This window comes from Ictidomys tridecemlineatus, chromosome 3, assembly GCF_052094955.1.
Source record: "Ictidomys tridecemlineatus isolate mIctTri1 chromosome 3, mIctTri1.hap1, whole genome shotgun sequence".
NCBI lineage: Eukaryota > Metazoa > Chordata > Mammalia > Rodentia > Sciuridae > Ictidomys > Ictidomys tridecemlineatus.
The window spans coordinates 106,892,022-106,964,110 of record NC_135479.1 but is presented as its reverse complement, the minus strand read 5'-3'; the positions used below and the strand labels follow the sequence as shown (position 1 = coordinate 106,964,110).

The 72,089-nt window shown below is 36.5% G+C and overlaps 1 protein-coding gene across 3 annotated transcripts; it reads left to right on the top strand.

Moving 5' to 3' along the window:
- The first annotated feature begins 23,000 nt into the window (after positions 1-23,000).
- Positions 23,001-54,579, top strand: Sptssb (serine palmitoyltransferase small subunit B). Of its 3 annotated transcripts, XM_021735240.3 has the most exons (4): positions 23,001-23,961; positions 35,377-35,472; positions 47,592-47,646; positions 53,019-54,579. In XM_021735240.3, the coding sequence occupies exon 4, from the start codon at positions 53,051-53,053 to the stop codon at positions 53,279-53,281; it is 231 nt and encodes a 76-aa protein (XP_021590915.1). In that variant the 5' UTR covers positions 23,001-23,961; positions 35,377-35,472; positions 47,592-47,646; positions 53,019-53,050; the 3' UTR covers positions 53,282-54,579. The 3 variants fall into 3 exon arrangements, with proteins under 3 accessions (XP_021590915.1, XP_077899724.1, XP_021590914.1); XM_078043598.1 differs by lacking the exon at positions 47,592-47,646 and having other exon boundaries at positions 23,014-23,748; XM_021735239.3 differs by lacking the exon at positions 47,592-47,646 and having other exon boundaries at positions 23,014-23,961.
- The last annotated feature ends 17,510 nt before the right edge of the window (positions 54,580-72,089 follow it).

Sequence of the window (72,089 nt, the reverse complement as noted above, 5' to 3'; positions counted from 1 at the left end):
CAGTTGTACCTTACCAGGTGGCTTATCTCTGAGAACTCAAAATGCAAAGCATCATACAACAGGATTAAAATCTTACTTCCAGAAAAGACTAGAAACGTTTTCAGATTTCCTAGGAAAGATCTGTAACAGTGCCTGGTCCTAGATTGTAAAATGACACACATCCTCTGGGCACAGTGGCTTGGGCAGCAAAGGCAGGAGGATCACAAATTCAAACTAGCTTCAACAACATAGTAAGACTCTGTCTCAAAATTTTTAAAAGTAGATAATTAAATCAAAAGTTTGGGGATGTTGCTCAATGGTAAAGCACTTGAGGGTTCAATCCTAGTACTGCAAAAAAGAAAGAAAAGAAACCTACATCTTCTTTTACTTCTCACTCCTAAGAGCAGTAGGGACTATGCTATAACTATAATAAAGATAATGATAACAGAAATTTATAATTTTTTTATTAACAAGTATCTAGAAAGTTCACAAGGTCAGACATGGCTCCTTGATAATGGACCGTCTTAAAAATTTCATTCATCTAGTCCAGTGGGTCACACCAACACCTCCAAAAAATGTCAGATTCCCAAGGTAAAGGCTCACTGTGTAGAAGGAAGAGTAGAAGGAGTATAGCAGAGGGAAGAAAGACTGAGCTTGAAGAAGAAACCCATGTGTTTCTGATACTCTCCATCCTCTTCCTCCTCCTAGAGAATTACTGATCTAAGACTCATATTTCTATCACAGGGTTCTCAGATTTTTGCATGTGACAAAATCATCTGGAGCGGTGGGATTTCTATCAAGTTCCCAGGTGGGGTTAATACTGCTGGCCTAAAGCCCACATATTGAGAACCATCACCCTATAATATTAATCCCTACATAGCCCCTGCTTAAATACCTCCAACCACAAAGGGACAATGAAGTAGAATTAACACTGGCCACTAAACCAAGCAGGAAGCTTTTATTTCATTTACTGACAATGAGGAAATGCTATTGATGTCAAGCATAAAAACTCTTTTTAATAATAAATTCTAAATATGTTATTTTAAAATAAAAACAACAGAAATAGGTATATTTCACTAAATACAAAAAGGCAGACTCTTCTTTTAAAACTCCCAGAAATCTCAGTTCAAAATTGTCCATGTACAATGTTTATGCCTCATCAGAAGAAAACCCCTGGGCTGAGGATGTGGCTCCAGCGCTAGCGCACTCGCCTGGCATGTGTGCGGCCGGGATTAGATCCTCAGCACCACATACCAACAAAGATGTTGTGTCCGCCAAGAACTAAAAAATAAATATTAAAAATTTCTCTCTCTCTCTCTCTCTCTCTCTCTCTCTCTCTCTCTCTCTCTCTCTCTCTCTCTCTCTCCTCTCTCACTCTTTCTTTAAAAAAAAAAAAGAAGAAGAAGAAAACCCCTGCAGACCCAGAGCAAATATGCAGGTTCTGCATAAATGTTGACAGCCTGAATCTCAGTTGAGCTCATTTAGCTTAACAAGTCTCTAGCTCCAGTTCACAGTCAGAACAGAGATCAATAAAAGCTCCATAATGCGTTTCTGTTAGTCTCCAGACTTTGTCTTTGCACAAGTGATTAAGGATGAGCAGAGGTCAATAGTGTGGTAGACATAGACCATGCCTACTTGCTCATTAGAGCTCACTACAAGTTACAAAGCCAAGTGGTACTTTTTAGGGGCTTTTTGTGTTTTTCTAGAGTTGTTTAAGAGATCCTCCCCTCCATTGGTTAGAACAATTACAAATCCTACATAGGAAAAAGGCCTTAGGAATCTCATGGTTCAATTTCCCATTGGCCTATGTTGGAAAAATCTTTTCTGTTTTTTGTTTTGTTTTGAGATGGCATCCCACTATGTTGCCTAGGCTGGTCTCAGTCTTAAACTTGCATATTATTGATAGCAAAGTTAGGGCACCTCCCTTGACCTCTGCATAAGAGATAAATGAACTATATAAAAAGGGAAAAATGAATTAATACAGTTTAATCAAACTGGGGGGATACAATTAGATTGTTTCTCTGCAGGTCCTGGGGAAGAAAAAAACAAAACCAGGAGATATATGTAGATTTAGCCAGGCAGTGCCAGCCAGAGAACACATTAGTTTCAATTTCCTTGGTGTCTATAGGGGCCAGCAGGTGGTTTTAGTTTCCATTCTCAGCATGAGAAAGTTCAGGAGCTAAACTATTGAGAGTTTTTAATTTCAAAGGGGCTCTGTTTCATGAGGGCTCAAATGATCCTCCCACCTCAGCCTCCCAAGTAGCTGGGACTACAGGCTTGCAACACCATCCTGAACTCTTTTTTAGAACATTTTAGGAGAGGTAAATATGACAGTCTTCAAGATGGAAATGAAGACAGAGATCTTCAGGACTTCCCTGTGAGAGAAACCCTACCTGGCTCTCTGACATACTCCTTATGGGGCATGATTATTGTTTCAAATAAATCCTTTCAGACTATCGTAACTACAACAGCCTTAGAAGGGAGTCAAGACAGCTCAACTAAATAACTGACCACCATAAAAATAAAATAAATTAGCCTGTGCTTGTTGCCACTGTATGTCAGATTAGGCACAGTTGAACGTGAGTTTCAATAAATGCTTCTTGGATAAATTAATCATCAGGCCACCATGGGTATTCACAGCTGTAAGAGTATATTTATAATTTACCCTAAATGTTGTGTTCTATTGCTGAGAGTCCCATGAGGCTGCAAAGATACGAGTTTTAGTTTGAGACCAAAAGGAATAGTGTTTTACACATAAAATGCTTGCTAGTGACACCAAAGGAATACTTCAATATAGAAGAAAAGTGTGTTAAGTGGTAGGTGTTAGGCCTAGATTGTCATTTTCCCACTTAAAAAAAATAACTCTTTACCAACTTTACTATTAAGGAAGAAACCTCATAACCACTGAGTACCTACTCTATACAAGGCAATGGGAAAGACTCTTCTACAAACATCACCTGAATCATGACATCAGTAGGTGCTATATCCAGGTAATCCACATGGATATTATTTTAAAAAAAAACCAATCAGGTAACTTAATTTTTTGTACTAAGTATTTGAATTCCAGGGCACTCTACCACTAAGCTACATCCCCATTTCTTTTTATTTATTATTTTGAGATAGGGTCTCCCTAAATTGCTCAGTCTAGCCTCAATTTTGTGATCCTTCTGCCTCAGCCTCCTGAGTGGCTGGGATTATAGGCATGTGCCAGCATACTTGGCCTATCAAATAACTTCAATGTTAAATTTAAATTAAATAACATGACAGTTATAAAGTTGAAAAGTAAATTTCTAACACCTAGTAAAAGTTTCTCTACATTTTTTAAATGGCAAGAAGTGCAGAAAACAAAAATTGACTTTAGTAGATGAGAGTAAGAAGGATAATTCCTAGTTTAGTTAGGAATATCCTGTGACTTAACTAAGACACTGGATGTGGATTATTTCCTCACCCATGAAAGTCAACCAAAAGAGGGCAAGTAATGGTTTGGAAGACCTTGGAGAGGTTAAAGATTATCAATCCATTCTTCACAAGAGGCCAGGAAGTCTAAAACTTCTCCAAGTATAGGAGGCCTCAAATAAAAACATTTACCAGAATGACCAAAAAGCAAGTACCATCTGAGCCCACTTGCCATTAAATCCTCTCTCCAGCCTCTCATTTTCTATGTTGTATCTCTCCCTGGCTCAGCCACATCTTATTCCTCTTTTCATTTTGGAGGGAAAATGTCTGGTTTTTGTCTCTCTGCGTCTTTTCAATGTTCCCGTCCTCATTTCTTTCCTTTATTCCTCCCTCTCTTTCTTCCCCAGTAATCAAAATATAGATAGAAATTTAGTCCTCAAATTTATTTTAGAGCCCAATTCTGCTAAAGGAAGGACACAAATGCTTGTTAGAAATATGGTTCTCCCGTAAGAATGCCTTATTTTTTCTGATGTGCTTCACCTCTCCTTAAAACTTCAAAGTTTTGCCAGCATGGTGGCAGATGCCCGTAATCCCCGAGACTCTGGAGTTCTGAGGCAGGAGGAATCAAATTTGAGGCCAGTCTGGACAACTTAGCCAGACCCTGTTTCAAAAAAAAAAAAAACAAAAAAATGACTGGGGATGTAGCTCAGTGGTAAAGCATTCCTGGATTGGATCCCCAATACCACTAAATAATAAACAAACAGATAATAGATAATATAAATAGATAAAAATTAAAACATCAAGATTTTATAATTAATACAATTGTCTTGAAAACTAATAAAATACATGCTAAGACTCCATTAAAGGTAATTTTAAGATAGACTCATGAAAAGCATAATTTTTTTTTCAGCCCTGGAGAAAGAATACACACTATAAAAGAGTATGTACCTCGAAATTCTTGTCCATCTGTAAAGACAATTAATAAGTCAAAAAAAAAGACATAATAAAAAAATCCTGTATAGAAAACTTGGAGCAAATAAAATGGATTATCACTGAGATATTATATATCATATCATACTATATTATTTTACATTATATTATATATCATTCTCAATTATATTGTTTCAGGACAGAGAATGAAAACCTGAAGCAGAACAACAACAACACAATTTATCTTAATATAAAAGAAATAGAAAAAACACAATTTATCTTAATATAAGGGCATTTTTTTTTTCAAAGGTAAAGAGAAATTCTATCCCTAGCATTCATTTCAGTTCAGGTATTGACCTACCTCTTAATCGCTCCTTCCTTTGTTATTATTGATTTCAAAATCAGAAGGAGGGCTCACCATTTCTTCATTTGTTTGTCCCTCAAGTGCCTACAGGGAGTTGAGGCTGACAGAGAGGAAAAGGATAGTATTCTCTTGCCTCTGCAGCTTCTAAACTTAGAGACAACCTCAGAGAGCCAAATGCCTCTAGAGGGAGGACACAAATGCTGATAAACTGCTGAGTGAAAGAATTTGCCCTTCTTATAAATATCAAAGAACAAAAATTGTGCTCCAAGATTCCTCACAGGTTCGGAACCACTAGCAGGCCCTATCATGGGTCCAAATTCAGGATTTGGCTAATTGGGCTTCAAAATCAGGTACTCTATTGCTAAACCCGCTGAGGCTCACTCTTACTCTATTCTCCTGGGATTTGAAAAATCCTTTGTCCTCAAAAGGACTGAAGTTTGGGTTTTCACTCTGTCTCTCTAAAGATCTCTGACAGAGAATTCTAAGTAGGCCCTCCACAAAATTATGCTATATTTAAGTAGCCACTGCAGAAAATAGTTCTTGCCCCCACCCCAAAATTGAAAGCTATAACCCGGAATTGTCCATCTATTTATTCAATAGTTTGAGGAATGTCTAGACAGCCTGTGACTCAAAAATCTTAACTTTCCTTAGCAAAGAAGCTATGAGCCTACTTGAAACTAAATTGAAAACATAATCCCTTCTCATTTCTATTTAATTTTCTCCTGAATTAAATTTGGATACCTACTTGGCAAATGCAGCTTCATAACAAAGCCATTCTTCCCACTGTTTGCCCCTTCTACAAGAAACCTCTAAATAGAAATTGGAACTGCTCTCTCTCTCACCCAAGTAAATTCAATTATCAATGTTAGTGGGAGACGAGGACAATGTGAAATAAAACCTAAGTAAGTCAAATGTTTTACTTTAATTACCCATGTTACCTCCTAACTTCCTCAGCACTGCTGTCAAATTAAAAGCAAATGTAAAACTTATATATGATTATCATTCGTTAGCTTGATGACTTCCTAACTAAGCAACTTGATCATTCCAACCTCAAATTCAGAATTCAAGTTTGTACTTCTGCAAACTTAAAAATTTTATGGACCTCTAGAATGCTTTGAATATAGGAGACCCACAAATGTTAGTTACATCCACATGTTCCAGGGGACTATTTCATGGCTCTGATTACTTAATGAAGTCCACTCTCAATTGATAAGACAATAAATATATGGTGAAGAATACTTCAACTTACATTTTCTTCTGCATATTCTTTTATTTCAGAAATCCTCTGTCCCTTTACTTGCTTTTTCCTACAGAGTAGAAATTATTATCTGTAAACCTAGACACTTGGAAAGCTGAGGCAGGATGATGGCAAGTTTGAGGCTAACCTAGGCAACTTAGTGAGATTCCTGTCTCAAAATAAAAGTTAGAAAAGGATTGGGAACATATCTCAATGTGTCTCAGCAATAGAGCACTCCTGACCTCAGGTCCAATACACCAAAAAATAAAAATTTTAAAAAAGTCACAGGTTTTTTACTTTTTTGAGCATAAGGTTATATATTTTTAATCATTTATATTTGAAAAATTTTCCTCCTTCTTAGATCTAAGTAACTATCATCATTCATCCAGTTCAGACCTGAAAGGCATTAGTCACAATGGTTCTGTCTAGGCCACAATGGCTAATTCCCTTGATGCCAAGAATCTCTCTTATTGCTCCTTCTGTTTTCATCATCAAGAAATTCTCAGTAGACTTACTTTCCCCTTATTAAGAAGAGTTGTATGTGTAATCAGTAACATCTACCCAGTGTGGCACTCTCTTCTTGTTCCACCCAGTCACCCCACCTTGACAATGTCTTTCTGGTTAGTAAGTGTTCTTAGTCGACGCTAGACACTGATACCCTGCTTTCCTGTCAGTCATGGTAATTACACCTATTTCATCCACTCCTTAGATTTTCTATCAAATGCTCAACCAGATGCTTAACTGGACTCTCAGTTCTAAAGCCTGAGCAGAGACATATATTCTAGTAGGTATAAACTCATTAAAGAAGTCCCTACTTTTCAAATGCAAATTGAAAAGAGAGTCTACAAAGTATGCTACCTCTTTAACTTTATCTCTGCGAGTCAGACTTTAACTTTCATTAGTTGAAGATTCTTGTATCCTCACATCAATATCACTGAACTATGGTACAAAGAAAATTCGAAGTCTCCATTCCAAACACTTTTCTAATTTAGAAGTTCAAGAAAGAAATACTCTTCTAAGTTAAACCTTTCTTTTAGCCCTAAATGATCTGTATGATATGACAATATATATTTTTAATGTAATTCAATAAAAATCACTTATTGCTACCCCTGTTTTTCCTCTTGATCTTCTCCATGTCCTTCTTGTTTTAAGAGCTTTTAGAATTAATACATTCCTAGGGGAAAATGTTGAATTGTAGTCTAATTTGTTTTATTTGACATTGAATGTTGTTGGCCATATAAATTATGGCAGTAGATTTCCTAAAAATCAAAGGTTAATTAATATAAACTACCCATTGGTAAACTTTCTTATTAAATGGGATTAGTGTTTATTTTTGTTTCTTAATCATATGGTATAGTTTAAGGAAATAAAGATGAAGGCAGTCGGCTCACCTGTAATCCTAGTGACTCGGGAGGCCAAGGCAGGAGGATTGCAAATTCAAGGCCAGCCTGTCAATTTAGGAAGGCCCTATTTCAAAATTAAAAATGTAAAGAATTGGAGATGTAGCTCAGTGGTAAAGCACCCTTGGATTCAATCCCTTCTCCTTATTAAAAAAAAAAAAAAAGAAAGGAAATGGTACTGTGACCTTTCTGCAAGATATTTTTCCAGTTCACTTTAACAGGCACAGAGATTGCCAACCACAATTCAAGATACTAAGTGAAATATTGATATTGGTAGGAGGGATGCAGGGTTGACCAGGACATAGTCCCTGGATATTGCTAAACTTCATTCACATTTAGGGCTTAAAACAAAAGTTTAACAAAAAAAGTTCAAGACTTTTGCACTAAAAACTACAAAATTCTGTTTTTAAAAATGTTCAAGGATCAGAACAGCTTATATTGTTTAGATGGCATACTCCCCAGATTAATCTATAGATACAATCTATAGAAAGGGGTACCAGAACTTAATCAAGATTCCAACTTCCTTTTTCACAAAAAATGACAAATCAATTATAAAAGTTATATGCCAAGGATCAAGAAGAGCCAAAGCAATCCTAAATGACAAGATCAAAATTGGAGAACCAACACTTCCCAATTTCAAAATATATCCCATTAAAGCTACAGTAATTAAAAACAGTATGGGACCATGTTTATAGCAGCACAATTCAAAATAGCCAAACTATGGAACCAGCCTAAGTGTCCATCAATGGATGAACAGATGAAGAAAATGTGGTATATATACATAATAGAGTTTTATTCAGCTATCAAAAAAAATTATAGCATTTTGAGGAAAATGGATGGAACTAGAGACCATCATGTTGAATGAGCCAAATTCAGAAGGTTAAAAAGGTTATGTTTTTTCTTGTATTAGGAAGCTAAAGAGGAAAACAAAGGTGGCAGTGGATTTCCTAAAAATCAAAGGGAGATCAGTAGAGAAAAAGGACCAAGAGGTGGGAGGGAAGGGAAAAGTGCTAAAGAGTGATATTGGTCAATTTATATTGTTACATTGTGTGCACATACAAATATGTAACAAGAAATCGAATCTTTATGTACAACTATAATGCACCAATAAAAAATGTAGAAAAAATAAAACAATATGGCACTGGAGTAAAGCAAGGTCTGTAGACCAACTGAATGTCCAGAAATAACCCCTTACATTATAGCCAACTGATTTTGGTAAAGGTATTAAGACAATTCAACAGAGAAAGAATAGTCTTCTCAGCAAATGGTGCTTGAACAGTTTGCAAAAGAACAATTTGGATACATACAAAAATTAACTTAAAATGGATCATACACCTAAACATAAGAACTAAATGCCTAAAACTCCTAGAAGAAAACATAGAAAGTAAATCTTTGCAAACTTAGGTTAGGCGATGTTTTCTTACATACAACACTAAATGCACAAGAGACAAAAGAAAAAAGAGATAAATTCGATTTTACAAAACTTAACAACTTGCAATGGTGGAGCACACTTCTGTAATTACAGCTACTCAGGAGGCCAAGGCAGGAGAATTGCAAGTCTGAGACCAATCTGGGCAACTTAGCAAGACCCTGTCTTAAATTAAAAAGTAAAAAATGGGTGGGGTAATGTACCCCTGGATTCAAACCTCAGTACTGCAAAAAGAAAAAAAAAGAAAGAAAAGAAAAGAAAAAAAGAAACGAAAATGGAAAAAAAAAAGAAAAAAAGAAACAACTTGTGTGCTTCAAATGATACTATCAAAAAAAAAAATGATCAGACAGCCCACAAGATGGGGGAAAAAAAAACTTTACACATTATGTGTCTGACAAGGAACTTGTATCCAAAATACTTAGACTATGTAAAGGATTTTTACAACCCAACAATGAAAAGACAAATAACCCAATTTAAAAATTGGCAAATAATTTGAATAGACATTTCTCCAAACATGTACAAATCACCAATAAACACATAAAAAGCTGCTCAATGTAATTATTCATTAGGAAAATACAAACCAAACCACAGACTCACCAGAATGGCTAAAAATCATAAAGACAAATAACAAGTGTTAGCCAAGATATGCAGAAATTAAAATTTCTCATATTATTTGTGAGAATGTAAAATAATGCAACCATCTTGGAAAATTGGAAGTACTTCAAAAAATTAGAGATTTATCATATGGCCCATTAATTCTTTCCTAGATATATACCTAAGAGAAATGAAAATATGTTCACACAAAAATTTGTACATGAATGTTGATAGCAGCATTGCTCTTAATAACCCCCAAATAGAAACAATCCAAATGTGAATTAACTGATGAAGTGGATGAACAAAATGTAGTACAGCCACATAGTAGAATATTATTCAGCAACATAAAAAAAAGGAAATTTGGATATACACTATGATGTGAAAGAACCTCAAAAAATGTTAAGTGAAAGAAATCATTCACAAAAGGTCACATATAGTATGCTTTTATTTATGTAAAATATCCAGAATAGACAAATTCATACACAAAGGAAAAATTCTTGGTTGCCTAGGGTCAGGAGTGGGTTTAGAGTAATGGGACATGATGGCTAACAAGCATGGGTTTTCTTTTGGGTTGTGAAAATGTTCTGGAATTAGGTAGTGATGATGATTAACAGTTCTGAGAACTGTTTCAAAACCACCGAACTGAACCTTATAAAAGAGTGAATTGCATATTTTAATTATATGTCAATAGCATTGTTTTAAAAGAGTATAATAGGTGGAAGAGTAAGACAGCCATTTACAAAATTAAAAACTGGAGATTAGTATCAATTCTTGGTTGCTGGTTGTGGTGAGATTTTGTTTTAGTTTACACAGGTTAAGGACATATTGTGATCTGCCTGATTTTTAAAAGTCTAGTCCTGCTGGGAAGAACTTCTCAGGTAATTATTATGTGTCTATGAGATGTTGCACCAAATTCCCCTGATGCCTCCCACACACCTGTTATGTAAATTTAGAATATTCATTAGATCAGAAATTAAAGTCTGGGACAGAACTACCCATTGTCAATGTGTTTCCATGAAGTTCATTTTCTGTTGTTTCATCTTGACATCTAAATTGTCTTATCGCCTAGTTTTGCTATTTCTTATTTTCACTTTGTGTTTGCTCTTTTCATCCTTAATAGTAACCCTGATCTGAAAGTTTAATTTGACAGGAATTAAAATAATGCCTTTACAATAACTGCCAAATTCTCCACTGAAAAATGTCATGACACTAGAGTAGCTATGAATTTTCATAGCACATAAGAGTCAGAGAAAGATGTTTTGTTAAAGATGAATGACAACACTTTTAGTGGGAGTGGGAGACAGCGCGGCTGGGTTCCCTCCTTTCTTGTTTCACAGCCATTAATTACCTTGGAAGAGTCTTAAACCAATTGATAAAGGATAAGAAAAATAGTCAAGGGCCAGGCACTGTGGTGATGCAGGTCTATTATCCCAACAGCTCTGGAGACTGAGGCAGGAGGGTCTCAAGTTCAATACCAGCCTCAATAACAGCAAGGCACTAAGCAACTCAATGAAACACTGTCTCTAAATTAAAAAAAAAATAGGGCTGGGGATATAGCTCAGTTGTTGAGTGCCCCTGAGTTCGATTGCTGGTACCAAAACAAAAAAAAAAAAAAAAGAAAGAAAAAGAAAATTAGTCAAGGAAGTTGATTGCTAAACCAAAAGCCTTCCAAGAAGCAATAAATCAATTAGCAAAGCATAGCTGAGGAAGGTTTGTTCTGGGTAGAACAGATTACATACCAAAACCTAAAATAAAATGGTTGCATTATTCAAAATTCTGAGCACTTTAGACCAAATCTATATATAAGATTTTGAGAGTTCTGTATTATCATTAATCTCTTCTGGTGTCTCTCTCTCCTGCTCTCTCTCGGAATTTTTTTCTAATTTCTACTTTAATACTCTGAAGATTATTGTTTTGTTTTGTTTTTTAATCAACTTTTGTTTAGTAAAAGTCTTTTAAAGAGAAAGTGCTGTGTGATTTAATGCAATTCCAATCAAAATCCCAATAACATTCTTCATAGAAATAGAAAAATCAATCATGAAATTCATCTGGAAAAATAAGAGATGCAGAATAGATAAATCAATCCTTAGCAAGAAGAGTGAAGCAGTTGGCATCACTATACCAGACCTTAAACTACTACAGAGCAATAGTAACAAAAACAGCATAGTATTGGCACCAAAATAGACAGGTAGACCAATGGTACAGAATAGAGGACACAGAGACTAATCCACATAATTACAATTATCTTATATTAGACAAAGGTGCCAAAAACCTACACTGGAGAAAAGATAGCCTCTTCAACAAATGGTGGTGGGAAAACTACAAATCCATATGCAACAAAATGAAATTAAATCCCTATCTCTCACCATTCACAAAACTTAACTCAAAGTGGATCAAGGACCTAGGAATTAAACCAGAGACCCTGCATCTAATAGAAGAAAAAGTAGGCTCAAATATCCATCATATTGGATTAGGCCGATACTTCCTTAACAAGACTCCTATAGTGCAAGAATTAAATTCAAGAATTAATAAATGGGATAATTCAAACTAAAAAAACATCTTCTCAGCAAAAGAAACAATCAGTGAGGTGAATAGAGAGCCTACATTTTAGGAGCAAATTTTATCAATTAGAGCACTAATCTCTAGGGTATATAAAGAACTCAAAAAGCTACACTCCAAAAAATAAATAACCCAATTAATAAATGAGCAAAGGAACCAAACAGTCACTTCTCTGAAGGTGATATACAATCCATCAATAAATATATGAAAAAATTTTCAACATCTCTAGAAATTAGAGAAATGCAAATCAAAACTACTCTAAAATTTTATCTCACTCCAGTCAGGATGGCAGCAATTAAGAATACAAACAACAGTGTTGTCAAGGATGTGAGGAAAAAGGAACACTCATACTTTGCTGGTGGGACTGCAAAATGGTGTAGCCAATATGGAAGCAGTATGGAAATTCCTTGGAAAACTGGAAATGGAACCACATTTGGACCCAGCTATCCCACTTCTTGGTCTATACCCAAAGGACTTAAAAATAGCATACTACAGGGACACAGCCACATCAATAGCTTCACAAACATAATTCGCAATAACTAAACTGTGGAACCAACCTAGATGCCCTTCAGTAGATGAACAGATAAAGAAAATGTGGCATATACACACAATGGATATTACTCAGCAATAAAAGAGAACAAAATCATGGCATTTGCAGGTAAATGGATGGAGTTAGAGAAGATAATGCTAAGTGAAATTAGTCAATCCCAAAAAACCAAATGCCGAATGTTTTCTTTGATATAAGGAAGTTGATTCATAGTGAGATAGGGAGAGGGAGCATGGGAGGAATAGACGAAACTCTAGATAAGGCAGAGGGGTGAGAGGGGAAGAAAGGGGACATAGGGTAATTAATGATGGTTGAATGTGATGATCATTATTATCCAAAGTACTTGTATGAAGACATGAATTGGTGTGAGTTTACTATGTATACAACCAGAGATATGAAAAATTGAGTTCTATATATGTAATAAGAATTATAATGCATTCCATGTTATATATAAATAAATAAATAATTTAAAAAATTTTCCCTTGGTCTAGAACAATGATTTTCCTAAAAGAAATGTTCACAGAAAGCACAATGAGGGGAAAATGTTTTCCATCCATTTAACAGAAAATAGAATGGTTCGCTTATTCTGAGAAAACAAGATAAATGTAAGATTAATTGAGATGAGTTCCTTTATAGGATGGATATATCCCAGTAATTTATTCAAGATTCTGGGTTTAACCATCATATGCTTCAGTTTTACAGCTATCTGGAACAACTTCTAATCCCAAGTAACAACCACATTACTGACACATTACTGGACAGAAAAGTGTATCATGATGTTAATCAACAGAAGAATGGATAAGCAAAATGAGGGATGCACATAAAATGGAATATTATTCAGCCTTAGGATATACTACAACATGGATGAACTTAGAAGATATTTTGCTCAGTGAATTAAGACTACCCCAGAAAACAAATACTGTGTAATTATACTAATATAATAATCAAAATCATAGAAACAAAAAGTAGGATGGTGGTTGCTTCAGGGAAGTAGAAAGAGGAATTTATTCTTTAATGGGTACAGAGTTTCAGTTTTACAAATGAAAAGAAATATAAAGATGATAGAAGTGATATTTGCACATTATAAACATATTTAATACCATTGATTTGCATATTTTATAATGGATAAGATGGTCAATTTTAAATAATGTGCATTATACCACAATAAAAAAATGACATCACACAAAAAGTGCAATATAAGAGTGAATGATTTGACATGAGCATCACTATCAATTTTTTAATTATTTAATTTGTTTATATTTTTAAGTCATTGTAAATTTAAGGAAAAGGTGCAAGATAGTACAGAGAGTTTCCATATATAGTCTTTGTCCAGTTTTACCTAATCCTAACATCTTATATAGCCATGACACACTTATGAAAATTAAGAAATTAACATTAGTACAGAATCATTGCCAACTTTATAATTTCACCAATTATTCCAATATTCCTTTTTTCTCTTCCAGGATCCAGTACATTTAGTTCTTTTGCTTCCTAGTATCCTCCAATTTGTGACAATGTGACAGTGTGATCTTGAGACTTTTGATAAGTATACTCATCATTTTTTAAACTAGTGATAGGGTGTATTCCTCATCTATGATTTCTGCTTCTGTTTCTGCTTCTCAATCATTCACATTTTCTCTTTGGGGAACATATATAATTAATAGGTTTGATCTTCATTGTTTTATTTTCTTATGTGTCATGTTCTTTCAAAGATTTTATTTTCTCCCCCTACTTCCTAAATTTGAGGTTGCTTCTTATGTTTGATTTCTACCTTGGTTATTTGATTATCTTTAATGCTAATATCTTAGCCCATTGTTTCTTTCATTATATGTATAAGTTTCATAAAGCAGAAAAGAGAACGAATGAAGTAGACATAAAAAGAGAAGCAGAATGAAGTCTATGCTTCTGCACAGAAGAAAAAGCAGAAAAATCAACTGCTTTGATTTTGAGGATTTGCAATTCAAATCTCCTCTAAGGCCCACCTTCATTTTACAGCAATGGGAAAGTAACATTTTCTTCTGATTTCTATAGTAAATCATTTTCAGATGTTTGTTAAGTATGAAATTAGATGTTTGTTAATATGAAATTATATCTCCCTCATGTTTCAGTACTTTTTGTTTTTTGTTTTTGTTTTCTGGGGAAGGAGATAGACTTTTATTTATGAGTTTCTGGTAACTAAACAAGATGAGTTTTTAAATATGTTAAGGATAACCAGTGGGCCCTAAGTGTGTTGCAACCGTTAATCAGTATTTCAGAGGACATGGAGAAAACTGATTTGTTTAGTAAAGGGATTCTATTCAATACAGTAAGAGAAGCAATATCAATTTGATATCCAATTATTGATACACAGAACAGATTAATAGTTTATGTGTTGTTATCCACTTAAAACTTAAATTGAATCAAATCGTACATCTCCATTTCAGTTTTAAATTATCATTTGATCCTTTTTAAAATTTTTTAAATTTATTTGTTCTAACCAGTTATACATGACAACAGAATGATCTTTGATTCATTTTCCACAAATAGAGCACAAATTTTCACTTCCCTGGTTGTAAACAAAGTAGGGTCCCACCATTCATGTGATCATACATGTACCTACGGTAATGATGTCTGTCTCATTCCACCATCTTTACTTTCCACATGAACCTCCCATTCCCTTCCTCTCCTTTGCCTAATCCAAAGTTCCTTCACTCATTTTATGTCCCCCCTTATAGATTAGCATCCACTCTTCAGAGAAAACATTCGGCCTTTGGGTTTTTGGGGGGGATTGGTTTACTTCGTTTAACATGATATTCTCCAACTCCATCCATTTACTTGTAAATGCCATAATTTTATTATCTCTTATTGCTGAGCAATATTCCATTGTGTTTATATATACCACAGTTTCTTTATCCATTCATCTATTGAAGGGCATCTAGGTTGGTTCCAAAATTTAATATTGCATGATTTATAATAGAGAAAAAGTAAACACCTTTAATATTTGCAACCATATGGGAATGAGTAGGTAAATTGCCATAACACTTTGATAGAATCCCACACAACCATTCAAACGATGCTGACATAACAAGGCAAGATATAAAATTTTATGTAAAGCATGATCTCCTTTATGTAAAAAATAGTATATTTGATCATTAACAATGATTCTCTCTGAATGGTAAAGTTACGACTCACTTATTTTCTTTCAAAATATTTCTATTGTTCTCAAATTTTATGTTATTTTAATAATCAGAAATAATTTATTTATTTAAATCACATTGACATTGGAGTAATGGTACTATCTGTTTCAATAAAGGAAAAATATAATTTAGGAGTAAAATATGGTTTCAACATTTTTTGTTGTCAAGATGGGTATTTTACTCTTCTGCTCTTCAGGAAGTCAAACCTGAATATGAATTCCAAATTAGTGAGGAAATGTTCTATGCTGTATTTATTTTCAAGCTTCAACAATTCAATCATAAAGATCTATTCAAGAAATCTTTCACATTTCTAACAGCTCAGACTCTAATTCCAGTTACTTTTTGTCAATGACTGGAAAAGGTGGATATCATTAGTCAAGCATGGAGGGATGAATAAAACAAAATTAAAACTAAAGCTATAACAAAATCAGCCATAAGGACAAACATATTCAGAATGTATTCAGAACATATTCAGAATTTCCATGTTGCAATGGAAAATATGGAAAATTTTCTACCTTTGGAAAAATATTCTACCTTTGACATTTTCATTGACTTAATCAAATACTTTCAAAAGGACTTGGAAGCAGCCTTCTCCAGGTCAAAATCCTTTTATTTTCTAAATTTTTAATCACAAAAGTTATGGTAATCATTATAATTTGTCAGAGTACTTAACAACATGCCTGGTACATGGGAGATGCTTAAGTAATCTGTCTAGAATAAACGAATGAATGCTTCATAATACAATGTAATTGCTAAGTATATATGTAATGTTTTACATGATTCAAATGTGAAATAGTTTGTGTTTTAGTCTCTAGATCATATAGCAAGATTGAGAGTCCAACAAGAGGTATAATATATTTATCTGGTGGCTTTGGATACTCTTTCATAGCACATGTGTACTATAGGTGATTTTAGATTGGCAGAAATATATGTAATATAAAGATCATTAGTGGATATGGTAATAGGGGGATTACAGAAAGTTAGAAAACAGTGCAATCACCAAAAACCAGACTTAGAGAAGTTAGTGTCAAACAATGCAAAGAAAAGACCACCGGCTTCAATTTTAAGGCAAATTAAAGCATGCTTATATTGTGTACACAAGAGAGCTGGCCAGTGGCAGTCTCATCCAAAGCCGGGCTGGAGAATAGCACCCCAGTCTCCAGGAAAAAGGTTTTCTATAGCACAAAAAGTTACAAAGAGGGGTGTCTTGGGAACTTACAGCTAACAGGTTCTGGCAAGCATAATACAAAGGCAGATAGCAGGTTAACAATCTACATGGCTTAACATTTCAAGATAGGGAGTAAATTGAGATTCCAATATCAGAATTTATGAGGGGCTGCTAAGGTTTTAGGGAGGGTTGTTATCTGGTCAAGGAGAGCTAGGCGTGGGTGAGTTTAGCGCACCAGCAGGAATTCCAACAAGATTAGCCCTCAGAGTGTGGTCAGGCCAAATAGAAATCTTAATAAAACAGAAATGAACTTTTCATAACTTTGTGACAAGATGGCTCCCAATCTTAGGATAGAATTAGGTTGGGTTCATCATTAACTGTTTGCATCAGTGGTGCATAACCAGTTAGTGACTCGAAGAAGATTGAAAGTTTAACAGATTACAATCCCTTCAGATACCTTTAGAATTCCTCTAAGTGCTATGGAGAATTCTATTCTTTGAAAGAGTAATGGTATCTTTAAGCCATCACAAATATAAATGGTACAGATACATCAAGGTTTTAAAGAAAAAAGAAAAGGTTAATCTCCACATCAAGAAGACAAACCAGAAAGAATAAAATTTGCCTTTTTAATATCCACACTGATTACTAGTTTTCTTTTTTTTTCTGACAATAAAACAATAAAAGTTTATGAGTAAGGGGAGGTGTTGGTGATATAGTTAAGAGGATCTTCATTCTTTTCTTGTATTTTGTTGACTCCCCATTGTCTTCCTTAGCTTGCCTATATAGACATGGCTACTCAAAAATTGATGTTGTATATAAAGATAGTTTTAGAGGTTGCTTCATAATTTATGCTTCAGGAAATCTCTTGTTAAACTGGTCTTTTTGCTGCTCCTGGGGTCTCTATTGCTAAAATGGGAGTAGTCATTTAAGGGCAAGAATTGTGCTATTATGACAATCTTTCATAACTATAAATGATTGACAAGAGACAGTCACATTAGTCTCTTAATGGAATGCTGGTTTTCCAATTTTAGGACAAACTACTACTCTCATTATTAGTATGATCTTTATTCTAATATTAAATTTTGGAATGTTTAAGGGTTAGGGCTTACATCCAATGAAAGTCTTCATCCTAAATTTATGCATATCTGTGAAATTGGAATCAAAGCATTAGAGAAATGTTATTCATGAATAGCCTCATAGGAACTCAAAATATGTGTTAGGTAAAGAAGGGAGGAAGGAAGAAGGAAAGAAGATGGGGAGAAGGGAAGGAGAAAGAGGTAGGCCTGATTTTGCCATCTATCACATTACAATTGAGGCACTGAGTTACTTTTTGAAGGGGAGGGGGGTCTTTCCAAAGCATCCCAGGAGTATTTATTGGCATCAGATCAATTTTGATATCAGATCCACTATTTTAGTTCAGGAGCCATTTTTATCTAGGAACTCCTAAGTTTAGAATTAGGAGCCATTGTATTCAGGGACTCTCAGTTTTCGTTTAGGAGTCATTATATCTGAGATCCGGAGTCAATGCTGTTTATCCTCCTGTAAGAACATGTGGCTGCTAAAGGGCTGACCTCACCCCAGCCCGTGATGTAACCCCTAACCATGCTTATGAAATTCCTCTTGTGGGCTATAAAGCTGCTCTATGAGTGTCTCCTTGGAGGGACAGCTTCATGGGTTTGCTCCATGCTCTGACAACAAATCTCTCAAATGGGATCTGGTGCGTGGTGTGGGTCCTTGGACTTTGCGTGGACTTTGTGAGTGTCCTTTCAGTATTCAGTTTTGAAGCATGGGTTTCTCTGATTCTTGAAAAGTGGCAGGGTAATGAAGCCAGAATTAGACAGGCAGATAGGCAGATAGGCATGGGTCAGATCCAGAGAATGGAGGAATTGAAATGTTAATTCCTTCAGAGCCCTTCCCTATCAAGATAAACTGCCCTGTGCCAACGTGTTTCTAAAATAACCTGTCCCAGGATTTTGCCCCTCCCTACAGGGAGTTATAAAGTTGTTAATTAATGTGTCCTGGGCTGCTCCATCAGGCTCTTCCCCAGTCCATCTGCTTCTCACCTTTTGGCCATTCCATCCAGCCTCTCCTGGGCCTAGTCAGGTAGTGGGAAAAGGGAAAGAGAGTAGGGAACAAAGGAAGTCTAAGACATTTAAAAAAAAAAAAAAAAAAAAAGCAGAACACCTTGCTTCTTATAATACCAGGATACCAACTATGGCCCCGTTCTCCCTCCCCGGAGAACTTTATGTTACCCCTTTTTAATTAAACCCTGTTTTATATGCTTGCCTCAACGTGCTTCTCTAATGTTATACTTCAACATGTGGGGGTGACCAGCAGTATCTGTAGGTGGTAGGTGACTTTAAGGAAGGGAAGGAAGGTAGAGTTATATTGACAAAATAGGAGAAATGTGAATGGACAGAAGTTCCTTCAAAAGTTGGTATTTGGGGAAGACATAATGAGGAAGGAACAGTGAAGAAGAAGGAGAGAAAACACTACAAATAGTAAATGGTATTTCATTTAATCTTCAGATGAACCCTATTATGTCAATATTTTCCCTTCTTTATGATTGAGGAAACCAAGTACAGGAACGAACAGGAGAAAGAATTGATACTTGAAACCAGAGCTGTGGCCCCAGAGTCTACATTCTTTCTACCATACAAACATTGACAAGTCTAGAAGCCTGTAGAATTCTCACATTGCTCAGACATTGATAAAGTAGGAGTAAGACCATCCTTAGCAGAAGCTTATAAGACCAGTTCATGACCTTAGGTCATTTCAAATGGATTTTCACATCAACTCCTTTCCCTTTCCTGGAATTCTAAGCTCCAAAGGAATTCCAAACAATCTTTCTGGGTCCTAAAATAGCTTTACAAAGCATTCCCATTCCCTTTCCTGTAATGTCTGCCCCCAAAGTTCAGTTTACCTGAAGGAGTATCTTTCTAGTAATTATGACTTTTAAAAGTTTCCTACTCCAGTAGCATGTGTCCTTTATTCAACAGCTGCTCTGGGATAATGATGATGAAAGACTTGGCTCAAAATGTTCAATTGATGCAATTATCATTACTTTATATTCTTATACTATTATACTCTAAATGATTACACCAGATTCTTCAAATCGGATTCCCCTCCTCAAAGCCATGGTATTAATCTTTGGATATCTCACAAGTTCTAGTAACCAGAGTCAAGGGAGAATATTTTTCATGGGCAGAAATGAATAGTTGAGGGTTATCATTTTTTAAATATCCTCCTTATCTGTGGCTGTATGTCATCTTTCCTTTCTAATGTATGTGTCTTCTCTGTTTCACGATCTTTTCTTGATTTGTTTCTTGGTCTCTTCAGAGAGTAAAGTTTTGGTTACTTTAATTTTTTTTTAATTTTTGTTTTTAAATTTATCAAGTTGCCTGAGTTTATAAGTTTTCCTATTTGGCTAGTTTCTGCTTTTGTTTTTATTTATTAACAGAATTCTTTTGCAGTCTTTCCAAAGTCTCTTGTTTTGTACAATGTTTTGCAATAAATGTTTGTTTGTTTTTTGTTTGTTGGTTGGTTGGTACTGGGAATTGAACTCAGGGGCACTCAACCACTGAGCCACATCCTCAGGCCTATTTTGTATTTTAAGCAACTCAGGGTCTCACTGAGTTGCTTAGTGCCTTGCCTGTTGCTGAGACTGGCTTTGAACTCAGGATCCTCCTGCCTCACTCAGCCTACTGCGCCAGGCCTGCAATAAATGTATTATAAATAGATATAAAATTTTATGGATTCAGCAGGGCACCGTAGTTCACGCCGGTAATCCCAGCAGCACAGAAGGCTGAGACAAGAAGCTTGCAAGTTCAAAGCCAGCCTCAGCCTCAGTAAGGCACTAAGTAACTCAGTGAGACTCTGTCTCTAAGTAAAATATGAAATAGGGTTGGGGATGTGAATCAGTGGTTGAGCGCCCCTAAGTTCAAACCTCGGTACCCGCCCCCCCCAAAAAAAAAGATTTTACGGATTCAGTTTTTCTAAACTGTTCAGTTTCACAATTTTGTCATGTAGGAATTTTTTGCTTTTTTTTTCCCTAAAGAGTGTGCATTCCTATTCCCCATAAATATGTGCAATTATGTGTTAATCAAAGATTCTTTTAATTGTTTAAGGAGATGGAAATGTCAACCACCCTAATTTGATCTTAACACACTGTATATATGAATCAAATTATAAAATTGTACAATTAAAATAATATTTTTCGGGCTGGGGTTGTGGCTCAGCACTCTACCACTCGTCTAGCACATTCATGGCCCTGGGTTCGATCCTCAGCATCACATAAACATAAACAAAATAAAGGTATTGTGTCCAACTACAACTAAAAAAATAAATACAAAAATCTTTTAAAAAATATTTATTTTCAAAAGTATTTGTAATTTCCCATTTGTGTGTGGTGTTTTTTTGTCTGTTTGTTTGTTTGGTTTGGTTTGGGTTTTTGTTTTTGCTTATAGCGCAGACTAAACCCCAGGATGCTCTACCACTGAGCTACATCCCCAGCCTTTTTTATTTTTGAGTCAGGATGTTGCTAACTTGCCAAAGTTGGCCTCAAATTTGTGATTCTCCTGCTCAGCCTCCCAAGTCACTGGTATTAAAGGTTTGTACCACCCCACCTGGCTGTTTAATCCATATTTAAAGCATTTTTAAATTTCCAACTGTATTGCAATGAGCATAAATTTTGTTGTTAATTTTATCATAATATTTTGATGAGTAATGTAATATGATTCTGCCTTTTAAGTTGTGTTGACCTTTATTTTGTGACTTAGTTTTTTGTATGAAAAAACAAATAGCATCTATTCTCCATTTGGGGGTGCAAATTTATGCATAAAGGTATGCCTATGTGTTTTTAAATCTCATATATGCTACTTAAGGTTATGTTGAATCGTCGAAATACAGTTTCCTCCAACCTCTAGTTAGAGTTGTTGCAAGATCTCCTACCCATTTCACAAACCTTTAGCAGGAAGATCTACTTCTGATTAGTGCATTCCACAGATGTACAATCACAGTTGGGGGTGGGGTATATGTCATAATCCAGTGGAGAAACTAGATATTGAATAATAAGATCTAGAAACTAGTATAAATTGTATTGGCCTTACCACAGATGGGCTTGGTGACCCTAGGCAAGTCGTTTTTCAGTGTTTCTATTTCCTCCTCTATCAAATGCCCTGGGTAGTCATATCTGCTCTGCCAACATTCCAAGGTGTGTCGGGGAAGCCAAGAGATAAGGAATGTGGCCAACATAAAGTGATAAAGAAATAAATTTTTTAAAAAAAGGAGCAGTGGTTGCTAACATACATAGGAGCTGAAGAAAAACGATAATTATGTAAAATGGCTAACCCAGGCTCCAAGCAGGTGCTCTTTCTTTTGGCTCCGTTCCCTGCTCCAACCACCTTCAGCTCCCTTTGGGAACACCCTCCCTCCAGCACTGGAACACCACCATCCAATACCGTGAGCCTCCCTCTTCGTAGCACTGGCAGCTTGGAACCTGATGAAAGTGTATTCTGAGAACCAGCAAAAAAACTGCCAGCAGCTCAAATTCGCGCTTCATCACAATCAGCCCCGGCGGAGCATGTGCAATGCCTCCTCCTTCAGCAGTGGAGGCTGAATGGCAGATGCTACCCAAATGCTCATTAATCAAAGGAGGCTTTCGCCCCCAGACCCCTCTAGGCCTTGGACAGAAAGAATTTCGGCCCCAGAAATATAGGATGAGGAGCCTCCACCTCCTCTGAGCCCGTAGGAGGCAGCCGCGGGGTCAAATTTAAGCATTGCCCTCGGTAGAGAAGGAATCGATGGTGTTCTGGATGCGGATTTCCAGGGAAGATGCTCCTCCCGGGTTCCGCGACCCCTTGGGAAGATAATTGAGCGCCCAGCTAAGCTCAGAGCATGCCAGCCCCGGGAGCCGCGGGAGCTGGCGCCAAGCGTCTCTGCACCACCCCGCAGCTCCGGGCCCTCTTTCTCAATTTGCCCTCCTGCCGCAGTCAGGCCCAAATTAATTCTCTGCACTTGTGAGTGAGCACACACAAGTTCCCCAGGCACGATCCTTCCATTTCCCCCGGGGAGGTTGGAGGCGGGGGGGGGGGGGGGGGGAGCTTTTCAACCATTAACCTCCCAGCCACCTGGGGGAAGGTGGCAGGATGGAGCGAGTGGGGCGGGGAGAGGCGTTTTGCCAGTTCAAAGGCACCAAAATTAGCTGCCAATTCTAAAAGGGTTCTCTTTTTCTCGGTTTTGACAAACAGATGCAATGGGATGCCTACTGCTTCCCCGGCCCAAGTCCTGGGCTCACTTCACAGCCTGATGCGGAGTTTCAGACCGCAGTCCTGCTGAACGGATACCCGGGGTTCTTCGACCTCCTGTCGAAGTCTGCAGACGGGTGGATGCGGGGCGCAGGCTTTTCCCAGAAGGATTTAACGTGGCCTTAGGTTAAAAAGCCCCAGAGCTCTCACCTTTGCACCTCCCGTTTATCTTCCTCCTCCTCCTCATCCCCATCACTCCCCACCCCTTCTCCACCACCATCACCACCCCACCACCACCACCACCGAAGGACGTGCCCCCTTGGTAGTGTCGGGGCTCCCAGACCGAGCGAGGGGGAGGGCGCCTCCCAATCCCCTCCTCCCCATCCCTGCCTCAGCTCGGGGTTTTACTGCAGCAGCCGGGAGGTGACAGCGACGCCTTAGCCTCCTCTGTTGCTCTCGGAGCCCGGGTTTCCCTTGCGCTGGGAAAGCGCCCTCTCCGGAGAGGCTAGTCCCGGGAGAAGTGCGAAAGAGCTACAGAAAACCAAATTATAAAATGTAGAAGTCTCTGGGTTGCATTCCTCCGAGGACGAACCTCATCTCCCAGGACAGAGTGGCAGCGTTTGGGAAGTTGGGACCATAGAGCAAGGGGGGGAGGGGAGTGGTGCAACCGGCATTCTCTTCTGGAAGGAGTCGCTGGGAGCCGAGCGGTTGGACCTAAGTTTGCGTAAGAGTGTTTTCCTTTTGTCAATAATTAATCACCGGAATCAGTCTGGCAGAATTGGAGTTTTAGCAATAGTGCAGAGGGCGGGGCTGAACACCTAACTCCTGGAGCCTCCGCGGCGCCCCGCAGAGGGAAGCTCGCAGCAGCTGGGGAGGAGCCAAAGCATCCGAGCTCACCTAAAGCCGCAGGGAGGTACACCCGACTGGGGACTGGGAGGTAAGCCATCTTCCAAAATACCTACTTGGACTGGAAAGTAGTTAGTAGGATAGAATTTCTGTCTTTATTGCGGGGAGCGGGGACGTAATAGTGAGTTTTAATGCAGTTTATCAGTTTATCATTTAACATCGTTACGATTTTAAGAATCGAATGGGTTTTTCCACTTGCCTTTCACTATGTTGGCAACTAAGATGTGTCACCCAACAGAAGCTAAACTTTAATATTGAAACTTTCCCAGCCAAAATAAAATGGTTTTCATTATTTATCTTTGCCTGATTCATTAGTAACGATTCAGGGAAATATCTTTGAGATGTGCAGTTTCCTTCTTAAATATTCATCTTTCTAGTTTCATGCTCTTATATACTACTTTTTTTTTTTTTTGCCAGTAGGCAATAGCACAAACAAGTCAACTGTCAAATGGTGAAGAATTTCCAAGAAGGAATGCATTTTAACAATTTTCTTATGATTTTCAAGCAGTATTATATTGTTTCAAAGATGCATAAGTAAGCATTCATAAGTAAACAAACTTCAAAGCCCAGGAAGAACTATATGGTTAACTTTGCCTTAGGGTGGGAAAAGGGGTTGAGGCTAGACAGAGAAGAGTTTTAAATATGAACAAGTTTCTAGACTGGTTTCAACTAAACTGGCATTCAACTGGTTGTCAATTCACAGATGAGCCCAGTCCATGCTCAAAGAAAGCATTTGAGAAACTGTTAAATGTAACATCTACATCTTCGTCTCCAAAGTCCAAATAAATGCATCAGGGAAGTGAGGAAGGTCAGTTTTATAAAAGACTTTATGGTGCAGTAGTTATTTTAAATTAAACAAGAATTAAGAAATGCATGATATTTTTGTGAGTTTTTAAAATTTTTATATGAATCTTGAATTTTTAAAAATATATATATTTTTTAAGTTGTAGGTAGACACAATACTTTTATTTTATTTATTTGTTTTTATGTGGTGCTGAGGATCTAACCCAGCACCTCACACATGCTAGGTGAGAGCTCTACATCTGAGCCACAACTCCAGCCCAATCTTGAAGTTTTAATGACTTAATTTATGCATTAATTTATTCCTATGCTTGTGAAGATAACTTTCATGTTCATGACTTTCAACAGCCATGATGACTTTGTACGTAGATCATTAGACCACCACCAACAAACTTTAGTATGAAATGCATATGGTCTCCTTATTCAAATATTTCTCTACAACTATTCAATAACCACAAATTAAGAATGGTTTGTCAAGCCAAATGCATAGACAGTTTAAAACTTTAGTGGATATGAAGCTGAAAGTCAACACGTCCTCAACTTCCATAGGTTTTCCTAATCTGCTATTTATAAATTTGCAAAAATTTTATAAAAACTGTCCTTTATCATTCTATAGCAAATTTTGTTTCTACTATATCTGTTTGATCACCAGGTATACAAGAAGCAGAATCTTCATTTAAAAGAATCCAAATGAGACTCAATCTCCAGAATAGTGGTGTGAAAAGCTATGTGAACCCACTCCTTATAAAATAACTGATAAAAATTATCTCAGCATTATTAGCCTGAGGGAAAATAGAAAATAAAGAAATAACCATTCAAGACAATCTCTAGCATTTCAGTAAGAAAGACAAGCATTTATAACATCTGAAGCAGAGCCCATTGTCAGCCCATTTCCCTAACCTCCTCCAGCTGGGTTTGAAGGTGCTCCACCCTGGCTGGATGGTGCTTTACTCTGGTAGGTACAGCCAAGAACACAGGGCTCTCTCACAACCTAGAACCAAGCCTAGAGCTGCAGTACATCCCAAGGAGAAGCAGGCCATATGCATTCCTCTCGGCAGTTGTGTTGCACAATATTTATTTCAGGCAAGACCAACTAAGAAGTTTGAGACTTTCTTTCTTCCCACCCCACTCTTACAGCAGAAGACAAAGAACTCAACAACAGAAAGGCAAATAACCCATTTTAAAATGGGTGAAGGATTCAAATCAACATTTCCCTAAAGAAGATATACAAATGGCCAATAAATTTATGAAAAGGTCCTTACTATCATTAGTTGTTAGGAAAATAAAAATCAAAACCACAACTAAATACCACTTCACACCAAACAGAATGGTTATAATCAAAAAGATATGTAAAAGAAAGTGCTAGAGAAATTGGGGCTAGGAATATAGCTCAAAGGTAGACCACATGCCCAGTATATACAGGGGCATGGGTTCAACCCCTTGTACAAGGGGGGGGAAATAAAAATTAAAAAAAATGTAAAGAAAATGAACTGTCATATATTGCTGGTGGGAATGTAAAATGACAGTTTCTGTGGAAGATAGTTCAGTAGTTCCTCAAAAAGTTGCACATAGATTTATCAAATAACACAGCAATTCCTCTCCCCAGCATATATGCAAGAGAACTGAAAATTTGTATCCATACAAGAATTACTAGTACACAAATGCTCACATCAGCATTGTTCATAGTAGGACAGAAAGTGGAAACACATCTAGCATCCAATGAGTGATGAATAGATAAATGAAATATGGTATGGAATGGAACGATGGAATATTATTCAGCAATAAAAAAGATGTAGCTGATTCATGCTGCTGCATGGATAAATAGTGAAAAGATTATGCTAAGTGAAGGAAGATCACATATTGTATATTTAATTTACATAACACATTCAAACTCAGTAAATCTATAGAGATAAAAAGTAGATTACTTATTGCTGAGGGCTAGAGTGGGATTCCTCCCACTCCAGTGGGGGAGAAATCCAAAGAAAATCAAAACCACAATGAAATACCACTTTTACCACTTCAAAATGGTATTTCATTGTGGTTTTGATTCCTCCCACTCCAGTGTTGGGGAGAATGGGAAGTGACTACTAAAGGGTACAGGGGATGTTTGGGGGATGATACAAATGATCTGAAATCGACTATGGTGATGGTTTGTGTAATTGTGAATGCCATACTACTAAAAACCATTGAGTTTAGGTAAATTATATCTCAATAAAGCAGTTTTAAAAATTTGTCCAGGAAATTAAAAGAACAAATAAGTTTATAACTTGAAGTTCATAAATCTGTGTGTACTACTAGACCAATAGTTTAAACTTGAAGTTCATAAATCTTTGTGCACTACTAGACCAATAGGTTACTTGAGGATTTCTTTCCCCCCAAAGGGCCACATTAAAATATATGAAATAATTAAAAGTAGCACAGGTGTTGCATAGCTATATGATTTGCTTATGTTTACACACCTGCCCAAGCTTTCTTCTATTTGGAAATAAGTCAGATGTCATTAATTTATTCCTATAGAGAATTTGCTTGCAATGTCAAATCTTTTTGGACTCACCCATTCATTATATTAATTTAGGACCTGTGAAGCCAGTTGCTCCTCCTGCTTTTAGAAAACTCTAGTCCTTTATCAGTTCTTTAAGTCTATTGTTGAGTTTGTTATGGCCCATGTTGTGTTGTGTGAGAGAGGGAGTTACCTGAATCTCAGCAAAAAGTGAACTTATCTTCCATGCGAATGAGCCCAGTTTTGCTTACACTAGATTGATCTTGAAAGCTGGAATCTTGGAAGAGCCAGGGGAGCATCCACTCTGCCATGTCCCTGCTGGAAAGTATCTGCTGTGATCATGACAATCTCAAATACAGGGGAAGCCTCTAAATAATTAATTCATTCTTCTGTACATCCCTTATGTTTTGAGTTTCCCCAAGCTTCCTGATCCTGCATTAAAAATCATCAAATTGGATGGTAAGGCTTTGTTCAGAAATAGCAGTATAAAGTCAGTATGCCTCAGAGTCCCACGGAGGTGGGAAGCATGTTTGCAGAATAGTTAGGAGTAAACTGAATCAAACCATGCCCTTAGCTTTAGGGATTCAGTCTACCTACTTCAGGAAACGTCAAGGGTTTTCCATTCTCACCAGCTCAGGCTTATCCTTCTATACCTATGCTCTGAAGAGTGTACCATGCTGATATTGCCTTCATCGTGGGGATTAATAATAATTTATTTATTTAACAAATATTTATTGCTTATCTACACTGCACCAGGATAGTTTTAGGCCCTGGGTATGTAATATACATATAACAGACAAAAACTCCTTACTTGAAGGGACTTAAACGAGAGCAGGGGCTTCAGACATCAATAACAATAATAATATTGAGTGAATATAAGTATATGAGAAAGAAATAAGAACTCTGGAACCAATAAAAGAGAAAAGAGAATGAGGCACAATTTTGAACTGTGGAATCAGGCTAGGAAATAAGATTCTATAATAATCTAATGTGAAGATCATGCACAAACCTGGCCTCTGTGTCTCAGGCGACAAGGATTGCCACTTCCAAATGAACTTCTGTCTTCCCCCAAAGCTTCAGTGGAAGTTCCCTTCCCATTGGCTTCAACTTCCAGCATTATTTTTCTCCCTAGATATTCCATGGTTTCATTAAGTAAAACATGATGTTATCTCCAAAACATTCCAAGCAGACACAAGGAAGCCCTAGCCTACCTAACACCTGCTCTGAAGAATTATAACCTAAATAAAAGACTACCTCATGAGAACAAATATTCTCACTCAGGGAAATCAGTCTGGGCTTTCAGTTTCCTTTTGGCCTTTTTCTCCAACTTTTCCATGGATTCTTGGAGTCTTCCAAGGGATTGTGTGTAAACAATTAAAATCTGATTCTCCAAAGCTAACATCTTTTGAAGAGTGAGAATGAGAAAGAAATTGAGAAGAAAAATGTAAGAACCATGTGGGAAAGGTGAAAGGAGAACAAATCTTTCAAAACTACAGAGTGAGCAGAACAAATGGAGTGGGGGATGAGGGAGAAAAGCAACCAGAGAGATTCTCCACTTCACCAGATGGCCCCAGAGTTTCTACTCGGCACCTGATTCAAAAGGTACCCAACGAGGCCTTGTCCTAGTAAAATATAATGGGTGTGGCCGCTTTCCTGGAATACAGTTTTTTAGATAATGGCTTAAAAGGAGCAGGGACTAGGTTTTAATACTCCTCCAAAGGGAGTATTCATTTCAAGGCTGGAAGAGAAGTAAGTGCTTAAGAATGTACAGAGCAAAAATAGAAGAAGTCAAAAGACCCACTATTACAGTGGAGCAGTAGGATTCTCATTCATTTATTCAACAAATTTTAAATAAGCAGCTATGTGCCAGACACCAGGGGAACAAGACAAAAGAAGACTGAGTTCCAAATACTTTTTTTTTAAGAGGTTACATAATATGCCTTTGCTACAAAATAGCTGAAGAAGATGGGGATGAGTAAAAACTTTCTAACCTGCTATCCTGGTCCTGACACCTCCTTCTTCTATACAAGCCTTCTTCTATGCCCTCAGAGTACCCAGAAATTCCCTGTCATGGCACTAACTATACAGGGATGCCCACTTAATTATCCTTTCTCCTCTAGAAAGTGGCCCAAGGACAGTGATGGTCTGTTTTACTAAAATTTATATCCCTCCAATCATCCTTGCTAAATACTTGATTGAATAGCTAGATGTCCAGGTATCTGGATGGATGGATGGATGATGGATAGATGGATGGATGGATGGAAAGATGAAAAGATAAACCGATGGACAGACAGATGGATGATCTGCCAGATTGTGGTCAGAATTCTTTGCAGAGAAAAGCAGCCTGGCAGATTGTTAACGATGTATGCTCTATATTTATTATGAAACTTTGGGGCATTTAAAAAAATTTCCCAATGCCTCAGTTTCTTTATTGATAAAAATAGGTATGGAAATGATCCTTCTTTTAAGTGGACTACATGAGGAAATACCTACAAAGTGCCTTGCAAAGTTCTGGAACATAAATTGCTCAATAAATATCTACACTATTATTAGTATAGAATAACAACTTCCAGGGTGACAATTTGCTATTCAAGTATTGCATCTCAGCTCTTTCAGCTCCATTATAAGATCAAAGGGATGTCAGTAATTCTAAGCTAAAGTCATCATATTGGGTTCAAGATCTGTGAAAAGATTAAAAGAAATTTGGGGAAAAAATAAAAGCAGCATATTGAACAAGAAAATTAAAAGGACAAGAAAAGGGAAGGAAAAAACTCAAGATGATATGTCCAAAGCAACTTTTCTGGGGCAATAAAACCCTGATTTCTCTCACATCTATCCCCTGCCCCCATGGATATACTAAGCACCGTGCTTAAGTTCTGGAACATACTCACTGTGCCTCACAGAATGTCATGCCCAATAAGCGTCAGTGAATGAATGTTCACTGATGTAGAAGAAAGTGAAGGGAAAACAAAACCTATTTGAAATTGAGACTTATCTAAAACTAAAGGTATTGAATTGCCTTCTTGCTTCTTTTGAAAATCTAATAATCTTCTCTGTGTAAGACCTTTAGTCAGAATTATCATGTGACTCCTTATATAGACCCATCTATTACCTTCTAAATGACACGAAAAGCTAACCTGTGGTCATATGAAAACCTATGAAAATCTAGTACCTTTAATGCTTCCCTATACTTCTGTCAGAGACAATACCCTTGGGTTCCTCCCTAACTAAAGGTATGCTATAGGGAATGTCTTACTAAAAATAATAATAATAATAATAATAATAATAATAATAATAATAATTATTAATTACTCAGAATGAAGCCTCTGATGGCTCTGGGAGCTCAAGTTGGCAGCAATCAGACATGACAGAAAGTGTGTCAGGATCCAGAATGGATCCTGGCACACAAGCCCAGGTCCACAATAAATGGAAGCTCTTCTGATTGACTAGGAAGAAATTTTCTTTTGTCTCAAAATTTTCTGTTGTTATCGCTAGGACTTGACCACTATATATCTGTTTGGAGAGAAAATTTTAAAAAAGCTTTTTTAACTTTAATAGATTTAAACCTGGCATAGTATCTACAGAAATACATAGAAATATTCCCTTACCTGCCTCAGCTGATAATTAGCAACCAACTGAACAACACACCTAAGTGCTCGATTCTAGGGTAACAATAGTACCAAGATTTCAATTTTTCATACACATACATTCTCCCACAGTCTGCATAGGTGTTTGTCAGTGCCTAGCATGGTGCAGCTCAACAAATATTTGTGGTAAGCATTGAATAAATCTTGGTAACTTAAAATTAGGCTAATGCAGTCATTAGAAAGGTGATTTTAAAAAACTATGTAATAACAATTATTTTTTAAAGATCAGAATACAGAATTAAACACATACTATGATTATAATCAAATGTTTAAAAATGCAAAGAAAAATCCAAAATGCCAATTATACATACACATTTTTTAAGATAGTAAAATCATGGATGTCTATTTTTTATATTATTATTTTATAAGTTTTTATGGGACATTTCAGGGAGATATTTTATTTTCATCACAGCAAATATGGTTTCAACAGTGGTCAAGAACATTAATAAGGAAGCACATTCTCCCTTTTGCTTAAAACCAAAGACTATTTGTATAGCAACAATATTTCTCCTAAAGTTGTCAACAAACTCTTCCAACTTAGCTACTATCTTTATTTTACCTACCTTCACTAATATTAAATTTATATATAAAATTTAATATTTGTCAGTTATGAAAGCCTTATTAAATAGAGTAATTTTTTAAAGTATTACTGTTGAGGGAGAAGTATTATTTGTCACATAATGAAGACTTATATCTCTTTAGTAAGGTTAAATGATAAAGAAGTGTTTTTTCCTAAAAATTTCACATTTGTTCTCTCCTAAAAGCTCTTAAGCTAAGCATATTGCTTACAACTATAAATTTATAAATAAATAAAAGCCTTTTTATCTAGTATTTAGCAGTTATAAACTCCAAGAAACATACTTGACTGATTTATTATTATTTTTTTTTTAGAAATTTTTTAATGTTTATTTTTTAGTTTTCAGTGGACACAACATCTTTGTTGGTATGTGGTGCTGAGGATCGAACCTGGGCCACACGCATGCCAGGCGAGCACGCTACCCCTTGAGCCACATCCCCAGCCCGTGATTTATTATTTAAAAACTATAAAATAAATTAATTCTGTTCCTTTAAAATAAAAATTTATATAGCACCCTAGTGCATGTATGTATATATGTATGTATATATGTACATATATCTGCATGTATGTATATAAACAATACTGAGAGGTAAATAAATATTTGTATATATTACTATTAGTACCATACAGTATAATAGAAAATTCAATAACTCCTTATAAAAAAACATGACCCAATCTCTACATCCAATAATCACACATATTATCAATACTCATCACTAAATTATATGCTTTGAAAAATGCTTACTTATTTTTCATGGAATTTGTAATAATATATGTTAAATATCCCTAGTTTCTCTTATAATACTTTAAATAAATTATTTACCAACTGGTCTTAGAACCTATTCATATAGTTATCTTTGATCATAATAAGGCAATGCTTAAAAGTTAAGCATTGGAATGATCATCTCAACTCTAATGTTTATCAATTTTGATTAGTTATGGTTTCTAGTATGTTTCTTGTTTTTAGAATTATTTTAAAATTCTAATATGTCTGGGTTTAGGGGAAGAGTCTTCATTTAGAGTAGTTAATGCTGTGGAGTACAAATTTGATTTTTAGAAAAAAACAAAGTAGTTAAGCGACAGAGTGAAAAACTTATGAAATTTGATGTGAACTTTTTACCAAAGGACTACCAAGGGGTCGGTGGGGAGAGTGGCACGCTAACTCTCACACAGTGTATCTAGGGTAGGATAGTCTCATTTAATATTGGGCAGGACGCTTGAGAGAATAGGATCCTATTCTCCCAAGAATAGCAAACTGCTGTTCCTTTATTAACTCATTATTGAAGAATAATTTTACTAACTTAGGGCCAGAAAAAAGAGGCCTATAAAGAAGACATTTCTCACCACAGTACTCCAATTACCTCCCCTTCTCCCTCTTTTGAAGACTACGGATACCACATCTGCTACACAATTGTGAAATTGGGCTTTAACATTTTAATAGGGTATTTTATTGCCTAAAATTCTGAACTAAGAAGAGAATCAAACAGGTTGGCCCAGTTCTAGTTTGATGGGCAGGAAAATCAGGTTATAATTTAAAACCAAAAAAAAAAAAAAAAGGTTGTTCTACAGGTTCCCTCCATTTAGGAGGAAACAAACATGGTGCAGACATGAAACAAGATTCTGTACCATCTGACCTACTAACTTCTTCCAGGTAAATTGCTCCTTCCAGACTCATGAAAATGACACCACTTTACTCACTTACATCATGTCTCTGAGGGGTTCAATAGTCACCTATTGAGAATCTCTTATCAGGGGTGGGGAGGAAATAAAATACATGAAAAAAAAATAGGAGAAACAATAATTGGGATAAAAAAATTACTATCTCTGAGTCCTTACCTAGATCAGGCACAATTAAACATCCTTTGCCAATGTTGTATGGCTTCCTCTTTACAACAGTGCAGAGACAATGAGTCACCTCCAGGTTACTGATGACATAACTGATGATGTTCAGAAAGGCTAGATAGCATCTTGAAAAATCACACAAGAGCAAGTTTCAGCTTGCCAATTTCAAAATCCACACCCTTTTAGTAAGGCTTTTAATAAATTGAACTATCCTTCCCATGAGACACTTAATTTTACTGTAGAAATATGATCTTGAAGTTGGTGAAAAAATTTTAAAAATCTTCCTCCTGATTCATGGCAAGCCGCAGAAAGCCTTATCTAGTCTCTATTTGAACTATTTTCCTAATGAAGCTTTCAGTGTCTCTCCATAAAACCCATTCCTTTATTATTTATTTATTTAATGGGGTTAGGGATTGAGCCCAGGGCCTGGCCCATGCCAGACAAGCATGCTACCACTGAGTTACACCCTGATTCTTCTATAGGCAACAATTATTGTCTAATTTTTTTCTGAGATTCACATCTGATGACAATGAACGAACTCTAAACCTTCTCCAACATGAGAGTCTGTAACTTCATTTGAGAACATTAGGTCTTTTAAGTCCTCTATGACAGGTTCCTCCTCTGAAATTGTCTCAAAGCTTCCCATATGAAACCTTCTAGACCTTCTCCAAGCTTATTGAATCACCTATTTATTTACTTATCAATCATATCACAAGACTATTGGCTCATCATAAACTTGAATTCCAGAAAAATTCCTTATCTTTTTTTTTTTTTACTTGAACTGCTGAAGCCAAATTTCCCCCCCCATCTTAGTCTTGAGCAATTAATTTTTTGGACTAAAGAACAAGACCTTTTCTTTTTCTCCAAGTTTTACCCTTAGATATTCTTGAACACTGCAGACTTCTGTCTCTGATACTTCTGTCCCATAACCTGAAGTCATCTGCAAATTTGATCATCCATGCTCTCTATGACTTAATTCAAGTGGGGAAAAAAATTGCTATAATGGTTAAGAAAAATGTCAAGCCCTGGGCACACTATTGAAGAATCATTAACCATCTTTATGGTGCCTCGTCAATTACAAAACACTTTCCCTAATGTTATCTCTTTTAATTATCTCAATTACCAATGCAATTATTGTACTACATGTGAAGAGGAAGACTAAAAAAAAAAAAAAAAAAACTATATGACCTGCCTGATGTGAAAGAGCTAATAAATGACCAAATAGGAAACAAGACTTAGGGCTTCTGTTTCCAGTGAGTTTTCAAAGAGATTTTTATTAATTTTTTCTTATTTATTTTTGATGCTGGGGATTGCACACAGGGCCTTTGCACATATACTACCACTGAGCTATGCCCCCAGTCCCCAAGGACCGATTTTTAAATGCAAAAATTTACCTAATCGCTTTTGTCTTTTTTTTTTTCCCAGTACTGAGGGTTGAACCCAGAGGTGCTTAACCATTGAGCCACATCCCCAGCCTTTTATATTTTTTTAATTTTTTTTTTTTTTTTAATTCTGAGGCAGGGTCTCTCTAACCTGTTTAGGGCCTCGATAAATTGCTGAGGCTGGCTTTGACCTTGCAATCCTCTTGCCTCAGCTTCCCAAACTGCTAGGATTACAGGTGTGCACCATCACACCCAGTTCTCTTTTTCCTTCTTTTGTCCCATGACATTAATATAGACAATTAAAATCAAGAAATATTTTCTACAAATAAACCCAGAAGCCAAATGCACTATGCAGAGTAAGAAAGCAGGCGGTCCTGACAGAAGTAGGGAGAGGGTATTTACAGACTCTCTCTTGTAGGCCTCCCTTGGGCCTCCCTTCAACCCTGGAACCTTTGACATCTTATACTTCTCAGACTACAACTGGGAAATCACCAGCCAATGCCATGTCCTTAACTGCGACTTCTCTAAAAATGATTTTTAAAGTAAGGCCAGCTTATCTCTTTTTTTTTTTTTATAATACATTCTAGACTCTTATGGGAGTTTATCTGGCCCAATGGTTTAATGATATTTTACATGGAACAGAATTGTTTTTAAAGTTTGAAGGCATCTTTATTTTTCTAAAATCTTTATTTCGCAGATGAAGAAACAGTAACCCAGAGAGGAGAAGTAACCTTCACAGGATCAATCCAAAGAGGAGAAAAGCTGAGAACCAGACCTGGCTGCTCCTGAGAAGGTAAACTCCTCTATATCATGGAATCTCGCTTTTAGAAATCCGACCCTTTTGACTATGAAATGACATTTTTAACAAGATGAAGCTTCCAGTTCTCTTGTAAGCTACCAACAAACATGTGTAATATACTGGGCATTATATTGGCACTGAAGATGATATAAAGGAGCAAAATGTGGCGATCAGCTTTAGTACAAGGTTTCAAAATACTGGTTCTCAGCTTACAGACATGAATTTCAAAGTGTCCTCTGAAACATGCAGAAAAAATGTTCATCTTTGCAAACTTTGTATAAATTGCTGGGGTTTCATACATGCCACCCTCCCCCAACCAAGTCCTTGGCCTTGGGTGAAGAATCCCTTGATCTAGAAGCCAATCCCAGCACAAGTGCCAAGGCAAGAATCACATAGCACCAGCTACTGCCTTATTTATGGGTCTGCTTTTAAAGACTGCTCTTGTTTCGACATCCTTCATCTTTTATTTAGATGGAACAGCTTCTTATCCTGGAAGGCCTTTGGTACCAGAGAAGAATATGTGTTTAAATAAGCATTTAATTAACTAAGTAGGACAATTTGAGAGAAAAGTACAGTAAAATGAATGCCTTGTCTTGCAAAAATGTTAACTAAAACAGTAAGGATGGTCAGTGTTCATATCAGGACATTTTATTTTCTTTCTAGTTTTTTTTTGTTTTGTTTATTCTAATTCTTTAGAAAGAACAAGAAGTAGAATGATAAGAAACCTAGACTACCACTAGCTCACTAGCTGCCTGCCCACTTTTCTTTATTATTATTAATATTTTTATGTGATACTGGGAATTGAACACAGAGGTGCTCTACCACAGAGGTACATCCCAGCCCTTTTTTTAAATTTTATTTTCTGTTTTGTGATGAGGTCTCACTGAATTGCCCGGACTGGCCTTGATCTTACACTCCTCCTGCCTCAGTCTCCATAGTCACTTGGGATTACAGGGTGTACCACCACCACACCTGGCAGCTGTCTGCCCACTCTTATTTCATCTACAGTAAGGGCACCCTATCAGCTAGTGGAAAAGGGGTAAAAATGTGGACAAAGAGAAATAGATTTATCTTGTAAATGGTTGTTCCCTAAACCTTTCCTTTTTGCTATGATGTTTCAGGAGATTTATGGTGCTGAAATCTCCATTTCCTTATTTTACAATGTTATGAGGAACTCCAGTATTACTATAAAGGTATTGATAATGAAGCTTGATTTTGCCTATTCAAAAAAAAATACTTGTTGGATGCTTAGCATTTGTTAGGGGATAGTTGATGGGACAGAAGGAACACTTTGGAGCAAGAGAATCCTAGATAGTCTCCCAATGTGGTTTCCAACTTGGCTTCTGAAAATAAGCAAGGCACAAAACGTTTCATGCCTCAGTTTCCTCATCTTTGAAATGAAGTAGTTCATTGAAAATGCTCAGAATAGTTAGTTGCACATGTGAGGTGCTCAGCAAATAACAGAGGTTATAGAGGTAGCTGAGGCCTCTGTCCTCCCTTCTGGCAGCCATGCCCAAATTGAACATTCTCAAGAATAATCTTTCCAAACCTGGCTTCTGATTTAGTAGGTGATAAAGGTCACATGCTCTGCCTTAGAAAATGATCTCATTCTCTTTTATTCTTTGTCTTGTCTTCCTAATCTGGCAATCATATATCAATATAAGATGGTGATAATCATAATAGCTAATATTCATTTACCTCTTCCTTTTTGTTGTTGTTGTTGTTGTTGTTGTTGGTACTAGAGATTGAACTCTTCAAACCAGCCTTTATTTATTTATTTGTGTATTTTTGAGACAGGGTCTTGCTAAATTGTCCAGGCTGGCCTCAAACTTGACAATCCTCCTACCTCAGCTTCCTGAGTAACTGGGATTATAGGCATGCACCACCATACCCAATCTAAATGTTTTATCCTTTCTAATCTTCCCGGCAAGTGTATGTAAATTTCTATTATCATTTCTGTTTTCCAGTTAAAGAAATTGAGGTTAAGAGCAGTTGGGTACCTTAGCAAGGGCAACACAGTTTATAAGGACAGAGGGTGGCATTCAACTCCAGACAAGACCCAGTACCCAAGTATGCAACCACTCTACCACTCCAGCCCTCAGCAGGATTCTCTTCCAATTCCCATGTGACCACCACAAGACCTTGGACATTAATTCCTTCACCTTTGAAATAGGCATAATTTAAGACTCTAGGCACAGCCTGCACACTGGACTCCAAGGTGACAGTTCTGGAAGCAGAAGCCTGAAATGAAGGTGTTGGCAGGGTTGTGCTTCCTCCAAAGGCCATTGGGAGAATTCTTCCTTGCCAGCTTATGGCAGCTTCACTAGTTCCTTGGCTTGTGGTGGCATGACTCTGACTCTGTCTTCACATGGCCGTCTCTCTGTGTCTCTTCTAGGATGGTCATCATTAGATTTAAAGCTAACCTGGGTAATCCAGGATACACTCTGATCAAGATCCTTAATTACATTTTTAGACCCTCCTTCTACATAAAGTCACATTTGCTGCTTTCAGGACATAGACATATCTCTTTGGTGGCCACCATCCACCCTACTACAATATCTTTAATCCAAATATGTTTATATCTGGGAGAGATTCTTCTGGTATTTTTCCTGACATCAAACCCACATGTCTTCAGAGAGTAGAATGCTTCCTCTTACACAGTGTAGGCTTATAGTTAAAGTGCCTACAAAATATGTTCATTGAAAATACATATATTTTTTAAATGCCCAGTTGCCCTTAACCTTCATCACATTTCTCTGAGAATCAACAGAGTTCTTTGGAAATGAATAATTGTTAACTATTTTAAAAAAGAAAACACTTGAGCTCACTAGCCTTCCCCTTTTCACTAGGAAAATAGGGAACTCAAGGAAGAGGGTAAAGCTGCATTGATATGTCCACACTGCTCTCCCCAGGAAAAAGAGAAAGACACTTGGCTAAATTGTTAGCAAGACATATATATATATATATATATATATATATATATATATATATATATATATATATATATATATCTTTTCAATAACTCACTTCTCAGTACAAAATTATAAAAATCTAATTAGAATAATTCTGTTGTCTAAAAGCAGCAAGATGTTTTGGCCTAATCTATAAACTCCTGACTTTTTCCCTTCTCATCTTCACCTCCAGTGTCACCAATGTAACCAGAAACTGTCAACAGCACTGTGTCTATCACCATGACCTTTGGAGTCAGCCTGGCTTTCCATTTATTACTCTATTTTCTAAAAAGCAGTAACAACTGAGATGCAAACTTGGGTCACCAAGGGCAGTGTGAGGGCAGCAGGATGTATCATTGCTGGCGCAAAAATCAAATCTATGAAAATTCAATGTTGCTGTCCACCATAATAAGAAAATCGCTGAACTCATTCTCCAAAGCTTTCCAGACTGTGTAATAAGAAATAAAGAAGCCAAAAGAAGAAGCAGGGGAAGAGGGAGGTGGGGGAAGAGACCAGAAAGCAAAAATTTAAAAAAAAAAATGTTTTATAAGCATACCTATTCAGTATTACCTCTGCCAAAAAAAAAAAAATGTCCAAAGAAAACACACTATCAGTATAGAAAATCATACTAGAAAGGTCTCAACTGACCAGCTACCTACACAATCAGTTTCCCTTTCGCAGAACTCTTGGAACTAGTGTTGAGTGGCTATACTCTTGACAAATCACTATTGCAATAATGTACCTTCACCCTCAAATTGTTCCTTGGATAAGTGTTCAGCTTCTGAAGAGTCCTCAAGTGTAATAATGATTGGTAAGGATGAGGTAAAGGCTTTATTTTTCATGGTCAAGTTTCTAGCTACTAAGACAGACAGAGTCCTTGGAAACAAACAGTAACTGGGTTCTTGACGTAAGTCTGGGTTTGATGGCAATGGAAGAGAAGAAAAGGGCAGAAGTGTCCTGACACTCAGCTGGTGAGGGATTTGCGAGGATAGTAGGATGGACAATAGCTTGAGCTGAAAGATTAAGTGCTCTAGGTGTTGAGATCTGAGGAACCCACTTTTCAAAAGCAGAGAATCCTATTTTAGGATGTACAATTCCCACAAGTACTGTAGGAGATACAGTTACTAAAATTTCTCTTATGCCAAAAATAAACGTAAACATGTCAACTCTTCTCAGAAGGTTCTATAGAGTTTTACAGTTTTGAGTTTTCCTCACCTTCTGACAGCCAAGAAAGGAACCCCAATTGGGACTTGACAGCCATTGTTATTTGAAGACTTTGGGAGTGTTTAGTCAGCTGTGGATGGCATATCCACGTGATTTCATTAAACTCGTAATGCTCCACTTCAGCTTGAGACTCTCAATGTTCATGACTCCTTTTTTGAAATGTTGCTCAGACTATTTTAAAGTTTATTTTTAAATTTCTGGCCTTCTTGATGTTAGGATTTATTCATTGACATTTAAAAAAAACATATAGCATAAAATTTGCCATCTTAACCATCTCCAGGTGTACAGTTCAGGAGTGTTAAGTATATTCGCATTGCTGTGCCACCAGTCTCTAGAACTTCATCGTTGTGCAGAACCCAAATTCCATCCTATTAAATGACAACTCTATATTTCCCCAAACTCAGCCCCAGGTAACCACCATTCTACTTTCTGTGTCCATGGGTTTAGCAACTCTTGATACCTCATGAAAGTAAAGTCACATAGCATTTTTCTTTTGTGAGTAGTTTATTTCACTTCAACAAGATTTATCCATGTTGTAACATGTGATGGAATTTCCTTCTTTTTCAAGGATGAATATATTCCTGTGTGTGTGTGTGTGTGTGTGTGTGTGTGTGTGTGTGTGATCTCATCCTTTATTGATTCATTTTATGGAGGATATTTGGGTCGCTTCTACCTTTTGACTACTACAATTATGCTTCTTTGAATTTAGATTTAATGACTTTTCAAAAATAACTTCAAGTGACTTAAATTCATGATAGTATTGTAGTTTTGTTCATTGTTTTACCTCTAAAAGCAATTTGGCAACCTTTGGACACAACATCTTCAGAAATGAAAAGTTACTCAGAAGTTATACACTTTCCTCTTTTCTTCTTTATAGAATAACAGGTTTTTTTAACATTTATTTATTTATGTATCTTTAGTTTTAGGCGGACACATTATTTTGTTTTTATGTGGTGCTGAAGATGGAACCCAGTGCCTCATGCATGCTAGGTGAGCACGCTACCACTGAGCCACAACCCAGCCCCATAGAATAACAGTTTTTTAAATTGTAATCAAGAAGATTGTCTTAAGAAACACATTGTAGCTAAACCTTTGCCCAGATGCCCACCCTCCATTCCAGTACTTTCAGAAGTAAACAAGGACACTTCCCTGTTTCTATGTAGTACATGAAAGGATATCAGAAACAAGACAAACTCTATTGTCCTCCATCCCATTATAAAATTCTCTTTCCATTCATAACATCTCAGTCTCTATATACTTGCTACTCATTTTAATTTCAAAAGAAACCTTTTGAAAACCACATAACATTAAAATAGAACCAGTTGAATTTAGTAAGTCCTAAATTATTTTAATAATTTTTTTAAAGTTGACTAAGCCTTTGATTTTTATTTTTTTATTTATTTTTTCTTTTTTTATTGTTGGTTGTTCAAAACATTACATAGTTCTTGATATATCATATTTCACAGTTTGATTCAAGTGGGTTATGAACTCCCATTTTTACCCCGTATACAGATTGCTGAATCACATCAATTACACTTCCATTGATTTACACATTGCCATTCTAGTGTCTGTTGTATTCTGCTGCCTTTCCTATCCTCTACTATCACCCCTCCCCTCCCCTCCCCTCCCCTCTCCTCCCCTTCCCTCTTCTCTCTCTACCTCTTCTACTGTAAATCATTTCTTCCACTTGTATTATTCTTCCCTTACCCCTCACTTCCTCTTGTATGTATTTTTGTATAACCCTGAGGGTCTCCTTCCATTTCCATGCAATTTCCCTTCTCTCTCCCTTTCCCTCCCACCTCTCGTCCCTGTTTAATGTTAATCTTCTTCTCATGCTCTTCATCCCTACTCTGTCCTTAGTTACTCCCCTTATATCAAAGAAGACATTTGGCATTTGGTTTTTAGGGATTGGCTAGCTTCACTTAGCATAATCTGCTCTAATGCCATCCATTTCCCTCCGAATTCTATGATTTTGTCATTTTTTAATGCAGAGTAATACTCCATTAAAGTCAAATTTCAAATTTTCTTTCCTAGCCAGAAGTCCTTCATTCATAAATTCCACTGGAGTCTGCCAGAATATGCCAAAAACCAAAGTCTATTTTGAAATCACAGTGGTCTTATCACATAATGGCATCCCTTGCTTAACTGGAAAGCCGTGTTTTCTATTCTGCTTTTGTTAGTGTTAATGAAAATTAAAGGCATTAAGTTTAGTTCACATGCCACAAAACACTCTGTACCAATTTAGCTACATTGTTGGTAAATTTTTTCCTTTTAATATATTATTTTACTAATAATGAACTCACTTCTAATAATAGCAACTCAATTTAAGTACAAGGTTACAAAATTTAATTAGAGTAACTGAGTTGCCTAAAAGCAATACACACCTTTGACTTACAATGGTTTCTTCCTCTCTGGGGAATCCATAGAATTATCCCACTCCTCCTGAAAGTGTAAAGAAAGTCCCTTAATTGCCCCATGGTTGTTTAATTTTGTTTCTTGGCTTTGATCATCACAAATTTACTTTGTCTTTTTAGCTCTCTAGTCTGACTTCAAGTACTCACTCTTCTGTCAACATGAGAAACTAGTTGCCAAAGGAAGGCTGGAGAGCACCCTAACCTGGAAAGGGAATTCCAAGAAGAAATTAGGAAGGATGAAAGATGGAACTTTCTGTAGGGCATCAAAAACACTTGGGTCACCAACAGAAAAATTAGAGCCAGATATACAGATACTAAAAAGCCAGCAAGCTCCTGTTGTGCCTAATTCTTACAAAGATACATTATGAGATGCTGCCACGAGTCATACATGGCATATATCTGCCATACAAATATAAACCATATTTGTGTCTCTCATAAGAAATTGAGTCTTGGGCTAGGGATTGTAGCTCAGTGGTAAAGCCCTGGGTTCAATCTCTACTAGAAAAGGGGGGAAGGAAGAGAGGAAGGGAAGGAGGAAAGAAGGAAGGAAGGAAGGAAGGAAGGAAGGAAGGAAGGAAGGAAGGAAGGAAGGAAGGAAGGAAGGAAAGAAGGAAGGAAGGGTCTTTATCTCTGTGAATCAGATGGTGCTTACATGAATAACCAGCTTGTATTAGGCCCCCCAGGACAAGAACCATCACATAAGGTTGTGCAGTGCATAGCCTACACAACAGAATGTAGTGGCCCTGCCCAAGACACTTTTGAAAATTTCTTTAGAGATTGCAATGCCTTTTAAGTCGTGGTTTGCAATAATGGCTGCATATATGCTTAGAGTTATTTATTTATATTTAACATACTGGGCAATTCAATTAGCAAACACAAACAGGGCTGGGCTTTTGGGGGGGTTGTTTGTTTGTTTGTTTGTTTTGTTTTTCCCTATAGATTAGACAAACCACTCCATATTGAAGTAACCATTATAGGATAGTCCACAAAAACTCTCTGAGTCTATAATTTAGCAAAGTCGTTCAAACAGTTTAAGGCTCCTCCACCAATATAAGACACTGCAGTTGCTATTATTCTTATTATCACTTTCAGAGCCAAAACCCATCCCTACACTCCTTACCACATCACTGAGACAGACTTACAGGCAATTATCAACTATCTCCAATTATCAATTATCTTTTACACGTGGAGAAACTATGACACAGAAAGATTTCACAACATGCCCAAGGATATGAAGTAAAATAGATTAGAAAAAGAGCAAGGAGAAGAAAAGGAAAGGAACTTTCTGTAGGGCATCAAAAACATTGGGGTCACCAACAGAAAAATTAGAGCCAGATAAACAGACACTAAAAACCCAGCAAGCTCCTGTTGTGCCTAATTCTTACAAAGATACATTATGAGATGAGAAAGCTGCAATGTGTTCAGTCTACCAGTGCTCCAGCCTGGGATTACTTCCTTTAGAACCACTTTCTACCTGCTAATCTTAAATTATTACTCAGTTAGGAGAAGCACTTGTAAAAACCACATTAGAGGGATTTAAATCCACCTCACACGAGTTTCTTATTCTCCACAGAGTCCATGAACTTTTAACATTATGAGAAACTACAAAAGCATTTTATATGTTTCTTAAAAAAAATAGTACTATCTCTCTTCCATCCTTCAAAAAGACAGATGGTACTGAATTTGCAGAAAATAATCTGTCAAAACTCATTGCCTGAAAGCAGGCAATGTGAATTCATAAGCAACTTGTATGGGCTCCCTCATCATCCTGAGTTATTAAATAAGCCCAAGTGTGGTTCTGCCCTCAATAACCTTACAACTTTTGGTTATTCAGTCAGTCAGTCAATCAACCAACTTACCTGCCAGATACTGCAGAATTAAATGCTACACATTCCACATGTTTGAAGACCTCCCAGGCTAGTGGGGAAATCGGTTGTACATAGTTAATTTTAATACAGTATAGTGTTGAAATGTTGCTACAATGGTAACACGTAGAAAGCAATGTATTTCTTTGGCAGACAGGGAGGGTCTTCAGAGAATCTTTTGCAGTGGAGACAATATAAGAAGTGGGCCTTGAAAATATACAGGATTTTATTTGGCAGAGAAGAGGCACAAGAAAATTTCTAGGAAAGAAAAGAGTGTGAACTAAAACATGGAAGATTTAGAATCAATGGTATTTAGCAGGAGAGTTGAGAGATGAAGCTGGAGAGGTGAAGGAATCAAACTGTACAGGGCCTTAAATGTTTCATTTCATAAGAATGGCGAACCATTGGAGGTTTTCAAGCAGAAAAATGAACTCTATGTTTAGAAAGTTAATTATAACAGCAGCATGGAAGATTGTAATCTCAAAGGGAGACAAGTTGTTAAGCTGTTTCATTAGCCCAAGAGATGGAGATATTCTGCAGTAAAGTACAATAAAACTTTCTGCAGTAATGGAGATATTCTACATAAATGCTATTCAATATGGTAGCCACATGTCACAAGTGCACTTGAAATTTAAATTTCCACATGTGCCTAGTGGCTGCTCTATTGAACAGTACAGATATATCTTAGAGAAGCTAGCCCTTGAGTTAAGCCCTTAAAATAGTTTTCCAATTGTAAGTTGCAATCAGTGGGCTAAGAAATCTATGTGGTATATCACAACTGGGATATTTTTAATGAAAAGAGAGAATAACAGAATAGGGTAGAATATAGTGTAATAATATAAGAGAAGAGAATAGAACATAAAATATCAGCATCCATCTCAAAGATAGTATTATTTGGAGAGTGTTTGTTTCAGTTACATGATCATGTACGTACAATGGATCACAGTGCAAACTGTATTTTTTCCTATTGTATTTTAAAATGTTTAAAGCCAGTCCCTTGTAGGAGGAATTGTTTAACCTACCTACAAGAGTTATTGGGAAAAGATTTTCATAAGGCAAAGATAACTAACATAAGCAAAATTCACTAGAGTTTAGAACAAAGATAACTCCAGACCTTTCAAGAACTTCCTAATTCTTTTTCTTTGAAATTTTAAAATAAACTTAATTTTTTAGAACAATCTTAATTTTTTAGAACAATTTTCAGAAAAATCAAGACGATGCTACAGAGAGTTCCCACATATCCTGAACCTAATTTCCCCTATTCAAATCTTACCTCAGTATGACATATTTGTTACAACTCATGAGACAATAGTGATACACTATTATTAACTAAATTCCCTAATTTACTGAGATTTCCTTAGTTTTTACCTAATATCATTTTTCTGATGCAGGACTCCATCTGGGGCACCACATTACAATTAGTCATTACATTTCCTTGAGCTCCTCTGAGCTGTGACCATTTTTCACACTTTTTTTTGGGGGGGGTTGTTTTTTGTTTTTGATGACTGAGAATTTTGAGGAGTGCTGGTCATGTATCTTCTACTGGAATTTATTTATTTATTTAGTATTATTAATTTTTTAATGATTAGTCCTGTGGGTTATTTACAGGAAGACTGTAGAGGTAGGAAGCCATTTTCATGAGATTACATCGTGGATACATACTACCAATGTGAGCAATCACTGCTGAGGCTGACCTAAAACAACTGAGCAGTGCTTATTCGTCTTCCTTGTAAACTTACTCTTCTTTACCTTCCTGTTCTGTACTGTACTATTCAGAAGGAAATCACTGCCATTCTTTTTTTCTTTTTCCTTTTTCCTTTTAATAAGTGAATTACTTAACTAAAGGAAGGCTTGTATTTGCATAAGTTATACTGAGTTCTTTTCAAAGAAAGCTACTTCTGAATACAAGCATAGTCTCTTTTTAGAGAGAGCATCTCCTCAATAGGCAGAAAACTTTTATCACTCACTTCTCAGATTTCAACTTCTGAATGTGAAGCACAGAAACAGCTGGGTAATTGATATAGAATTTCAAAATGAGTTGGGAAAGAGCTAGCTACAAATTAATTGCTGTTCCTCATTTTTTAGTTCCTGATTCTAATGTTGTATAAGTAAATGTCACCTAAAACATGTTAGCCCCCTGACTTTTTTTTTTTTTAACCCAAGAGGGAACCTAATTTTTAGAAAAAGAAATCCCTGACAGAAAAAGTCTAATAATGTGAAGTACTCCTTTTTTTTTTTTTTTTTTTTTTTTTTTTTTGGCAGAGGAGGAACTGCAAGATCACTTCTTCTGCAATACTCCCAAGGTAGATGCCACCATCCTAAATTACCGGCAACTCATCTTGCATCACAATTATCTAACTTCCTACCACTCCTATTCCCCAGAGCAGAAAACAACAATAAACTTTTTGAGCAAGCCCAGACACCACTTCTCTTGCAAGCTCCCCTCACAGTTCATGTTACCACCTGAATTTTTATAATTGTTGTACTTGTTCATTTTCTTATCCATTTAGCCAGAAGGGAGTCCTGACCCTGAATCAAGTATCCCAGGTCTTTTCACTTTCAGTCTGGAAGAGAGATGAAACTTTATCTCCTTCCTCACTGCACATAACTATAGCAAGAAAAAAGAATCTTCACCTATTGATCAAAGGGTAGTAACATTACAAATTTTAAAAAGAGAGCAACTAATTCTTCATTCAATTATGCAATAATCTCTTAGGGGACTTCAAAGTCCTTGATTATTTTCCAGTGTCCCTATTCATTCAGTGAATTCTTTCTAGAAGCCAGTCCCTCACTCTGATTCTTAACAATCCTCCCTCTCTTTCCTGTAGCCTGGCTATGGTTCTTTCATCCATGCTCATGAGTACATTACCAATAAAAACCTTAGGTTTTACTGGTTCCCAATTATATTTGCAATAAGTGATCATTCAAACCCTCAGTTGCTAGACCAGAATCTGAACTAACCAATGTCAGAAAGAAAAAAAAATCTTATGTAAGGAAAGGATAGGATCCGGGGAAACTGAGAGAGTATGGGACTGAGGCCTCCCTGATATCCTTCACACCCAGGTCCCTTGTCTTTGCTTGGCTTTGAGAAGAACACAGAAAATCTTCATTGGAATTTCTACTTCTTATTTCATTGTTAATTTATGGTATATAAATCCATGCCAATCCATGGGTCAATAACTGGAATTTGTCTTGACAAACTAATGTCAACCAATTTAATATCAATTTAATACTAACTCATAGGCTTGGTCCTTTTCTTTAAAATGAGTGATTCACCTTAGGGGATCTCTACAGTCCACTAGCACTCTTAAGATTCCATTTTAGCTACCCAGTACAGGAGCTAAGTATTGTTTGAACTATGTATTGGTAGACTAGACCATGGAATGGCCATGCCTGTCTTGTTCACCATGGAATATTCAGTGCAATTTCCATAAAAAATTCAGTGGAATATTCTGAAAGCAACTTCCAGGATGCTGATAATTATTTTCAATGGATAAATGGAAGTAAAGGAGAAAGGAAAGTCTTCTTATAGCTAGATTCTGTCTCCCTATCTAAGCATTTCTTCCACATTCGAGCCCCTGGGATTGATGCTGTATTTGCATTATTTCTGTTCCTCACAGCAGCCCTAAACAATAGGAATTATTATTTCCATTTTACAGGTGACGAAATCGAGGCCAAGGACAATTAAGTAACTGGCCCAAGGTCACATAGCCAGTAAGTAAAGGAGTCAGAATTTGAACCACTCTCTTTATTCCCAAATACATACTCTGGGCTTTGCAAGTAAAATAGAAATGCTTTCTAAACTCCAAGTAATCCGATGAAAATGTAAATTGTTTTATTATTCATTAGGGAGATTCTGATCAATCGAATCCTCTAGGTAATGTTGAAATGTATACTGCTCTAGTCCTGTCTGAAGGAGACTTTCTCATGATTTAAAAAAAAAAAAAAAAGGCTCAGAGAGGGATTTTCTCCCTGCTTAACAATCTGTTCACTCCAGGTGACAGTGATGACTTTGTGTGACTCCCCTCTCCAGTTCTTACTGGGAGCTTCAACTGCTTTGTGCTTCAACAGGGCCTCCTGAGAAGCCCAGGCGGCAGTATGATGATCCCTTTTAAAATCTTAAAATCGACTGCCCTCCTCTTTACCAGAGAATGTTGTTTGAGTCTGTTCTGGCAGCTATATCAATATCATGTTCTAGGCGGCTCACCTACAATAGGATTTCACTTTTCATGGCTCTCAAGGCTGGGGAATCCAAGACTGAGGCTTCCAAAGAGTCAGTGTCTAGTGAGGGCGTCTTCCTAGTTCATAGACAGCTCTATTCTCCCTGTGTCCGCATGAAGCAGATGGAGCAAGAGAGCTCTCTGGGATCTCTTTTATAAGGGCACTAATTCCATTCATGAGGGCTCTGCCTAATCATTTTCCTGAGGCCCCACCTCCTAGTACTATCATTTGGAGGGTTAAGATTTCAAGATAGTATTTGGGGGAAAACAAACATTCAGTCTAAAGCAGGTATCATCAAATAATTCAGCATGTCAGAGTCAAAACCATATTAGAGTGCGTCCCAGGCACTGCACCCACGAAGACATGCCACCACCTGCTTAGGCAGTGCCACTTTTGAATGTACAACCTCATTAAAGGTACAAGTGGGTTTTAAAAGTCATCCAGTTTAGAGGAAATATTTTAAAGAATATTTCCAAACATGGTAAATCATTTTTTAAAAAAGCATAGAGCTAAAAACAAAGAGATTCATGGTGTGCTTGAATAAAGTAAATATTTCAAGCCCTTCACTGGGATATGGCATTAAGTCTTTAAAGAAGTAAGTAAGCAAATTTAACATTTCATTGTGAAAACTCCAGACTAAGACATATGCTCTCATCTGGTTCTAGGTTGCCTACATTTAATCAAGTTATTTGCCTAAATTCAGCCTCTTTTTCCAACGTCCTTCTTAGCATTTTCTATCTTCTTTGCCTCTATTTATTGCTCATTCCTGGCCCCTCATTCATTGCTTGTTATGTGTTCCAGAACAGCATTTCCTGCCTGCAATGCTTTTTGGAACAGAGTCCTTCTGGGGCCATTACTATCCAGAGGCACATAGTTATACCAAAATGGTGTTTGTTCAATGAAAAATGAATTCTCCTACCCATGTTATTCATCAAATTGTCTAAAGTGGTTTTTTAAAATCATGCATATAGTCCCATAAGGGGTTAATAAAATGGACTCACAAGGAAGAAGAATTATATTACCTAAGCAAATGTAGAATCTAAAAATAGGGAACATTCTAACAATAGATTGTACCAGATGGCCTACCAATAATAACGAACTCTCTCTGTCTTCTCACCTTTTCATCATAAGAAACAATGAATAAACAATCTTTAAAATTGCTTATAATCAATAGGGGGAAAGAGAATCAAAGAAAGGGGGACAATCAATGTTTTTTTTGTGGAATGACTTTTAGACTTCATGAGATTAAAGTGATAGTTGACAATAAAAGCACTTTTCCCATGTCAGAGCTGACTGCTCAGAGGGCTAAGAAATGACAGATTGTAGAAACAGTCTAGGAAAAAAAAATTAAATCTTAACTCCTTAAATTGTTAGCAGTATGAAAATGTATTTGAAATGACCATATTTCAGATCATAGCAGATTTGGGGTATTTGTGACCAAGGTCTTACTATGTCTCCTTCTTTGGTATAATACATGTTTCTATGCTTTTTATGGGTTATTTCTTTGAGTGATTGATTAATTGATTGGTTACCTTCCAGTATTTTACAAATAAACATTGATTACCTCACAGATTCTATGGCTCAGGAATCTGGATGTAGCTTAGCTGGGTATCTCGGTATCTCTGGCTCAGGGTCTCTCATAAGACTATAATCAATAACCACCAAGACTGCCCAAGCAAGGAATTAATTTTAAAAGAGAAAGCAATCACCAGAAGATTAATTAGTGCACTTTAAAAAACTATAATATAAAGAAAAAAGGTGAATGATATTTCTAAATCAGCAATATTATCTCATTATAAAATTGAAAAGAGTATTAAGAATAGTTTAAACTGACTCTCAGTACAGAGTTGGCTCTGAGTAATGCACCTTCATCTAGCACACCCTGGCATAGATACCTAATTAACATACTGGACTCCAGGCTCCTGATCAGTTACCTGGCACTGCCTCGAACTCTGAATAATTAGGAGGAAGCCAGTACGGGTAGCCATGAATAAGATGTTTAAAAGTTGTCTAGTAGACAGCCTAAAAGCTCAAATAATGATAACTCCTAATATTTACTATTGTATCATCCTATAATGTGGGAAATCTCAGTGGCTGGGATAATGCCACTTATTAAAAATAACCACTCTGGTACAGTTTGAATGTTTGTATCTCTTCTGAAATTCATGTTGAAGCTTGATCACCAATGAAGTAGTATTGAGAGAAGGCCTGTAGATGTTCCTGAGGACTCCTCCTTTGTGAACAGGGTATAGGCTTTTATTTTAAAAAAAAAAAAAAAGGCTTCACACATCATTCAGCTTTTGCCCTTCCATCCTCTCTTCCATGTAAGAACATGGCCTTCAAGGCACCATCCTGGAAGCAGATATAGGGTCCTCACCAGACACCAAAACTGCTAGCACCTACATCTTGGGCTACCCAACCTCTAGAACTGTGAGAGTCTGTATTATAACAACACAAACAGATGAAGACACCTTCCTTCCGTCACTCATTTTCTTTCACGCCTAACCCTATTCACTTTTGCTTCTTCTCTGCAGTCAGAATTGGGAGGAAAAAAGAACATTAGCAGTTATATCTTCCCAAGATCAACTGCATTTAAATCTAATTGCTTAGTTCTCATGCCTGACTTCTAAGAAAAATGGGAGACTGGCTTTTCTTTTCAAAGAAAAGTAAAAATTATCCATTTATCTGGATAATTTTGGCCATTATTACAGATAACTATGATCTCATCACACATGGACTTTCCATTTTAAGTTTTTGTGGAAATGATCCTTTATCAAATATATTACTTCTTTTCAAAGCTAAGCCATATTAAAATCAATAATAGCTAACTATGTCTCACTTAGATTGGGACATAGTTCTATGGTTATTTTTAAATTGATTACTTCTCATTCACTTATTTTTTTATTCATTCAGGAGATATTTACTGATGACCTCTTTATGCCAGGAATCGTCCTAGGATCCAGTATACAAGGATCAGTATCTCCCTATAGCCTGAGAACTTCACGGTCTTAGCAAAAGCATCTTGCTTTTACTCAAAAGAGGGTTAAAGAAAAAGGAAAAAAGCTGGGCATGGTGGTACATGACTGAAATCCCAGCAACTAGGGAAGCAGAGGCAGGAGGATCACAAGTTCAAGGCCAGCCTCAGCAACTTAGCCAAGCCCTAAACAACTTAGTGAGAACTTGTCTAAAAGAAAAGGGGTGGAGGGTTTACTGGTGATGTTGCTCAGTGGTTAAGTATCCCTGGGTTTAATCCCAGTATCAAAAGGTTGGGGGGGGGGAGAGAAAAAAAGAAAAAGAAAGGATGGGGAGGGAGAAAGAAAAAAAGAGAAAAAGAAAGAAAAAGGAGATATTTTCAGGCCAGAAAATAGAAATCATCCTCAAAATTTTTTTCCTGTGAGTGGATAGTAAAAGTTATCAAAGCAGACTTTGATGATGTGTCACATTCTTAGGAATAAGCAGAAGAGGTATAGGAATGAGCCTAATTCCTATAGGTACTCACTCTCATGTCTATACAGGTCTGTAAAATCATCCAAGGGATCTTTTCTAAGAAACAGTAGGAGCTCTTCTTTCTGTAAAGTTTTACATGTGGTTATAACTGTGGTGCTATCTGAAAGCCAGAAAAACTTGTTTATATAGTTTTGATAAATTCTGTGCCCCAAACCAGTAATCATCTGAAGGTATCCTTTGGGCCTTCCATTTGTTTGGGGTGTTGCCCAGACCACTCATATATTCAGCAAATCACCATAAAGATTCATCCTAGATACACAGCAAAACTATACACAACAGGATCGACAGGATATGACACTCCCATGGATGTGTTCCCTTCTGTACTATCAAAAAAGTGTGGTAATACCTCCTTCATCTCCAACCTATTGTGGTTCTACTTAGAATTTTTTAATGGTTATGATGGTGTAAAAGCAATAGAACCTTCATATAAAGTATACATTTAATTTTGTATTTTGTTCCTTTCCTGAGCCAATAATACATGGCACAATATACACCCTGGTAAGGCTGGACTGCAGCAGAGAGCTACAGATCCCTGTCAGCCACATGATTATAAAGATAGACAACCATACTCAATTATGTACTATGTTGCTAAACTTTGATGGTCGATAGATTATGTATATTAAATGCATTTTTTAACTTACCATACTTTCAACTTAAAATATGTTTATTGGGATGTAACTCCATTGCTTGAAAAGTATCTGTATATGCCATGTTTTTGCCCAGGGAAGCTATGCTCAGCGCCCAAGGTTTCTATTGGGGCTGGCAATGTGGTCATCCTTTGCCTAGAAATTTTCAAAATTTCAGACTACCAGAATACTGTGGGTATTCACTACAAATTACATGGTTTTTAAAGTTTAGTATTTTTATAGAATAGAAAGAACATTCCAAAAAGCCAAGTTCTCAGATGCAAGCCAAGGGCCAAACTTGTACACAGGCCCTCCTAAAGATAGCAGCCCCAGGTTTGCCATATTAACTTTTCTGCACACTATTCCTTAAGTCTTCTGCCAGATATATGTTGTTGGAAACAGAAAAGTTCACATTTACCTCTCTTTGTGTACAAAGCTAAAGAAAATGTGGTTGACCTTAATTTTCAGGAATGGTTACCATGAGAGTTATTACTAACAATTATCATTTTTAGATATTACTAATAATATTTTAGTAATAATTTTTGGTAGTGATAATTATTTTCTATTATCAATATGTTAAGTATTATTTCTATGTAATGTTCATGTTAATAATCCATTCAGTGATCCTTAACATTCTTTGATTTTAACCTGTCAAGATTATGAAAATTTAAGGATAATCTGTGTTTTGTTCCTTATTTCATTTTTCTTCTACTCTGTTATCTTCTTCAACAGGACAAACTTTCTGCAGCTTGAAGGAGCCGGCCATGGATTTCAGGCGTGTGAAGGAGTATTTCTCCTGGCTCTACTATCAATACCAAATCATTAGCTGCTGTGCTGTCTTGGAGCCCTGGGAGCGATCTATGTTCAATACCATCTTACTAACCATTTTTGCTATGGTGGTGTACACTGCCTATGTCTTCATCCCAATCCACATTCGCCTGGCTTGGGAATTTTTCTCAAAAATATGTGGCTATCAAAGTACAATTTCTAATTGATCTCTTTTGCATTCTGTGAAATGGCATTGCACATTTATGTTGCTTACAACGTGTTGATTTAGGTGACTACTGTGTCATCTTTCACTCTCTGACCTGAAAAAATCACTCTTCTCTATGCACTCTTGTGTCCTGCCTAGAGTTTGAGATGGATGTCTCTAGTTTCTTTTGTACATACTACATTGTGCATTATACCATAGAAAATATGATGCCTTTACCTCATATACCATGTTCACTCAATGCAAATCTATGACTTTGGAATTTGTTTTTAAATCAGGACAATTTCATATAAAATTTTCCTGGAAAATATGTTCATAAGAGATTTACCATAATTATACTTAAAATGATCCCTTAATACCTATCCTATGCTGAAAGATAGATTACAAGAAAAAAACCTTCATAGGCTACTCTCAAAAGTATCCTATCCTTGTTTACAATGTATAAAAAGATGTGAATAAATTATATGGACTCCCTAAAGTTGTATTTTCTAGTAAACTGCTAATACCTGAAATTCTTTTACTTCAAATGCAAAAGAATAGGCTGGAGGCAATTATTTTCTTTCAAAATGGTTCATGAATTATTTCAAATGTCTCTAAAAGTCAGTTTGAAATCAACAATGTTGATTTTAAATAAACAAGTAAGTATTATAATACATAATCATATTAGTATAAGAAACAAAATATAATCAAAGTAAATTCAGATAAATGTAGATATTAAGACTTTTGATGTCCCTTGTCTTGCATGATGCTGGGGAAGAAAGAGAAAGGAAATTATTTTCTTTTCTGTGCTTTCACTCACTAGAAGAAAAAAAAAAGGCATGTGTGGAGCTACAGGAAGAAAAGCTAATAAATAGGCTGGAAGTAATATTCCACCAGCAGGAACTCGACAGCTCCAGTTAAATGCTTTGATGTAGTGGCTCCTTTGTAGAGCAGAAACAAGATTTATTAAATTCCCTTCAAAATGTGTATTTTAAAAGCAAATATAAGTTTTTAATTATATTGCTGAATCAAATGTTAATGCCAAAGACCAAGCCTTGCTGCTTTTCTTTCCTCCCAATAAATATTAATGTTAGTAATTCTGGAAGGTAAAAATGTAAATAGGTTTTTGACAATATTTGCACCCTTGTTTGTGCTGGGGAAAAAAATTCCAAGGAAAGCTAAAAAGAAAGATGATTAGCATGCCAAATTAACTTGCATGTTAGTAAAAAAGCAAACACGTGTTTTAAAGAGAAATCATAACTGAATATGCATTTCTTGTTTTTTGCAAAATAAAATTAAGCTTAATTTTATAAGTAAACTGTCCACTGCAGATTTTTTTTTCCTCTCAAATTGCACTAAATGGGACACCATTATCTCCCCAATTTATTTCTTGCTAATCCAATATGACAGCTGATTTAAATGGTAGAGTACCATTACCAAAGGACTTATCATGCTGGACCCCTTTTACATCTTAAGGTAGCATTAAGGTCTCCCTACTACAGGTAAGGAGACTGGCGCTTAGAAAAGTTACATTTCTTGTTCAAGGTCAGTTAGTCACTAGCACGAGAGTAAGGATGCAAATCCAGGTCAGGTCCACGCTGGGCTGTGCCAATTATTGCCACATGGAAGCCCATGGGAGAACAACATGAAAGCTGATGGGACAGGGTTCACCAATATGTCAGAAAGCAGAATTCCACCAAATAAGAAGAGTAAGAGCATGAAGAGACAGTCAAGATTGGAAGAACAACAAGCCTGCTCTCCAACTGCCACCTTTGCTATTCTACCTGGGTACTGTGTTCACCCATTTTTATGCTTCCCAGACCCACATGCCTACTTTGAAAGACTGTTTTCACTTTTAAATATTTAACAGAGGATTCTCAATTGAGCATGAACTTGGATGCATTCCCAGTTCACAATGATCCAACACCCTTATATATGTGGACCCCTGCTAACTACTTTTGGAATTCAATCGCAAAGACACTGCATTGACCTTCTCCAAATCCTTCTTCTAAAAATAAGAGAGTTAAAATAAACATGAAGAGACACAGTTAAGGTTAATAAAAGATTATGGCAAAGCACTGCCCCGGGATGTCACTTTGAAGGCAAACATCACTTTAGAGCAATCAAAAATAATAAATGCAGGGTCCAAAAAGTATAATCAAATATAGATGGGCAGGGGAACCTATCAGTAAACAGTGGAGGAGAAAAGAAAGCTGAACTTGGACAGCCTGCTCTACTGAGTTTCTAGACTAGGCAGAGGTGCCCTTAACCTTGACCACAGTTAGGCTAGATTACAAATGCTTTTTATGTGCTATTCTTTTGCTTCTATTACTTGGATATCTCATGGTATGTGCAGAATTTTTTAAAAAGCCAAAATTTCCATGGTTTCAGTGAGCTTGCAATTGTCACTGACTGAACAAGGAATCATAAAATACTCTTTTCCTGGTATTGGCAAAAGCATCAATTTCTTTTAGCTACTCATGCAACTAAATCATGAAATGCCAAGAAATCAGATAATGTTAATGTAATGATATCACTGATCAGTATTTATTATTGTGAAAAAAGCAATTACTAGCCCACTTTTTTTCTACTTTTTTTTCTTTTCCTATCACTAACATATTCAAGTATGCTCCTGGAAGACCGAGATTTGTCCTTATTTCTGAATCCCATCTAGTCCAGTGGTTCATACAGAACTTAGCAGAAATATACTTTAGGGAATATTATGTAGCTGCCCATATCCTGGGCTCACACAAAAACAAGGAAGATCAGTATATGTTTTAGGCCAACCTCAGAATGGACCACTTCTGCCTATGTACCAAAACAGTAGCACCCATTCACTCATTCAACAAATGTATTAAAAGTCAATCAAGTATGGATGGATAGATAGAAGGATAGAAAAATGAATAAATGTGTGAGGAAAATATAGCAGAAACTAAGTGATAGGTATTCAAGCATTATTTATAAAAATTCTCTTGGTACATTTGAAAATTTCTATTTAAAAAAATAACAAAAATAAGCCAAACCCCCCAAAACCAAAGGCCAAATGCTTCCTCTGACAAGCAGATGCTAATCCATGATGGGGGTCAGGGAACAAGAAGGAACAATGGATTGTACAGAGGGGAGTGAGGGGATGGGAGGTAGAGTGGGGATGGGAAGGACAGTGGAATGAGATGGACATTATTACCCTATATACATGTATGATCACACTACCGGTGTGACTCTATACCATGTTCAGTCAGAGGAAGGAGAAATTGTGTTTCATTTGTGTACAATGTGTCAAAATGCATTGTAGGACTGAGGTTGTAGCTCAGTGGTTGAGTGCTTGCCTTGAATGCGTGAGGCACTGGGGTCGATTCTCAGCACCACATAAAAAAATAAATAAAGTGAAGATCTTGTGTCCATCTACAACTAAAAACTAAAAACAACTAATTAAAAATAACTAATTAGAACAAATTTAAAAATAAAATTAAAAAAAAAAAACAGTAGGTTCTGAGAGACAGTGGCTTAAGCTATGCCAGGGTCACCCAAACAGAAATGTTTTAGGGGAGGGTTCAGAAATCTCAAATTATTGAAAGGTCCTTGTATGATTTCAACATACATTGAAGTTGGGGGATTTTTATTCAAAAGAACAGAGTCTTCTGGTTAGAATTTGAAAAGACTTTGAACCATTTTTAAAACTGTTGGACACATTCTCAATTTCTGAAGATAAACAGGGAGGGGATTGGTCTCTTAAGATGACTCAGATGTATGCTTAGCTAAGGTGTCCCTCTAGATCTCCTTAGCTCTTTAAGGTTTCTGGTTTTGCTGCTTCTCTTACGGAAGATTTCTGTGGAACTGTAGAGTCACCGCAAGAGGCTGCTGTAAGGTTACACTTCATATTGGAAGAGTGGGACCTATTTCCCTTCCAGAATAGGACAGTCACTGAAACATGTGACATTTAGTGTATCTGCACAAGGCTCTATGTTCTTTCTCAATGTAAGCTGGGTCAAGTGCACAGTCTAGAGTGGAAAAGGAGTTCAGATAGAGTCCCCAGGAAAAAATGAACCAGGTGCCCTTTGCAGCCATCTTTGGACATTGCATCTATTTCTGTAGCCCAGGATGGTAAAGAATTACTCTGCCTTTTTATAAAAAGTGCTTGGGACTCATATTGCATGACTTCCTGGTTTATTTGAAGTAATGGTTTCAGGATTTCTTCTCCTGGACACACTAAAATGGTTCTAGGCCCTATTTGTAAAGTTGAAGAATGTTCTGATTTCTGCTTTACCGACTAAAGTTATAGTTTTTTAAATTGACAGACAATAATCATATTTATGGGGTACAATATTATGTTTGATATATATATATATATATATATATATATATATATATATATATATATATGCAATGTGAACTGATTAAAACAAGCTATTAACATATTTGTCACCTCACTTTTTTTTTGGTGAGACATTTGAAATTTACTCTCTTAGCAATTTGGAATTACATGATACATTATTATTATGACCATTATGCTATACAATAGAACTCAAACCAAAGACTTTCTGTTTGCAATACCTAACTGGTATTAAGTTTGAATATGTCTTTCTAATAGGTACTTGAAAGTTCTAAAGTTTTCATGCTTAAGGCTTTTTGACATACACTATCAAATTTAACTGTCAGATCTTTTCTAAGGATCCAGTTATTTCCCTTTTCATTTTACTGGCTCACACTTCAGAATCTTCAGGTTGAAACCTAACTTGTGATTCTTCTTTTCCTAATTCATTCCTTTAGCTCTCCTGTCCTGTTCCCAGTCGTATTGAATTTACCCTCTACAAATTTGCCTAATTAATCTTTTTTAAATGGTATTTTCACCATGTTACACCTTCTTAAAAAGCATAATGTCTTTACTTAAGGTACCATTTGCTCTAAATACCTTACCAATATAGAATTATTTTCCTCCTCTCTAAATCTTAGGATGTCCTCAGTTCTCCAGACAAATCTCAGTGTTCCATAAACAACCTGTATTCATACCTCTGTATCCTATAATTCAGCTTTCATGAATGAATTTCAAGGTTATAAAACTGAGAAAATGGAATTGAACAAAGTTCACTGAAATGGAAATATTTATACCCACAGTATTATTTTCATTGTTACAAGCTTCTATTGATTTTTAAAATAATGTCCTCAATTTTGATTAAATCATTTAAATTCCTGTCATCAACACTTGGACTTTTGTTTTGCTCATATTTTTCCCTAAGAAGATAATCCTTATTATATGGCATTGAATACTTAGTTGTTTCTATCCTCAGAAAAAAAGGAAAAAAGTCTATCAATACAGTAGTCATTGAACTTTATATTGGGAAACGAAGATGAATCAAAAACAGAAAGAAAACAAAATCTCTGAACTTGTGAATCATATGACCAATTAGGCAAAACAACAACAAAGCAAAAAGCAAACACAATATTTAAGATCTGTATGAATTTTGGTAAGATATCATGAAAGAACAGCAGAGTGTCCTGGTAGTTAAAACAGTGGAGCACTTGGGGCACAGGCTATGTATCTCTTCTGGCTGCATTAGAATAAAATCCAAACCCTCAATGGAGGACTTTCAGTCAGGGCAGGACAAGGTGGAAGAGTTGTGACATCACTTACTCTGTAAGTGGAATGGGACTGGTTGTTGTGTAGGAGCAGATGGGATAGGGGCATCAATAAGGATAATTTTTGAAGCTAGAAAGTCAACAGGTTTTACCAATAGCTGAGTTCAAAGGGTGTAATCCCATTTAATACACTTTTTAAAAAGTCTAATCTGGGCTGGATGTGGTGGCACATGCCTGTAATCTCAGCAGCTCAGGAGGTTGAGACAGGAGGATCATGAGTTCAAAGCCTCAGCCTCAGCAACGGGGAGGTGCTAAGCAATTCAGTGAGACCCTGAATACAAAATAGGGCTGGGGATGTGGCTCAGTGGTAGAGTGTCCCTGAATTCAATCCCCAGTACCAAAAAAAAAAAAAAAAAGAAATAAAAAGAAAGGAAGGAAGGAAGGAAATGTAATCTGCCCAAAGGAAATTTCTTGTCGTTCTGCAAAAATTATTTCCAGAGCTGATTCAGCTGTCTGTAAGAGAGGATAGAATCTTTTTTAGAGGTTGAAGGAAAAAACTTCATTCAATTCTACTACTTTTCTAGTTTTTAAAGCTTTGCTATATCTCATTAAGAGTCCTTATACATATGATTGGAAGAAAGGACACTGATTTTCCATCATGAAACAGAATGTAATTCTCTAGGTACTTTTCTTCATCAAAACTGACTAGCCAAAATATCTATAACATGGATGTTTTACAGGATTAAATTATTCTAGCGTTTTAAAGCACTCTGAGAATAAACATAAGGCCTTGGCTTTTCTTTGATTCATTCCTGAATTATTACGTTGATAATAACAAAAGTAATGACATTAGGATGATTTAATGGCAAAGCTAGGAACAGGGTTGACCAACTTTTAATTTTAATTATCACTTAAAAATTCTAAGGAAATGGGAGACAGAAGGAGTTCTAATATAAAATTACAGTTTACAGTTGCCTTTACTATCATGACAAAGCTAATTTCTGTAGTTTTTTCGTACGCCTTTGTGAGCAATTAAGATGTATCCCACTTACAGTATTAACACTTCCAATCTCTTCCACTGGATATTCAACATTCTAATTGCTCATTTTTATTATTACATTTTTGCTGTGTTCTGTTGGATAGACCTAATTGAGGTAGCACTTAATCCAGATATTTGATTGGAAAGATACAAAGGGGGAAATCTCTACAGACTGCAAAATAGAGAGGTGAATACCTCATGTTCCATTCACAAGGCTTCTTCCTGGAATCACACCCATACAGGAAACAGGTGAATTTCCTGGATGGCTGTCTTTGTGGCTAGGGATGTCATCACTGAGGAGAGTTCCATGTCATTGAGCTCAGAAGCATCCATGTTTGGATTGTCATGAGCACACAGAAAAGGAGAGAGGGAGAGCAGAAGAAAGGAAGGAGAAGAGGGAGAGATTTAAGATGAAGGAGAGGAAGAGAGAGAGAAAAAGGAAGAGAGAAGGGTAAAGGAGATGGGAAGGATTTGTTTTCTAAATTTAAACTGGAAAGGTCTCACAAGCATCAAAAGACAAAATTACAACATATTTAGTTCAAAAATCAAATTGGCTTTTATTAGTGGATTCTAGGATTGAGCAATACCTCATTCTATAAAATAGAATAGGCATTCCAATAAGCTGAGCAGAAAAGGTGGAAGAAAGTTAAACAGAATAGCTATAGAAATACAAAGCAGATTCATTGTTTCAAAATTACTTTCCTTACAGAGTCAAAACAGAAAAGACTTTTTTATCATGCTAGTTCATGATAAAAATTATACACACTGGCTCTTTGTATAATTGCTATGACTTCCCTGTTGACTTTGTTTTCATTTTTGTTTTTTAATTGGACCATTCCAAAGTTTAGTTTGATTTGGTGAAACCTAGCATGAGTGACTGCATTTTGGTTTGGTCTGGTATGTTAAGTCCTAAAGCTGGAGATTAATCCACAACAATTGGCTCCCATGAACTTTATTTGACTCAAGTAAATTGTAATTCCTCTTGGACCACATTCATCAAAGAACTTCCTTAATCTCACATCTTTCCTAAAATGAGACATATCGAAATGTTTTATGCCTTTGTTTATATTAATATTTCCATTTCTTTTGTTAAAATAATTCACTTTTCCATTGATCACACCAACAAAGAGAAAATATAGGTAATAAAAGATTACTTCAAGAAAGAGAGATTCTGGAGAGAGAAAAAAATATTAGAAATCCTTGAAATGAAGGAAACAATAAACCAAATAAAAAACTCAATAGAAAGCATCACCAACAGACTACATCACTTGGAAGACAGAATGTCAGATAATGAAGACAAAATATACAATCTTGAAAATAAAGTTGACCGCACAGTAAAGATGGTAAGAAGCCATGAACAGAACATCCAGGAATTATGGGATAGCATCAGAAAAACAAATCTAAGAGTTATTGGGAAAGAGAAAGGCATAGAGATTCAAACCAAAGGAATGCACAATTTCTTTAATGAAATAATATCAGAAAATTTCCCAAACATAAAGAATGAATTGGAAAATAAAATAAAAGAGGCCTACAGGACAGAAAATATACAAAATACAACAGAGCCACACCAAAATACATTATAATGAAAATGCTTAGCATACAGAATAAAGATAGAATCTTAAAGGCTGAGAGAGAGAGAGGAATCAGATCACATATAGGGGAAGATCAACTTAGGTCTCAGCAGAATTTCCAACCCAGACCCTCAAAGCCAGGAGATCCTGGAATAAAATATACCAAGCTTTGAAAGAAAACGGATGCCAACCAAGAATCTTATATACAGCAAAACTGAGCTTCAGATTTGATGACTAAATAAAGGCCTTTCATGATAAACAAAAGTTTAAAAAAGAATTTACAGTGAGAAAGCCTGCACTACAGAACATTCTAGGCAAAATATTCCATGAGGAGGAAATAAAAAACAATAATGAAAATCAGCAAAGGGAGGAAAAACACTAAAGGAAAGGCCAATCAAAGGAGAAACCAAGTAAAGTTAAAAACCAAAAATATACCAAAATGCCCAGGAATACAAATCACATTTCAATAACAACCCTGAATGTGAATGGCCTAAACTCATTTGTTAAAAGACATAGACCGACAGATTAGATTAAAAAAAAAAAAATCCAATAGTGCTGGTGCTGTGGCTCACTGGTAGAGCATTTGCCTCACATGTGTGAGACACTGGGTTTGATTCTCAGCATAGCATATAAGTAAGTGAATAAAATAAAGGTCCTTCAATGACTAAAAAATATTTTTAAAAAAGACTCAACAATATGCTACCTTCAAGAGACTCATCTCACAGGAAAAAAACACCCACAGACTGAAGGTGAAAGGGTAGAAAAAAAACATACCACTCACACATGGACCACATAAACAAGCAAGGGTTTCCATCCTCATATCAGATAAAGTGGACACAAAAGCTAGTGAAAAGGGATAAGAAGGACATTTCATACTGTTTAAGGGATTTATACATTAACAAGACATAACAATAATAAATATCTATGCCCCAAACAATGGGGCATCTATTTATATCAAACAAGCCCTTCTCAACTACAAGAACCAAAAAGACAACAACACAATAAAACTAGGTGATTTTAATACACCTCTCTCACCACTGGTTAGAGCTTCCAAACAAAAACTAAACAAAAAAACTATATAACTCAATAAAACAATCAATAATTTAGAATTAACAGACATATATATAATATTCCATCCACCAACAACCAAATACACATTCTTCTCAGCAGCACATGGATCCTTCTCCAAAACAGACCACATATTATGCCACAAAGCAAGTCCAAAAAGGCAGAGATACTACCCTGTATTCTATGTGACCATAATGGAATGAAATTAAAAATCAATGATTAAATTTAAAAATGGAAGATACTCCAACACCTGGAGACTAAACAATATGCTATTGAATGATGCATGGATAACAGAAGACATCAGAGAGGAGCTTTAAAAAAATTCTTAAAAGGTAAATGAGAACTCTGATACAATTTATCAAAATCTCTGGGACACCATGAAGGTAGTGCTAAGAGGAAAGTTCATTCCATTAAGTTTATTCATTAAAAGAAGAAAAAGACAACACATAAGTGATCTGACATTACATCTCAAAGCCCTAGACAAAGAAGAACAAACCAATACCAAAAGTAGTAGAACACAGAAAATAATTAAAATCAGGGCAGATATCAATGATATTGACACAAAAGAAGCTATTCAAAAAAATTGACAAAACAAAAAGCGGTTTTTTTTTAAAAAAAAATGAAATTGACAAACCCTTAGCTCCTAACAAAAAGAAGAAGAGAGAAAACTCAAATTACTAAAATTCATCATGAAAAAGGAAATATCTTGACAGATTCTAATGAAATACAGAAGATAATTAGAAACTATTTTAAAAAATGTATACTCCAGTAAAATAGAAAATATTGAAGACACTGACAGATTTCTAGAGGCATGTGATTAATCCAAACTGGGTCAAGAGGACATACACAATTTAAACAGATCAATTTCAAGCAAGGAAATAGAAGACACCATCAAATGCCCACAAACCAAGAAAAGCCCAGGACCAGACCAAATCTCAGCAGAGTTCTATAAGACCTACAAAGAAGAATTAATACTAATTCTCCTCAAATTATTTCATGAAATAGAAAAGGAGGGAACCCTTCCAAACTCATTCTGTGAAGCTAGTATCATCCTGATACCAAAACCAGGCAGAGATTCATTAAAGGAAAGAAAATTTCAGACTAATATCCCTGATGAACATAGATGCAAAAATTCTCAATAAAATTGTGGTAAATTGTATACAAAAACATATTTCAAAAAATAGTGCACCATGATAGAGTGGGGTTCATTCCAGGAATGAAAGGTTGGTTCAACATATGGAAATCAATAAATATAATTCATCACATCAATACACTTAAACAATCATATGATTATATCAATTGATGCAGAGAAAACATTTGACAAAATACAGCACCCTTTTATGTTCAAAACACTAAAAAAACTAGGGATAGTAGGAACAATACCTCAACATTGTAAAAGCTATCTATACTAAACCCAAGGCCAACATCATTCTAAATGGAGAAAAACTGGAAGCATTCCCACTAAAAACTGGAACAAGACAGGGATACCCTCTTTCACCACTTCTATTCAACATAGTCCTTAAAACTCTAGCCAGAGCAATTAGGCAGACAAAAGAAATTAAAGAAATATGAACAAGAAAAGAAGAACTAAAACTATCATTATTTGCTGATGACATGATTCTATACTTAGAGGGTCCAAAAAACTCCACCAGAAAACTTCTAGAATTAATAAATGAATCTAGCAAATTAGAAGGATATAAAATCAATACCCATAAGTTAAACGCATTTCTATACATCAGTGATGAATCTTATGAAAGAGAAATTAGGAAAAACACCCCATTCACAATAGCCTTAAAAAATAAAATACTTGGGAATCAATTTAAGAAAAGAAGTGAAAGACCTCTACAATAAAAACTATAGAACACTAAAGAAAGAATTTGAAGAAGACCTTAGAAGATGGAAAGATCTCCCATACTCTTAGACAGGCAAAATTAACATTGTCAAAATGGCCATTCTACTCAAAAGCACTGTACAGATTCAATGTGATTCCAATTAAAATCCCAACATCATTTCTCATAGAAATAGAAAAAGCAATCATGAAATTCATTTGGATAAATAAGAGACTCAGAATAGACAAAGCAGCACTTAGCAAGAAGAGTGAAGCAGAAGGCATCACAATACCAGACCTTAAACTATATTACAAAGCTATAGTAACATGGTATTGGCACCAAAATAGACATGTAGACTAATGATACAGAATAGAAGACATAGAGACAAACCCACATAAACAGTTATCTCATACTAGACAAAGGTTCCAAAAATATACAGTGGAGAAAAGATAGCTTCTTCAACTAACAGTGCTGAAAGCCATTATGCAGCAAAATGAAACTAAACCCCTATCTCTCACCATGCACAAAACTCAACTCAACGTGGATGGAGGACCTAGGAATTAAGCCAGAAACTCTACATCTAATAGAAAAAAAAAGTAGGCCCAAATCTTCATTACTTCAGATTAGGCCTGGACTTCTTTAACAAGATTCCTGAAGTCCAAGAAATAAAATCAAGAATCAATAAATAGGTTGGTTTCAAACTAAAAAGCTTTTTCTCAACAAAATAAACAATCAAGAGGTGAAGAGAGAGCCTACATTTTGGGAGCAAATTTTTGCCACTCCCATGTCAGATAGAGCACTAATCTCCAGGATATATAAAGAACTCAAAAAACAAACAAACAAACAAAAACAAACAACCCACTCAATAAATGGGCTAAGGAGCTGAACAGCCATTTCTCAGAAGAAGATATACAATCGATCAACAACTATATGAAAAAAAAAATGTTCAACATCTCTAGTAATTAGAGAAATTCAAGTCAAAACTACTCTAAGATTTCATCTCAGACCAGTCAGAATGGCAGATATCAAGAATACAAACAATAATTGTTGGCAAGGATGTGGGGGAAAAGGTACACTCATACATTGCAGGCGAAACTGCAAATTGGTGCAAGCAGTAAGGAGATTCCTTAGAAAACTTGGAATAGAACCACCATTTGACCCAGCTATTCCACTCCTTGGCCTATACCCAAAGGACTTAAAAATCAGCATACTACAGGGATACAGCCACATCAATTCAAAATAGTTAAATTGTAGAAGTAACCTAATGCCCTTTAATGGATGAATGAATAAAGAAACTGTGGCATATATACGTAATGGAATATTACTCAGCATTAAAAGAGAATAAAATTATGGCATTTGCAGGTAAATGTATGGAGTTGGAGAATATCATGCTAAGCAAAGTAAGCCAATTCCAAAAAAGCAAAGCCCTAATGTTCTGGTAAGTGGATGCTGATCCATAGTGAGGGCAGGGATGGGAAAAATGGAGGAACTTTGATTGGGCAAAGGGGAGAGTGGGAGAAGAGGACTCATGGGGGCAGGAAAGATGGTGGAATGAGACCGACATTAATACCCTAGGTACATGTATGACTGCACATATAGTGTGATGCTACATCATATATAACAAGAGAAATGAAAAGTTGTGCTGCAACTGTGTACAATGAATCAAAAATGCATTCTGCTGTCATAGATACCTAATTATAATAAATAAATTTTAATTTTTTAAAAAAATTAAAATAAAATTTTAAAAAGTGCTACATAGAAAAATTTTTTTCCTCATCTCACGCCCAAGATGAAAAGAAGAGATAAACATTTGTGACTTTGTCTGTGGCAACATCATAATCATCCTCCCGACCAAATGGTATTAGGAGTCCATTTGACCTTCTGAATATTCTATAAACTTACATTAAATTACACATATGTAAATTTATATATGTATGTATGTCTACAAATTGACATATGTGTGCCCATTTTTTCACATGATGAAAATCCCCTCTTTGACCTCCAACCACAGGGAATGTTACTGACCACTTGGGATCAGCTCCATGTGTGCTCCAAGGCCACCCTCTGCCCATTGCTCCCAAACAGTGAATGAGTGAAAAAGGCAGACCCATTCCCAGCAGGCCTGGCCTCCTCTGACACAGCAGTCTTGGGCACTTCCAACTGACCTCTTCTAACTCTCTCCTTCATGGGGAGTCAAACTGGAATTCCAGTCTGGGAATTCTCCCAGCCTTCCCCATCTTGATTCCTATTTTCTCTCACACCTGAAATAAAATCTCTGCACTTCCACAAAATAATAATTCACTTTTCCCCAGGATTAAAATTCATTTTCTGAATTATCAGGCAGTTAGTCTCTCCATCCTGGCTTAGGTCTTGTGTCCTCCTCCATAACCTATCCAGTAAGGTCCCCTCTGACTCATCCCTACTTCCAGAAGCTCAACAACCTCATCTAGAAAAATGGGGATTGGAGTTATGTTGCTCTAAGAGATCTATCCAGTAAGGTCCCCTCACTCCATCCCTACTTCCAGAAGCTCAACAACCTCATCTAGAAAAATGGGGATTGGAGTTATGTTGCTCTAAGAGTTTCTTTCAATTAAAAAGAAATGCTATTCTATGAAATCTTAGTGTTCCCCACATTTCAGCTTTCTGCAGATTTTCCTGGTTACTAATAGGAACCTGACCCTTCCTCAGCACTATCATTGTAAGGGGAGAAATGGAAAGTAGTTATAAGTTAAAAAACAGATAAATACATAAAATTCCAAAGAGAATCAATCAGTCCTTAATGTGAGACTCAGGTGAGAAATTCAATGGCAGTGGATTTATGGAAGATGCTCCTGGAGGCATTTAGCCCATTTTTTTAGTAGGTGCCCACACCCTGCACCCACTGTCTCTCATTCCCATATGCTCAGTTCTTTTAACTTCTTTATGGCCATCACCCTGTCTGCTCCTACATCCAGCCCCCAGAAGGATTTACCATCTTTTTCTGAAGCCTTAGTTTTCACCACTGGATAGGCAGGGGTATAACAGAGGAAGGACAGAAATAGGTGGCTCTGAGTAGAAGAAAATAGAGGAGCAGTTCATGTCCTGATGTAGCCAATAGGTAAAGTATTCAAAGGCTCAGCTGTCAAAATGTAATCCTGTAGCGCTCTCTCCCACCTTACTGTGCAAACGCAATACCTAGCCAAGAGTTAGATTTACTTGAGCCCTGAGGAATTGCTGCACAACAAAAGGGCAGAAGAACAAAAACAGAAGCTCATGGCCATCAGATGCATCCTCTGTACCTCTTGGATGGGGTGTCAGCTACCCCAGCTACCCAGGTGTTGCTTCTGATAAACATGGGCCATATTTATTTGCACCATGTATTCTTCTTAAAGCTCATCAAATGGATGGGTTGATTAATTAATGAAGTGTTTTTTACACTCCCAGGTAAGAGACACTGAGTCATATTCCAGACATGATTTATCACTAGAATTTCTATTGAGTGACTCACTTACAAAAAGAATTTTTAAGCATCTAAGAGATAGGTGAAGGTTTTGATCGACTGCTGTAACTTCTTTGTGTTCTTCCTGATTGATGTTCCTTCTCTCACTTACTCTCACATCAAACCACCCCAACATTATTTTTAAAAGAAGAGGATTTTTAAAAATAAATAAATAATTGATGCATTTGTACGGGTTTGTGACTGCTTTGCTGCTCAAGTACTAGGCCACTTGTTCTCAGCTCTGATTACATTAGAATCATCTGGAACCTTTAAAACCTACCATCCAGAAAAATTAAGTGAAAACCTTTCAGTAGGGGCTTCCAACATGGCATTTTAAAAAGCTTCTCAGGTGGGAATGATACTGGCCAAATCATATTGTTACATTGTGCATGTATGAATGTAACAACAAATCCTACCATTGTGTACAACTATCACATACCTACAAAAATGTGAAAAATAAAAATGAAAGTTAAAAAAAAAAAAAAGCTTTCCAGGTGATTTTAGAATTTGGCCAGGATGAAGAACCACTTATTAGAATCAGTGAACACTGGTTAATTCACTGAAATTCAGCAGAGAGCTGGATCCTTCACTCCTCTCTCTCACTTGCAGGGTTCTCTTACCAGTCTTTGATAAGGTCAAGGCACCACTGTTTCTCTGGGTAGTCTTGATCATCACAAATATCACTTCCCTATGGTTCTTCAGGAAAAGTATTTAACAATCCCATAAGAGCTTGAAATGCTAAATATTAACATCACACTCCCTGATGGATTTTGTTCCACATAACGATGTCTTCCATCATTTCATCATGCATCATTTAAGAGCAGTAAAATATCACAATTTATGCTCACAGGCATGAAGCACTAAAGTACATTCAGTCTGCTGCTGATGAATTTAGTGCAGCTTTTTCATTTGCAACCTGAGTACAAGATCATGTCACAATAATTTGGTTAAGCCTGATAGATAGTGCCATCAGCTGCTACAGAGCATGGGAAACTTGATGCATTTCACAATGATATTTTAGGGCACCTCACAGATGAGTCATTGGACCTTGCTTACTTTTGTTTTAATCTTGCAGCCATGTCTTTAATGTAATTTGTGTGCATATATGTATACATATATACATATAATATACAAGGACACATATATAATGAAATATATAAATGCAAAATATACACATATGTGCACACTTTTTTGACCAATGTAAATGGTGGCAAAACCACTCCAATTTGAAACCAAGATACACAAGTATGAATGTGATTGGAAAGTGGATTACCATTCAGTGAGTGGAGTGACCAGTTTTGGGTGGCCCTAGACAAGCCACTTCACTTCTCTAGGCTCTAACTTCTCTGCTGTGAAAGGAAGGACTCACCTGGGGATGGCATCTGTGTTTCTCTATTATTGGTTCTTCTAGCGCTAACAGAGGCTCCCTAGAGGGTCAGGTGATGAAGAATTCTGAGGCTGCATCTGCCCACTCCACTATCATCATATCAGTGCCTCTCATAAAGTAGGGAGAAGGGGGCTGAAATTTAAGTTCCACTGGGTCAAAGACCATAAAATTCCTTCTCCCACCCATTGCAGTGACAGGAGATCAATAGAAAGAAAATTAAAATATCTGTTTGCAACACCTTAACTGCTAATCTTCACAGCTGTGTAAAATGTGTGCATACATACTCTCAGCTTGGCTCAAACCAGTTACATTTATCCTTTAACTCCTATTTCTCCCTCTTCTATCAGGACAACCACGTGTTATAGCAATAAATAATCTTTATATGGCACATAGTTTATGTCAGGCACAGTTCTAGGCATTTTGCATATGTAATTCATTTAATCCTCACAACCCTTATTATCCTTATTTAACAAATGAGAAGGCACAAGGCACAGAGTATTTAAGTGACTTGCTGAAAGTCACACAGTAGTAAGGGAGCTGAGGTTTAAACTGAGGCTGTCTGCTCCTGATACAAAGTGTTACTAGAGGAACTCATACCTTCTCCTGAACATCCATACTAACCATCCTCTGTTCCATCACTCATTGAGATTATGTGATTATAGGAGATCAACCAATGTGGTAAACACTGTGAAATTTTGTCAGAACACTACATAGAATGTCCATCTCCTGGTTTGCCCACCTAGTTTGCCTTTCTGTGGGGATGAGGGTGGAAAAATTCAGAGATGGCTTCCTAAATGAAATGATGCCTGTGCTACTTCTTAAAGGATAAGTCTCTATTACCACATTAAAATCAGTTTGCTCTCAAACATAAACACTCCCCTGGCAATTGGCTATCCTACTTGAAACCCCAAATATTTATATATATAAATATATATCTATATATAAATATATATATATATATGTATTTGTAGATAGAATTGACCATCCCTCCCCCAAATTGAAAAAAAAAAAACTTTTAATTACCAGCACAAATAAAGTTTAGTCCTACTATAACAAATAAAGTTCAGACTTACTATAATTGGGGTAAATTGTTTGTTTTATTATCACTTCCAGATGATGTTATTGGGTTGTTAAAGAAAGGGGAAGAAAAATTTAATTTAATGAAGAGAAGAAAGAAAAAAAAAGTGCATTCTAGGGATTAAACCCAGAGCCTCACCAGGCACATTCGGTGGTGCATGCCTGTAATCCCAGCAGCTTGGGGGGAGTTGAGACAGGAGGATCACAAGTTCAAAGCCAGCCTTTGAAAGGAAAGAAGGAAATATTTCAGAACAAAAGAGATTGAGAGAAATAGTTTCCTCTCACAGTGAAGAGCTTCACAGTGAAGACTCTCTTATAAGTCAAAGGTAATGAGTTGATAACTTCATGAAGACATGAGGGGAAAGATGCTATGTCTTGGTGAGTTCAACAAATAACAATTCTCCGCTTCTACACTCTGGGACCTAATATTAGGATAGTTCAGCAAAGAGAAAAATCAGAGAGAATTAAAAGGGAACTATATTGGAATACCATTTTTATTTGTTTTCGTTTGGTTGCTCTCACTTTTTATTTAATAGTCATATTTTTCAAATTTATTACAATAAATAACTTTTTACCCTGACTCTGATGGTAATTTTATTTTGCAGACATGTAAAGACACGAGCCTGGTAGACACATTTACTTATGAGGCTTGAAAACACTGAGACACTCACAGAAGAAGTGTCAGGAAGGACATGATCGCTTCTCAATTCTTCAGAGCCGCTCCAAGATGACTCTGAGCTAATTACCATAACAGGTCACTCAAACTAAGCTTAAAGGTCAATCTGTTTTAAAGACAATCTGTAATACCCTGGAAATTGCAAGTTACCTGCCTCCTAGATGATGGGCAGAGAAAAACATGAAATTTATCAGAATGGTCAGACTCTTAACCTTCTAAGAAACAACCTTAGAAACAAGAAACTAGTCAGAGGTGATTTCAAATCTGTCTCAGTTAAAAACAAAGAGCAGGGGCAGAGCAAAAAGGAAAAATGACCAGAAGCTCTGGTGAACAGAAAGAGGGTGTCAAGACCAAGTGGGAAAGTACAGAGGCTGAAGGGGGGAATTGTCTGGAAACTCCATGGTCTGCAGAAGTGTCTGCAGATTCCAAATTCTCAGCTGCCCCAGGGAAGTTAGGATGGAGGGCCTTTTGGGCAACCTAAGCCAGCTCCCCAGGTTCAGTGCTAAATACCAGCTCCCACACTTACAGAGCACACTTCTGGCATCATTCTGGACTTTGAAGGGGAGCAGCAGAGCCAAGTTTCCACCTGAAGTTATGTACACTCAATGCCCACAATCAGAGTAGCCCTGGAGGTTATAGCACACCCAGCACACCTGCCATTTACACGCTTCTTTGCAAATGGGAATGTTCTGAATTAAATGTCATGAACTTTCCTTGATTAATTTGCTTATCAAACACTTGTTTTCACAGGACAAAGGTGACTTGAACACAGGCCTATTTCAATGATCACAAATGCCACAAGAGTCCACTTTCTTCCTCTTACAATTCTACATGATACTTGACATAATTTGACTAATGTCAATTCTTCCTTTAGATGATAAGAAGTAAGAGGGCAGGGATTGTTTATTTTTTGCCAGTTATTGTATGGTCCTTGCCTGAAACACTATTTGGTACCGACTAGGCTCCCAATAAATGTTTGCTGAAAAATCACAACCACACAGAAAGTTATGAGCACTGGGAAAATATGCATGCAGCACCCATCACGGTGCAGAGCAACTGAATCAGTGTGTGTTGAATTGAATGAGTGAGTGGAGAAGAGTCTATTTCACTCACTCACTTCTGGTGCCCCTTCCT

Coding starts and splice junctions, on each gene's coding strand:
- Sptssb (XM_021735240.3), top strand. CDS start 53,051: ATGGATTTCAGGCGTGTGAAGGAGTATTTCTCCTGGCTCTACTATCAA.